Source organism: Euphorbia lathyris, chromosome 3 (assembly GCF_963576675.1).
Source record: "Euphorbia lathyris chromosome 3, ddEupLath1.1, whole genome shotgun sequence".
NCBI classification, from domain to species: domain Eukaryota; kingdom Viridiplantae; phylum Streptophyta; class Magnoliopsida; order Malpighiales; family Euphorbiaceae; genus Euphorbia; species Euphorbia lathyris.
This window is the reverse complement of record NC_088912.1, coordinates 92,267,663-92,327,460: the sequence shown is the minus strand read 5'-3', so window position 1 is coordinate 92,327,460 and position 59,798 is coordinate 92,267,663. Positions and strand designations below refer to the sequence as shown.

The 59,798-nt window shown below is 35.6% G+C and overlaps 2 protein-coding genes across 16 annotated transcripts; both read right to left on the bottom strand.

Annotated features, from left to right (window-relative positions):
- Positions 1-19,121: 19,121 nt before the first annotated feature.
- Positions 19,122-23,038, bottom strand: LOC136223272 (nuclear/nucleolar GTPase 2-like). 15 transcript variants are annotated; one of them, XM_066011194.1, is made up of 15 exons: positions 22,762-23,038; positions 22,633-22,681; positions 22,267-22,400; positions 21,988-22,078; positions 21,721-21,815; positions 21,524-21,629; positions 21,355-21,431; positions 21,148-21,254; positions 20,951-21,036; positions 20,554-20,788; positions 20,386-20,470; positions 20,201-20,255; positions 19,960-20,040; positions 19,520-19,642; positions 19,122-19,436 (listed from the first exon to the last, which is right to left on the bottom strand). In XM_066011194.1, the coding sequence occupies exons 1-6, from the start codon at positions 22,813-22,815 to the stop codon at positions 21,540-21,542; spliced, it is 513 nt and encodes a 170-aa protein (XP_065867266.1). In that variant the 5' UTR covers positions 22,816-23,038; the 3' UTR covers positions 19,122-19,436; positions 19,520-19,642; positions 19,960-20,040; positions 20,201-20,255; positions 20,386-20,470; positions 20,554-20,788; positions 20,951-21,036; positions 21,148-21,254; positions 21,355-21,431; positions 21,524-21,539. The 15 variants fall into 15 exon arrangements, 14 of the variants coding, with proteins under 14 accessions (XP_065867266.1, XP_065867268.1, XP_065867267.1 ...); XM_066011196.1 differs by having other exon boundaries at positions 21,148-21,274; positions 21,355-21,406; XM_066011195.1 differs by having other exon boundaries at positions 21,355-21,406.
- A 6,497-nt stretch (positions 23,039-29,535) lies between these two features.
- On the bottom strand, positions 29,536-33,865 carry LOC136221753 (uncharacterized). The gene is made up of 10 exons (XM_066009189.1): positions 33,760-33,865; positions 33,558-33,686; positions 33,353-33,398; positions 32,196-32,250; positions 31,989-32,084; positions 31,181-31,234; positions 31,044-31,109; positions 30,379-30,457; positions 30,196-30,298; positions 29,536-30,105 (listed from the first exon to the last, which is right to left on the bottom strand). The coding sequence occupies exons 1-9, from the start codon at positions 33,823-33,825 to the stop codon at positions 30,221-30,223; spliced, it is 669 nt and encodes a 222-aa protein (XP_065865261.1). The 5' UTR covers positions 33,826-33,865; the 3' UTR covers positions 29,536-30,105; positions 30,196-30,220.
- Positions 33,866-59,798: the final 25,933 nt, after the last annotated feature.

The following is a 59,798-nucleotide window of genomic DNA, read 5'->3' as shown; positions in this document are numbered from 1 at the left end:
GTTCAAGCCTCAAATTCAATTTTTCTGCTTCAATTTCCAAATTGGTAAAGGTTTTTGTTTCACTGAGTTTTAGTTAACTTCAGCATGTTTCATGTAATCTCACTTCAATCTCAATGAGTTTCAGTTATATCAATATATATTTTGTAATTGTTTTATATATTAATATTATTATATCTCTGTTTACGTTTTTTTATTAATCGTATCATACAATCCTAAGACGGGTCTACTGATTTTTCCAAAAAAGTTTGGGGTCCTTGACTAGAACAGATTAGTTTCTGAATTGTGTGGACAGATTAAATATTCTGTTTTGGACTTCTAAAATTGAAATTCACCTTTTGTGAACAGAAACATACACAAATTTGGGATCATAATTTCGAATTTGAGAAATAATAAATATAAACATAATTTTTTTTTTGTATTTTGTTTATTGTTCTTTGAAACCGTGTTGATTTTGTTTCTAAATTAATATGTTTTCTATTTCAAAAACAATGGCTAACGGGAATGATGCCATTATTGGAGATGGTTCTAGTTCCAAGAATGATTTAGGAAACAATGGGAAGAACACGGAAAATCCATTCAAGATGGTTTTGGTTCTAACAATGGTTTTTGGATTAGGAACATGATAATTACTGTTTCAACATATGTATACAATGCTGTGTTTGAAAAATTCATGGGTGTGAATTTTAAGACATGGCAACAGAAGATGTTTTTCTTCTTAACCATGCTTGAATTGGCTAGCTCTGTCAATGATGATCTTGATAATGTTAAAGCAATCGAACCATGGATGTACTCTGACTTCATTTGTTGTAACTATATTTTAAATGGCTTAACTGATGCACGTTACAATGTTTTTCAAGCTGAGAAACTGACAAAAGAGTTGTGGGAGTCATTGGACCATAAGTATAGAGCAGAAGATGTCAGGGCTAGGAAATTCTGCGGGGCTAAGAAATTCTTAGTTGGGCGGTTTCTGAATTATACTATAGTGGATTCAAAGACTGTTGTAAGTCAAGGGCAAGATTTACATATCATTGTCCATGAAATCCACGAAGAAAGAATGGTAACTAGTGAATCTTTCCAAGTGGCCGCTATAATTGAAAAGTGGCCACTCGGTTGGAGAAACTCCAAAAATTACCTTTAACATAAACGTAAGAAAATGACTGCTGAAGAGCTTATTATGAGTTTTACTCTCAAAACAACAACAACAATAACAAAGCCTTAGTCCCGAAATGATTCGGGGTCGGCTAACATGAACCATCATATAAAACCGTGAAATCAAGTCGTGTCGGCGACATAAATTCTCTCCCTCCACTCCCTCTTATCCACTACCATATTTTCCTCAATCCCCAATAAACTCATATCACTCTCGATCACCCATTTCAAGTTTGCTTAGGTCTTCCTCTACCCCTCACCATTACATCCCTTTGCCACTTTTCCAGTCCTCCTAACCGGCGCATCAGGCGCTCTTCGTCTTACATGGCCAAACCACCTTAGTCGAGTTTCTCTCATTTTATTCTCAATAGATGTAACCCCTAATTTTGTCCTAATTATTTCATTACTCACCTGATCCTTTCTCGTATGACCACACATCCATCTCAACATACGCATCTTCACCGCTGACATCTTATGAATGTGACAGTGTTTCACTGTCCAACACTCTGTACCATATAACAATGTTGGTCTAATTATTGCCGGTAGAATTTTCCCTTCAATCTATTAGGCATGCCGGGGTCACAAAGGAAACCCGTAGCATCTTCCACTTCATCCAACCAAATTTAATCCTATGAGCAACATCTCCATCTACTTCTCCATCCGTTTGGATAATAGACCCTAAATATCGAAAGCAATCCGAGGCCCGAACAACTCTCATATCTAGGATGATTGTCCCCATCTCCCTACTCCTATCACCACTAAACTTACACTCCAAATATTATTTCTTACTTCGGCTCAACTGAAAGCCTCTAGATTCCAAAGTTTGTCTTCATAGTTCCAACTTCCTCTCCACGCCTTCTTTCGTCTCATCAACCAACACAAGATCATCTGCAAACAACATGCACCATGGTATACCATCTAGAAGTGAACTCGTTAGTTCATCCATAATGATGGCAAAAAGAAATGTGCTAAGTGTGGAACCTCGATGCACTCCAATCGTAATAGGGAACTCTTCAGTCTTCCCAACAGTGGTACGTACACTCGTGCACGCTCCCTCATACATGTCCTTTATGATGTCAATTTATTTCCGCAAAATGTCTTTCCTTATTAAGGCCCACCAAAGTACTTCCCTTGGTACCTTGTCATATACCTTCTCCAAGTCAATGAAAACCATATACAAGTCTTTCTTCTTATTTCGATAGTGCTCCATTAATTGTCTCATTAGATGGATGACTTCCATAGTTGATCTTCTCGGCATAAAGCCAAACTGGTTTTCCGAGATCTTCACCGTCCTCCTTAGCCTTTGTTCAATCACTCGCTCTCAAAGTTTCATAGTGTGACTCATTAATTTGATTCCTCGATAGTTGGCACAATCTTGGACATCGTCTTTGTTCTTATACAAAGGGATTAAGATATTTTTCCTCCATTCTGATGACATCTTATTGTTTCTCCAAATTTTGTTGAAGAACGTCATCAACCATTCGATTCCTCTCTCTCCCAAACATCTCCAAATCTCAATAGGGATGTCATCAGGTCCTACTACTTTCTTTAATCTCATCTTATTTAATGTCATTTTGACTTCACCCTTTTAAATCCTCCGCATGCAGTCACGATTTATCATATCGTGAGGGATACTTATATCTCCAACGTCTTGTCCACGATCTCCATTAAATAAGTCATCAAAATAGGACCTCCATCGTTCCTTGACATCCTTATCTCCAACTAGGACTTTTTGGTCTACACCCTTCACACATTTAACTTTTCCGAGATCTCGCGTCTTCATATCTCACTATATATGTCTCTTTCCCTCTCCTCCGTATCCAATCTTGTATACAGATCCCGAAGTAACACCATATTATTCTCCTCAGTCTAATGGAGTAGCGAAGCGCAAAAATCATATCTTAAAGGAAATGATGAACATCGTGCTTAACAGTTTTGAGTTGCCACATAACATGTGGGGAAAGCTGTTTTATAAGCTAATCACTTTTTAAATAAGGTACTGATGTTGTGCGTAGACGGCTAGGTAGAGCTTATGAAATATATATAATGATAAGTGCATTACGACTATGGATGTGATCTTCCTAAATGCTCTATCTCTACTAGACGCTACTACTTAGGGGCTAGTGTACCCCGTCATATCAAGTAATAATCCGGTTATGACCGGGTATCGAATCCATGGGATTTATAACTACAAATATTAAACGACTCGGTTTTATACGTTATCTAAGCGGTGAATACTTTGAGTTGATTTGGGGAACAACTACAAACTACTCCTAACTACGGGTGAGACAAATTTATATAACAAAAACTCTACGAAATTATACGGATGGTGATAAGTTATAAATATGATAAACAATGACTCCCAATACATATACGGTTAATGATTTACTCTTGCAATGATGACTACGTGTAGTGTGACCGACCCGTGAAGTACTTAGACTACATGGTTCCTAGTCAAGGCGTGTCTAATGCTTTGGATCAGAAATTAGGGCCCGTAAGTTCCGTGGTTTGTCAGTTCCTACGGTTTCCGGAACGTCACTTCCGGTAAGGCAACACCTATATGAATCCCTAAAGATAGCCCGAATGGCGTCGGAAATCGTGTTCCCCTACACAATAATCAATTACGAGTATCAAAACAAATAACAAACATCAACACATATATAGAAAAAGAGATTATGAATCATAAATTATAAATATGGAGAATGTAAATATGGAATACAACCAAGCCTAGTACATAAGAAGAGTACAAGCTAATTAGCAAGTGAAAAGGGAAGAATCCACCCTCGGAACTAGCTAACCGGACTCAAGGCCGTCTCTTAGGACTTGGAGGTGGAGCTTTCGAGCTTGGTGAACGGAGTGGAACGGAACTTTGACGGAATGCCGGAATCAACGAACAAGCTCTCAAGGTGATAGAGTTTTGCTATGTAAAATAAAATCCTAAACCAAGTAGCAAGAGCTTAATCTATAACAAGGGTTGTATATCCAAAGCTATCTAAATGAGTGCTAGTCGCTCTTATTTATACACATCAAGCTAGGAGTAAAATTGTAAGTTTACAAGGTGCAAGCATGGAGGAACATGATTTTCTGCAGATTTCCCATGACACGCCTCGCGTATAGTGGAGGACGCCCCGCGTATTTGCCCATTCCGTCAGAAATCTCCTGCATGTGGACCAAATCCAGATCTTGTTGTCTCAACCACGCCCCGCGTAGACTGGGGTACGCCTCGCGTGGTTGAGCTTCTGAGATTTTATTGCTTGAATTGGGTCTTTTACGCCACGCATAGTCTGAAGCACGCCTTGCGTAAGTAAGTCTCTGGTTTTTTGGACTGAAGAACTTCCCATACACGCCCCGCGTGTATGGTTGTACGCCCCGCGTATTGTCAGTTGACTTAGAAGATCTTGCAGTCTGACATTCATGATTGAGACATTATTGCTTATCATTGCTCATACGCCCCGTGTGGTAGTGGGTAAGTTCCACGTGGTGCCTGCGGATTGAGCAATTATTTCTGACAATGTGTTCCACACCCTGCGTGGAGGGTGATACGCCCCGCGTATGTCGGAGTATTTTTGATTCTTTCTCGTACCTGAAATACAATTCTCAAGAGCCGAGTTAGCTTGACGTTTTATTTTCTAAATTAATAAAAAATAAAGACAATTACCCGAAAGTGCGGAATTTATTTTTATTTCGTTATGTTGGGGTTTAGTGTCCTATAGACAATTGTTCTAGGATACAAACTTAATATAAATGAATTGTTCTTTATATCATTTGTTTAATGAGATATATGTTTTATAACTATATAAAGGCAATCCCTTTTAAGCACTAAATAAAGTCTAATAAAAGGAAATCCGTAAGTTTATTTAAAGTGATTATAAAGTGTTCATACAAGCATGAAGTGAGACAAAACTTTATAGTAAACTGATAAACTTAAAACCACCCCAAGTCAAGTGATATGTTTGGGATTGACATATCACTGTTGAGACTTGTATGTAACAATGTCTTCTGTCCGACAGAAAGCTGATCTCACAAGCTTCATATATACAGATATCTGGACAGTTACATAGATCCGATGAAACGTTGTTCATTAGGATTGGGGATCCGATTTGAGATAACAGGATGGGTAGATTCATCCTTGTCACCTGTTCATCTCATTGGTATTAATAGGTATAACTAATCCTCGGACTCAAAGGAATATTAATTGGTATTCTGGATTACGGAATGTGATGCTTTGACTCTGGTGTAACACGATCCTTAACAGAGATGACTCTGGGGTGTGAACAGTAGATGTTGGGTATCACAGGAAGTAATTGCGGAGTCGTTATATATTGGATTGAGCATTTATCACTCCCGATAAATGGGAGATACATCCATGGATCGCTTGTGGAAGACTCGACTCTAAATCCTTGCAAGGTGATAGCTTAAGAGTAAGAAATACAGATTTCACTTAACCTATCTTTTTGAGTTGACTCGGCCTGTACAAGTAAAACGAACGTCTCGCTATATGTGACTTGACATCACCCATAGTCATAAGATTCAGTTCAAGGATGTAGTTGATAAAGGATCGAATTATACTGTAACTAATACGGAAAGGTTAACGACAGAATCAATCTGTCTTCTTATAGCTCTGGGGGAATGATTACGGACTTGCTAATCACATACTCTGTACATCATTCCGTTATGCAAAGATTTAATATAATTTTTTGAAAATTAATTTAATAACATTGCATACGGCTAGAAGCAATAAGAACCTAATGGATCACACATAAGACTTGGAACCTAAAAGAGAGATAGATGTTAATTAATTGATAGAAGCCCAATTGAGCCCAATAAGACCCATGGACATAAGGGGGTCGAAATTCATGTAGTGATACACATGAATAATTAATTTGATTTTGTTAATCCTAATTAGATTAGGAATAGGAATTAAATTAATTAAGAGATAATTAAGTTAGAAGTTTTAATTAGATTAATATACTCCTATTATTATCCAATAAGGTTATTATTATTATCCTTAATATATTAGATATATAATGAGATAATAATTAGGAATTCTATTCCGAATGGAATTCCTATTCAGTAACCTAATTCTATCTAACTAGGGGATACAAGAGATTATAAATATCCATTCCCTTGAGATTTTCGAAATCCAAGCAAGCCATATCCTACTTGTGATTTTCGAAATTCACCTAGTCCAAGAGAGAGAAAATTCGACACCCCTAGTTCGAGGACGAGATTTCTCTACGGCTTCGTTTGATCAATTGATTTTCATCTATTTCTTTTATCCTTGATCTTGTGTTGATTAGTTAGAGGCAATCTACTTTGGTTGCTATTCAACGGTTGATTCCAAATTAATCCTCCCGTGTTTTATTTCGTGTTGGGGAACTCGGAGAAGAGTTATGGGCACTTCATTAACAACGGTAGATTGATCATCAATAGATTGATCATCAAGAGGCAATTCTTCTTATCCATCTTTATATGAAATAACGGTTAACGGATCTTGTGGTTTATGAAAATAGGTTAAAATTTTTATATTTCCGCTGCTATACCTTAGCCTAATTTTCTACACGTTATTTTATTAAAACATTCTATTTTTTCAATTAAACTTATTTATCTCATCTAAAATTAAACCGTAAATCACCCTAAAAGATAGAGACGAAACACCCCTATCAGGTACCCGGAAGAAATTAGATAAAACTTTAAATGAATTATAGAAAGGTCGACACAAATGAGATAATCGAACAAATTAGATATACAAATGTATGGCAACACTCATTTAATATATAAAAAAACAAAATTTTGGTTTTTTCATTTTTGCGGTCAAACGTATATAAGGAAGCAATTTTGTATTTCCTTTATTGTTTAACTTTTCTTTTAAAATTCCATTAAGATAAAAATATGATAGAAAACTTAAGAAAAAGAATGAAGATTTTAAGAATATATTGTTTTTGCGTTTGAAAGGAAAAATAAAAAAAGTACATAGAAAGTGTACAGGAGAAAACTTTTGTTATTTCGAAAGTTATTTTACTTTGTTTTCTTTTGATCCTACAACTTTCATAGTTGTTTTTCTGTTCATTCTATAGTTCTATTCCGGTGATAATTTCTACATACGGTTGAGTTCGTTTATGAATTTGTTGTATCCCGGGAGACGATAGCCAATAACGGCTAAATCTATTTTAAGAAAACTGTTAATACAAGCCTCAAATTACTCCGTCCCATTTTCAATTCGTCAATTCAAGTTTTCCATAACTTCGTTTGCACCCATAATTTCAGTTTAATAATAATTTTATAATGTTATTGTTATTATTCTTGTTTCGATGTCTTTTTGGACTAATATTTTCCTACAGTAACAACTATGTTAAACTGATAAGCTAAAGTTTTATAGCTTAATAATGTTATTGTTATTATTCTTGTTTCGTTCTCAAGTAGTAAACGTTCCTAAGAATGGTATCGATTCCACAAAGACTAGGTTTCAATTCCTTACTCGTATAAAAACTTTATATTATCTAAAGAATAATTAAGATGATTTGAATTGTTGTCACTTTAATGCTAATTTAAACTACAAAGCAATAGATTAATAACCGGTTGTCTAATGAATGAGTGGAAGGCTAAGATATTGGATTCCCGTGTTAACTACTATAGGATAAATTATGTTGTGTTGCAATAAAGATAAGACTCAAGATGGTAGTTTTCCTTAATGAGATAGTAATCCCGGCCTAGAATTGCTAACTCTATTCCTAATTCCTTTAGGTCGATGCTTGGTTAGGCAAAATCCCTAAAGTTACTAAGAAGCATGAATTATAATTAACACCAAAGCTAAGCAGTGACTTAGACAACGAAGCCGCACTATTCGGTTAAGGTATAGGTAAAGTTTAGGTTACTCGGTTGAATCATTTACTTGATTAGGTTTCACAATTCAACCTCTTTTGCTAATTACTTGGTTAGGTTTCTTAGCTTAAGATGAGTAAATAAATCCTAACTGAATCTCTCGTTCAACACGATTTAAACAATAGTTTATTGATCCATATCGTTAAACACGGTTCACCTTTATCTTAGCCCAAAAGTGATTTAGCTTATGTTCAAGCTAAAACACAGGAATTATGGGTAAGATGGATTGAAGGTGAGCCCATGTTTATCGAATACGTTTATTAAACTCAAGATGAATGAATGAAAGACGAGATGAAAAAGAACTTAAATAAACGATAAGATAAATAAGGGATGAAAACAAACGATATTGAAATCTTACAAATAAAAAACGAATGTACCTTGATAGAAAGTATAAAAATCGAACTTGAACTTACTTGAACTAAAAACGAACTAAAACTAAAGCTAAAGCTATAATGTAATTGTACAATGAAAACTAAATGAATTATACATAGCATAAGCCCTCTATTTATAGTGTTTAAATCCTTTCCCTGGTCTATTTAGGTCTCCCAACCACTTTAGAGTCAAATCATAAGGTTTGAAGTCGATTCAGATTAGAACTCCTGAGTTAGAGATGGAATAGGATCTTTCCCTGTCGTTGTTGCTCATCAAGCAACATGTCAACTTCGTGTTTCACTTGGCTTGACTTGCATTCATTATTGATTATTGACTTGGAAAGTTTGACTGTTCGCTTAGTGGATCCTCCCGATGAGCAATGGTGGTACTCGTCGAGCACAAGTGTCAGCTTGTCGGGCAAGTCTTTGACTAAGTCCTGTTTTGATCCGTTTTACCCCATTTTGTGCTTGATTGTTCCTGAAACAACTCCAAATGATCATCAGACAAATAATGGACAGAAGATACTATAAACCAGGATGTAAAAGTGATAAAAACATATAAACGAGGCTTATAATATACCTAAAACTCTATATAAAATGGGGCTAACATAAACCTAGGTTCATTTTTTTTATTTTAAAGATAATAGATTAAATTTGTGTTTGGGTGAAACCTATTATGGTTATGGTTACCTTTCGAATGGTCTAACTATTTTGCATATTGATTACAATGCCAGTTCCTTTTCCTACAATACTACTTATGTTCTTATGTGTAATAAAGATGTTTTTGTTATTGGATTCTAGACTAAACCACATCAGTCAAGATCAAATGAGTCATTTTCCCAAATAAGGTTCAATTATCTCGTTATGAATCATGTTTTAAGGGAAAGATGTTTAGAAACCCGTTTAAAAAAGCTACTAGAGCTGAATATCCTTTGCAATTAATTTATTCAGATGATGCATGTGAAGGATACCCATGGAGCCTACCATTTCTTTGCTTTTATTGATGGCTATACTAGGTATGGTCACGTCTATTTAAATTTTCACAGGTCTGAAGCTTTAAACTGCTTCAGAAAGTTTACGTACCTTATAGAAAATCAATTAGATGACACTATTAAAACTTTGAGAATCGAATGTGGTTGAGAATATCTTTCAGATGAATCTAGAGATTTATATGATGAAAAGCGGATTAACTTTCAATTGTCAATTATGCGCACTCCACAACAATAATGGTGTTGTTGAGAGGAGAAATAGAACTCTTTTCGATATGGTTAGATAACTTGCTCAGATCTACTTATGTCCTTAACTGAGTTCCCTCCAAACTTGTTAACTCCACTCCATATGAGTTACAAATAGGTCACAAACCTAATTTAAGTCATCTTAAACCATAGGGTTGCATCGTTTTCTTTCATGGTACCTCAAGTAAGTTTGAAAAACTAATTCCAAAAGGTGAAAAAGTATCTTTATAAGATGCCCGAATGTATCAAAAAGGTATGTCCTAGTGAGAGAAAATGATAAAGGACGAGTGATAGAATTCGAATCACAAGACATTGTCTTTTTAGAGAACGAGTTCATTAAATTAGGGGAAGTTTACCATGATCTCACTTTATTCGAGGTACTAGATTCGAACAGATCTCTCCATTCGAGTGGGAGAAATATTAAGGAAAACGAACATTAATACCTTATAATGTTATGAACGATCTATATCCTACCTTAAATAGGAGTATGATTTCCTACTCCAACGAGAATATAAAACATGGTCTAGGTGGGAGCATTCCAAATTACGACAAATATATGAGATATGTTTATCAAGATTTGGAACCACGTCGTACTGAAAGTCAAAAAGTCAAACATCATTGATTCAATATTGAAGGCATAACTCTTTTAGTCACTCCACAAGATAGTGTGAAGCTTAACAATATAAAAGAGGCCCTCTCATGTACGAAAAAAATGAATGAATTACGACATTGGAAGAGAAAATGAATTCCATAAGATCCAACCATGTTTGGCAGTTGGTTAATATACTAGAGGGACAAAAAGCTATTGGGAGCAAGTGGATTTTTGAAAGTAAAGCAAAAGAATGATGGTATTAAGCAAAGGTACAGAACTCGTTTGGTCGTTAAGGGCTACAAAAAAAGAGAGTATATTTTCAGGAAACCTTCTTACATATTGTGAGGTTTACATCAGTTAGGCTAATTCTAGATATCGTGGCAAGTTTGGATCTCGATCTACACATTAAATGAATGTTAAGACTGGTTTTCTCAATTGAAAAATGAACGGAGAAATCGACATGGAACAATATGTAGGCTTTATTGTACACAGTATCGAATGAAAAGGTTTGCAAATTGAGTAAACCAATTTGTGGGCTTAAATAGTCTTCTAGACAATAGTACATTCGATTTCACAATGGGATGATATCAAATGACTTAAACCTAATTGAAGCAGACCATTGCGTCTATACAAAACGATCTGGAAGTAAATTTGTTGTTCTATCATTATATGTTGATGACATCCTTATAGCAGGAAATGAGATGGAATGTGAAAACCAAATCAAAGCTTGGTTTAACTCGAGTTTTGAAATTAAAGACATGGGTGAAGCAACGTCTATTCTTGGAGTTAAGATTTTAAGAAATCATTCAAAGAAATTGTTGGATTTGTCTCAAGAAATATGTCAATAAGGTCATCGATAGATTCAATATGTGAAATTACAAGCCCATTGATAGTCAAATATCAAAAGGACATAACCCTTAGAATAAAAATGTGTCCCCGAACACAACAAGAGAAAGAACGTATGGAACATGTTCCCAATGCTAGTACTGTTAATAGTCTAATGTACTCTATATAGACTAGATATATGGCACGCCACTAAGATTATGAGTAGATATCAGTCCAACCTTAAACAAGCATATTGGGCAACTCTGAAAAGAATACTAAGGTATTTTAAAGCAACAATGGATAATTCTTTGTGGTATCAAACTAAGAGGATACACAAATGATGATTGGACATATAGACTTGAATGAGAGGAAGTCCATGCCAAACTACATTTTCTTGTTAAGAAATGATGTTATATTATAGAATTGTAAGAAATAGACTTGTATAGTATTATCCACCATAAAAGAGCGTATATGTTATACTATTTTGCAACCTAAAAAGAGCATGGATTAACAGATTCATAAATTATCTATATATCACTATCTTAAATATTATAATGGATTTTTTTTAATGTTACAGTATTATTATTTTTAGAAATAAATTTCAACAATTTTTATTAAATTAATGAGCAATTTATCATTTTATTTTTTGGAAGAAATTAATTAATTGATTTGATGATTAGTTATTAATGATTTTTCATAAAAAAGAACAACTGGACTATTTCTTTTATGGAAAATAACTTTTTTTTATGAATTTATGAAATATCTTGACTATTATATAAGGTTAATTTAATTTCTCTTGTTCAAACTCTCATGTTATATATATATATATATTACGGGTTTGTCAATTCTTGGACCATGGGTACTCATCCCGTCCAAGTTCTGTCTCATCCCAATTTCTATCAAAAAAATTTCTAATTATCCAAATGTAAATTAATATTAGTACATAACAAATTATAAATTACAAGTTTAATTATTTAAGCAAAATTAGAGAAAAAAACGAAAAACAAAACAATAACAAAGTAAGATCCTTTTTTATGAAACAATTAAAAAAAAAAGATCTTTTTATTGTAAATGTGTGTGTCTTATTACTTATGGGTGTAGTATATATATAGATATAACAGGGGTATAATGGTCATCCATTACATTATTTATAACACTCCCCCTTGGATGTCCATTATACAAAAATAAGTAAATGCGCTTGGGGATGCTGCCTCATTAAAAACCTTACCAGGAAAACCCAGTGGGAAAAACCATGGTCAAGGAAAAGAGTGCAACACGCATTTACTCCCCCTCCTGAATACATAGCTAAAAATCTTTACAACGACGCAATCCAATGCGATAAACTAACTTCTTGAAAGTAGCAGTTGGAAGCGCCTTGGTGAATAAATCCGCCAAATTGTCACTTGAACGAATCTGTTGAACTTTCACATTACCATTCTTTTGTAGATCATGGGTGAAGAAGAATTTTGGTAAGATATGCTTCGTTCTATCTCCTTTAATGTATCCTTCCTTCAGTTGTGCAATGCATGCAGCATTATCTTCATATAAAATTGTTGGAGCTTCTTTTCCGGTAGATAGACCACAATCTTCTCGAATATGTTGAGTTACAGACCGTAACCATACATATTCATGACTAGCTTCATGAATAGCTAAAATTTCTGAATGATTAGAAGAAGTAGCTGCTATGGTTTGCTTCATAGAACGCCAAGAAATTGCAGTATCACCACATGTAAACACATATCCTGTTTGTGATCGAGCAGTATGAGGATCGGACAAATATCCTGCATCAGCAAAACCAATCAAGTCCTCTTTGGACTGGTTAGAAAAGAATAAGCCCATATCTTTCGTACCTTGAAGGTAACGGAATACATGTTTAATCCCATTCCAATGCATTCGGGTTGGACATGAGCTAAACCTTGCTAACAAATTCACAGAAAATGATATGTCGGGTCTTGTATGACTAGCAAGGTACATCAATGCCCCAATTGCACTTAAGTATGGTACTTCTGGACCAAGAACTTCTTCATTGCTTTCCCGAGGACGGAATGGGTCCTTATCTACATCAAGTGATCTTACAACCATTGGGCTACTCAACGGGTGTGCTTGATCAAAATAGAATCTCTTAAGCACCTTTTCTGTGTATGTTGTTTGATGCAGAAGTATTCCATCTTTCAGATGTTCAATTTGCAATCCCAAGCAAAATTTTGTCTTTCCAAGATCTTTCATCTCAAATTCTTTTTTCAAATATTCCACTGTATGTGAAATCTCTTCAGGAGTTCCGATGATATTTAAATCATCAACATACACTGCAATTATGACAAATCCAGACCCAAATCTCTTAATAAAAATGCATGGACTGATAGGGTCATTCTTATAGCCTTCTCTTATCAAATATTCACTAAGGCGATTATACCACATACGCCCTGATTGTTTCAATCCATAAAGAGATCTATTTAACTTTATGCAGTAATGTTCTCGAGAACTAGATCTTGCTGCTTCAGGCAGTTTAAATCCTTCCGGGACTTTCATATAAATTTCATTATCCAGTGGACCATATAAGGAGGCTGTGACTACGTCCATTAAACGTAAATCAAGTCCTTCTCTCATTGCCAGACTCATGAGAAACCTAAAAGTAGTTGCATCCACCACAGGAGAATATGTTTCTTCATAATCAATTCCAGGTCTTTGTGAGAATCCTTGTGCAACTAAGCGTGCTTTATATCTCACAATTTCATCATTTTCATTCCTTTTTCTCACAAAGACCCATTTATGTCCCACTGGTTTTACACCTTTAGGTGTACGGACTACAGGTCCAAATACTTCTCTCTTTGCAAGAGATTTCAATTCTGTCTCAATTGCTTCTTTCCATTTTGGCCAATCATTACTTTGTGTACACTCCTTAATGGATTTTGGTTCATGATCCTCATTTTTATCCATAACATCAACTGCTACATTGCATGCAAAAATTTCATCGACGTCGATTTTATTTCGATTCCATTTTATTCCAGACATGACATAATTAATAGAGATCTCTTCATTCTCAGGTACCTAGATTTCTTTCTTTGTCATGTTTATAGTCTCTTCAGGAGATCCTTCATTGTTCTTTGGTTCCTCGGAAAGGCCATTGTCAATTTCTGCTCCTTTTCTTTTTCGAGGATTCTTATCTTTGGAACAGACAGGTCTACCACGCTTCATACGTGTGTGAGACTCATTAGCAGTTGGATGTTGTCCTTCAGGGACTTTAATTATATTTGGAGCATTTACAGCTGGAATATGTGATTTGGTCACTCTCTTTGGGTCAGAAAATGCGTCTGGCAATTGATTCGCTAAGTTTTATAAATGAATTATCTTTTGAACTTCTATTTCACATTCTTTAGTACGAGGATCAAAATGAGACAGAGATAATTCATTCCAACTAATTTCTTTTTCCAACTGTTTCTTTTCTCCCCCTAATGTTGGAAAAACTGACTCATTAAAATGACAGTCAGCAAATCGAGCCTTAAATAGATTTCCAGTAGCTGGCTCTAGATACTTAATGATTGATGGAGATTCAAATCCAACATATATTCCCATCCTCCTTTGAGGACCCATCTTAGTGCGTTGTGGTGGGGCAATTGGAACATATACCGCACATCCAAAGACTTTCAAATGAGAAATATTTGGTTCCTGACCGAGAACCAATTGTAATGGGGATAATTGTTGATTACTCGTTGGCCTGATGCGAATTAATGTTGCTGCATGTAATATAGCATGTCCCCAAGCTGATATTGGAAGTTTGGACTTCATAAGTAATGGTCTAGCAATCAACTGCAAACGTTTAATTAACGATTCAGCTAGACCATTTTGTGTATGAACATGAGCTACAGGATGTTCAACATTTATCCCAATGGACATACAATAATCATTAAAAGCTTGTGAAGTGAATTCACCAGCATTATCGAGGCGAATTGCTTTCAAAGGAAAATCTGGAAAATGTGCTCTTAATCTAATTAATTGAGCAAGTAATCTCGCAAATGCCAGGTTGCGAGTTGATAATAGGGAGACGTGTGACCATCTAGTCGAGGCATCGATTAAAACCATAAAATATCTAAATTATCCACACGGTGGTTGAATTGGCCCACAAATATCTCCTTGTAAGCGTTCCAGAAAATTGATTGATTCATGTATAACTTTGGCTGGTGAAGGCCTAATTATTAATTTTCCTTGTGAGCAAGCAACACATGTAAAATCATTAGGAAGAATCTGCTGGTTCTTCAATGAATGTCCACATGAATTTTTGATTATTTTTCGCATCATTATTGAACCCGGATGGCCTAATCGGTCATGCCAAACAGTAACATTATCAGTAAACTTCTGGTTTACTATAGCATATGATTCAATTGTACTAATATTAGTGTAGTACAATCCAGTGGAGAATGCAGGTAATTTCTCAACAACATGTTTAGTGCCTTGGGTAATACTCGTGATTTGAAGGTATTCTACATTTCCTTCACTTATTGTCTCAATATGATATCCATTCTGACGGATATCTTTAAAACTCAATAAATTTCTTTGAGACTTGGGAGAGTATAATGCATCCATAATGTCAAATTTCGTTCCCATAGATAATAATATATTTGCTCTTCCGGAGCCTTCAATAATCTTTGAACTACCCGATATAGTATTAACGCAAGTTTCTTTCATTGTCAAATGAGAGAAATATTTCCTACTTCTCAGTATGGTATGAGTAGTTGCACTGTCTGCTAGACATAATTCTTCACTATCCATGTTCTTCAAAATAAATAAATTAATAGTCACATAAATAACTTTAACAACTCAAGTTCAATAATATCTCATGCATATAAAATTCAAAATAAAATCCATAAAATCATAAACTCATAGTTTAACACAAATCCATAAAAACATAATAATAAAGAAATCCTAGTAACATCCAAAAATAATGAAAATAATGTCTACTATTTCTATGTCTAATTTATATCATTGCCAGAGGGGGGAATGAAATCATCAACCTTCAGGGTTGTATTTCTACAATCAAAGTCATCTGCGCCATCTTCATACACAAGATTTGTTTCTTTCTTGTTGTTTTGCTTCAACAATTGTTGATAAAGATCAACAAAACGCTTTGGTGTACGACATGTGCGAGACCAATGGCCTTTTCCTCCACAGCGGTAACATGTATTGGTCACTCCTGCATTGTTATCTTTTCCGTGTCTGTGACCATCTTTATTGTCCCACTTCTGGTGGGATTGTGAGTTCTTAAAATAACCACCTCGACCTCGACCATATCCACATCCACTTCCATGTCCGTGACCACGTCCACGGCCACGTCCTCAACCACTACTATTATGATCCTTTTCTTTCATATTATATGATGTCACATTCGCTTCAGGGAATGGAGCAGAACCAGTTGGACGCAACGCATGATTTTTCATCAATAATTCATTATTTTGCTCAGCCACAAGGAGACAAGATATAAGCTCAGAATATTTCTTAAACCCTTTTTCACGATATTGTGTCTGCAGGACAACATTATTTGCATGAAAAGTAGAGTATGTTCTCTCTAACATTTCTGCATCAGTGATTTTGTCTCCACATAATAGCAATTGTGAAGTAATTCTGAACATGGCTGAGTTATATTCACTTACTGACTTAAAATCTTGTAGTCTTAAATTAGACCATTCATGACGAGCTTTAGGTAATATCACATTTTTCTGGTGGTCATACCTATCCTTTAGATTATTCCAAAGGACTTGTGGATCTTTCACAGTCAGGTACTCAATTTTAAGATCTGCATGGAGGTGATGACGAAGAAATATCATAGCTTTTGCCTTGTTTTGACTGGTAGCTTCATTTCCTGCTTTGATTGTATCACCAAGTTCTTTTGCATCTAGGTGAATTTCAGCATCTAACACCCAAGATAAATAGTTGTCTCCAGTAATATCAAGGGCATCAAATTCAAGTTTCGTAAGGTTCGACATAGTTCACTATATATATATATAAGAAAAACAAATTATCAATTAGGACATACTAATCACATATCAACCGAGATATCCTAAGGCTATATGAACACATAAATGTATCAGCCAGATTCAGAATTACTTCATAGCATTAAGTGAAGAAAGCAAATCAGCATTCAAAGGCAGCAAGAAGATAAGATCAAGAAGTTACAGATTTCTCAACATCAAAATTCTAAGAATATAACTAGAAACATATACTCTTGGCTTGGACTCTTTATTTTGAACCTTAAACAATGAAATCTCCATAAAACGAAATGATTTATGAACCAACAGCAGCCAATGTAAAAATCAAGAGTCTGTTGTCATTAATCATTGTGCAATAGCTCCAAAATAAAAACACTAGGTAGTCACATCCCCAATTTAAGGCAAAAACAGCTCAAATTGCATTATATATTTTAAATAAGATGATATTTTAGCTAATAGATTAACTTTAAACTATGTTTAGCAGGCTCTAATATGTGAGACTAAAACTTCAAATCTTTAAGAACTTCAAAAGCAAATGTATAATACAATATCTTATTGCGTCTTGAGCTATATTGTATCTTTTAAATTTACTATGATTTCATACTCTAGTTCTTCCCCGTTGTCACATCACATTGATGAACATATTCTATATACACGGATTACAGAGTACAACTTAAAATTGTCAGACCATATTGTATGTTATCTTATACAACTCTCTTTGCGAATTTATTATACCTCACTTGAAATACTTTAGTTATCTTATACAACTCTCTTTGCGAATTTATTATACCTCACTTGAAATACTTTATTTCGAGTATCAAGACAGCATATGATTTCTCATAACATGAAAAGTGAACTATTGAAAACATTGCACTACCTAATGAATACTGTGATGTAGGGTAGTACATAGGAGGAGGCAGGGGCTGTTGTGCTGGTGCAGGTGGTGGAGGTGGAGGAGGGAATGAAGATTCTGGAGGTGGTGGAGGGAATGCGGGCTGTGGATGAAACGGCCGGTAGGAGGCCATGCTAAATCAAAGCAAACGCCTAAAGCTCAAGTTCAAATATCCAGTCTTTAATTCCGAATCAAAGACACCCACCGCCCAATTCAGGAAACAAATCAAACAGAGCTAATAACAGATTTTTATGGCCAACTCTTGATTTTGCAAAACTAAATAGCTGCAACCTAAAAGAACAATAAAGACTGAAATTTTACTAGCCGCTTAGTCGCTAACTAATAGAACCCGACTATAAAAATGCAGAAGGAATAAAACCTAGAAGATACAAAACTCACCCCCAAATCCTTACCCAACACCTGCAGAAATCTAGGGCAATAAATCAGGTTTCCGATACCTAATTGGAAAGCATGAATCTATCTATACACGTATTTAAAGGAGGGAGAAGGAGCTGATTATAGAGAAACTATGAGGGCTTTGGTAATTTTTTTTTTCTGCAGATTACAAGTTTTAATTGATCAGACTAGACCTGGATTTATTATCCCTACCTGATACCTTTATACGATTTAACAGAAGACAGAATAATTTTGATATTTTCAGAAAATTAATCTAATAATTCGATTAGAATCAAAATCTAATGAACGAAACTATAAGATGGATCGGAATATGAAAATAACTAAAATTGTAAAACAGAAAGAAAATGGATACCAAATTGACACAAACGACGATGAAGAACACATAGACTCGTAGCTGGAGCGTACCTGAACCGATGGCGCAACAAATTGAATAAAAACGATAGTGGCTAGGATCGTCTACGATTGATGGGAGGCGTGCTCAGACGGCTAGGGTTTCGTACTGATAACGTATTGTAAATGTGTGTGTCACTACAAAAAAAGAATCCTTTACCGACGGATTTTTTCTACTGTAGCGACGGTTTTAACCGTCGGTATAACTATTAGCGACGGTCTTATAAAGCATCGGAAAAGTGTTGTGAATACCACTGTTGCTACATTTAGCGACGGTTTTACACGAGCGTCGGGGTAAGGTTTTTAATAGTGACGCTTTTCTAATGGCGGTTTAAACCGCCCCTAAAATCGATTTAAACAAAAAAAACAAAATTTACCGACAGAAAATTGGTCGGCAATTTAAAAGTTCAATGCTCAGATTAAATTATACCGACGAAATGTTTTGTCGCTAAATCCCTGTTTAGTAATTCCATATAATATTTTTTGGAATGTGCCTCAAAACTGTGATAGTGAACAGCCACTAAAGTTGAACTAGCTAAATCTTTGCTATCTCGTCTTTCGGACAATGTCGTCTCATCTTCACTGCTGCTTCTAGAAAGATTATACCCCTCTTCAATCCCATTCTTCCATGTGTTTCTTTTGTTCTTGAAAGATGAATGCCCATGCTTCTCATCTTGCTAAAAAATCAACACCAAGTCTATGCTGCACATAAATGAACACGGAAACGCTACTCAAGAGAAGTATCACAACACAAAGCATCAAGGAATGTAGAGAATGAGGCTTACATGTGAAGTGAGCATTTTGCAAGAATTTAGAATTCCAATTCAGATTGAATTCTGCTGCTATTTCATCAAGGAGCTCAAGTTTCATCCCTTTGTAGCAGAAACTGGCACAAAACTCTCAGCAAACTGCATGTTTCATTTAACAAGTCAGCTGCAAATGAAACCTGAAACTACTAATCTACATTAGACTAGAGAATCTAATCTAATCTAATCTATTGCACCTGCTTATTAGTAAACGGTTCGAGACTGTTCCCGTATTGTTCAGTGAACACTTTTTGAAGGTCTCGTAGTTCCGGAATCAAAGGAACAGGGAAAAGTAGTAAAAGAATGCAGAAACAGAGGATTGAAAAGCTATGCTTCATTGACTCGTTCTTCTCTTATTTAATACAGCTAATTAATCATGCAAGAAAAGAAGCAAAAAACTCAGAATTAGAAAACCAAACCTTTGTTAATATTTGATAAGCATCAAGTCACCTTGTCTTCCTTGTTTCGCCCTTTCTAATTTGTGTTGTGGCAGACGTGCACTGCATAGATACCCGTAAAAATGAGCTCTAAACTCCTAAAGATCATTAAGCTATTAATTGTATAGATGAAATTGAGAAAGATACAATGAAATTTGCCAGTCTAGAGAATGGAACTTACCAAGCAAATAATAACTTAAAAGCATGAGGTTAAGTGGATCACCTGTGTCCATTTAAGCTGCAGATAAGTTTCCCAAGCATGAGGTCTGATTACGGACCTTGATGACAAAGAACCAAAGTATAAATGAGAGGTCGATATATATATAATAATCGATAAAGTAAAATGGAATACGTGGACATATTGCCAGTTGAACAAGACAACTTAGCTTAGACCAATTGAATGAATACCCTTTGTATTTACAAGAGAAGCTGTCATCCCAAATATCCTAGGAAGATCGGAACCTCCAGATTTGAAGTAGAGGTGATAGAACTCCTAGAAATATAGTGAATTTGCGAAATGAAGTGGATAGTTACTCGAAAAATCAGTATCATAAGAGGAAGAGAAAGACGACTCACTTGCAAAATGAATGCGCAAGGGGCTCTACCTTTGGCATGATGACATTCGTCGAATATCAGAACCAATAAGTTGCAACTCAGTAATTATGCTATACAAAGCATATCAAATTCATGGATTGATACCGTTGATCCAAAATCAGCAATTCAGCCTTCTGATCCATACTTAGTTCTTTAATTTTGATTCCCGAAACAGATATAGCCGCTGCCTTTGCGAATCCTGTCAAAACAGAACTGCCTGACGAAAAAAATTAACTTTCTTGTACAATCAATATGAAAATAAGCAACAAGGTGTTGCATAATTACCCTAAAATGAGAGAATTTTACAAAAATAAGAAACTCAATTCAAGATATGAATTGGACTTTATACTCAAAAAAGTGAACAAAGAAAGAAAGAAACCTGAATCCACAAGTGAGTGAGGTTAAGGAAGCAGTTCGCCATTGCCAAGGCCATCTTTTAAGTATCGACCAGCGTAATCCACTTCCCTAAAACAGATATATACTTATTAATCTCATTTGATACTAGAATTCCGTAGTTAAGAAGAAAAATCTAAATGAGCAATAGCAAACTGAGATTGATGTAAGGATAGTGCAGACCATGATTTGGGTTGAACAGAGATAGAGAAAGGGGAAGATTGAGCCCTTCTGAATATCAATTGGAGCTGCCAGAGATCCATAAAGGAGGTTTGAGTATACATGGTTTGCTGAAAAACAATAAAAAATTCTATAAAAATTATACGGATTTTTAAACTTTTAATGTAAAAAAATAAAAAAATAAAAAAAAAATCAATTTAGCACTCATACATCATGAGAAACTATCACAAACATCCAGTGTCAATGAATTTTGGATCCGTCACTATATACAAGACATAATTGTAACTCTACATGTCAAACAAAACATAGAGAGAAATAAGTGAAGCCAAGCAATAGTACTTTGGTACATGTAATTTCAAGATTGATGTATACTATGTACCTTGCCAAAAGACTTGTTAATGCTCGAAATGGAATGCGAGAGCCGGGCATTCCTTAGATAATATCCTCAACCACCCTTTTGTAGCCCAAGCCGGAACAAGATCACACTGATTGAGAGCATAATAACATTCAGCAAAAGTTACTCAAAGAACAAATAGATGAAGAAAAATCAAAACGTCAAACATAAAAATGTCTGACCTTGTTTAACAGAAGAATCATGTGTTTATGTTTGCAATGCTCTCTCAAATGCTTCTCTAAATGGTAGCATCTAGTGCCTTGGGGATCTCTGGCATCTAAAACACGTAACATATTGAAGAGAAAAAAGTTTCAGAATTATTCTTCCAAACAACCAAATGGATTCTTTAAAAGAGAGAGAGAGTGAGAGAAGAGCCAAAAAACTGAATGTAAATGGCATTTTGATTTCAAACTTTTTTATCAAGATAGAACAGTTATAGCTCCATATGCCTGCAGCTAAAAGCTTTGGGCGCTTCCTCTTTCTCTTTGGTCCAAATGCATCCCCAAAAGGCTCTATATCAAGAAGATGCACTCTGGCTTGCTTCACAGATTAAACATAAAGGTAAGGCATTTCAGAACATAAATCCTAGTAATTGTATGACTATTTATATTGTCTCTGTAGGTTCCCTATAACTACTAAAAAACATCAAATTATCTTAGTTTCAAATATCACCATATGAGAGCTCCACATCTAAAAATGAAATAAGAAATAAAGAGGATAAATAATACCTTCTGATGGTCATTTAAAAGGGACAGTGGCAGCTTTCTCTCCTTCAATATGACATTATAGGGATTTTTCATCCGGTCTTGGAGCTCTTCACGGAAGAATTCAAGCTCTTTCTGATTTACAACCCTCGCATTTCCTGCAATAAATCTAGTAATTAGATATTCCAGGCCATTCAATTCTACAAGATTATGAAAAAAACAAAAATTACATGGTAATAGTGAAACAACTGTCTGTACAAAGTTGTCCAAATAAATAACTATACTTCAATTAACATATTTTCAATATATAAGAAACAATTGGACCAATCAACACAGCAGAAAAAGGGTGAAAAATACATGTCAACAAGTTCTTGTGCTGAGAAAGCTCACCAAACCAGCGACGATCAGGTTGGATGCGCGTGTTTGGCAGCTCCTTGGACTTATAAATCGCTCAATTACACAACGATTATTAATTTACAAATATTGAAACCAACAAATCAACAAGCAGCAAAGACTAACCGAGAATGGAAGCCACCAATCACTCAGTCGGCGAACGCATCTGAACGGTGACATCGTGGTTTACTGAACACCTCAATCCAGCGGCTAGTAGCCATTGCGGCGACACGAACTGAGGCAGGAGGTGAGACGGGTGGAGAGCTGCAAATGGCGTTCAGTTGAGGTGTGAAGAACCGTGAGAAGTCGGCGAAAGAGGAAGTAGAGGGGTGAGGGAGAGAGAACATGGAATTGGCCGGTTAGGTTTAGGGCAAAACAGTTCTCAAATTAAAGGAGGCTATTTCTGGAGTGGGTTGGGCTTCATGAAAATTTAGCCCAAAACAACTCTCTGATTAAAATAAGGTATTTTGCATATTTTGTAGTTACATTTAAATGAAGTGCTGCTATTAAAGTGTTGGAAAAGACCACTTTTTTTTGTAGTGTGTCTTATTACTTATGGGTATAGTATATATACAGATATAACAGGAATATAATGGTCATCCATTATATTATTTATAACACTTTTATGTTTTTTTTTTGAACCTAACCTTTTATTTGCTTAAAAATTTAGATATAAATCTTGTCAAAAAAAAAATTAGACGTATATATTTTTTTTTTTTACTTTTCAGAAAAAAAAAGATATAAATATTTTTTTTTTGAAGAAATATATAGCTTAATACACAAATAACCTTCTAAATTTATCCAAATGTTGTAAATGCCCCCTTCAACTTTCAATTATAACAACTTACCCCTTAAACTTGTCCAATTGTAAAACATAACCCCTTAAACTTGTCCAATTGTAAAACATAACCTCAAATTGCTGACATGGACTGCAATTAAAGAAACACTAAAATACAAAATCTGCAACACTCGTGGAGTGTGATAATCAGATTTTTGGCGTGATACAAATCCCAGGAAACGCTTTTTACGGTTGCTTCAAGTACGGGGTAAAAAAATTCTCAATTTGGGGTTATGTTTTATAATTGAACAAGTTTAAGGGATAAGTTGTTACAATTGAAAGTTGAGGAAGACAGTTGCAACATTTGAATAAAATCAGGGGGTTATTTATATATTAGACCCTTTTTTTTTAAGAATAGATATAAATAATATGTATTGTGTGTTATAATCTATATATAATATAAAACAGTAACGATGGAACTGAGGTGTCACTTCCTCCTTTTTTAGTGATAAAAAATTTAATATTTTAATTTTAATTTTATTATATATATTTATCTATAAAAAGATTATTGTATCCGTACTATATCTAAGAGTTCTACAGAATTTAAATTAATCCCTAAAATCTCTCTAATTCTCTACACATCTATATATCTATATATAATATAAAACAGTAACGATTGAACTGAGGTGTCACTTCCTCCTTTTTTAGTGATAAAAAATTTAATATACTAATTTTAATTTTATTATATATATTTATCTATAAAAAGATTATTGTATCCGTACTATATCTAAGAGTTCTGCAGAATTTAAATTAATCCTTAAAATCTCTCTAATTCTCTACACATCTATATATAATATAAAAACTGAGGTGTCACTTCCTCCTTTTTTAGTGATAAAAAATTTAATATATTAATTTTAATTTTATTATATATATTTATCTATAAAAAGATTATTTTATCCGTAAGAGTTCTACAGAATTTAAATTAATTCCTAAAATCTCTCTAATTCTCTACACATCTATATATAATATAAAACCGTAACGATGGAACTGAGGTGTCACTTCCTCCTTTTTTAGTGATAAAAAATTTAATATATTAATTTTAATTTTATTATATATATTTATCTATAAAAAGATTATTTTATCCGTACTATATCTAAGAGTTCTACAGAATTTAAATTAATCCCTAAAATCTCTCTAATTCTCTACACATCTATCTATATAATATAAAACAGTAACGATGGAACTGAAGTGTCACTTCCTCCTTTTTTAGTGATAAAAAATTTAATATATTAATTTTAATTTTATTATGTATATTTATCTATAAAAAGATTATTTTATCCCATGTATCTAAGATTACTACAGAATTTAAATTAATCCCTAAAATCTCTCTAATTCTCTACATATCTATATATATATATAATATAAAACCGTAACGATGGAACTGAGGTGTCACTTCCTCCTTTTTTAGTGATAAAAATTTAATATATTAATTTTAATTTTATTATATATATTTATCTATAAAAAGATTATTTTATCCGTACTATATCTAAGAGTTCTACAGAATTTAAATTAATCCCTAAAATCTCTCTAATTCTCTACACATCTATCTATATAATATAAAACAGTAACGATGGAATTGAGGTGTCACTTTCTCCTTTTTTAATGATAAAAAATTTAATATATTAATTTTAATTTTATTATGTATATTTATCTCTAAAAAGATTATTTTATCCCATGTATCTAAGATTACTACAGAATTTAAATTAATCCCTAAAATCTCTCTAATTCTCTACATATCTATATCTATATATAATATAAAACAGTAACGATGGAACTGAGGTGTCACTTTCTCCTTTTTTACTGATAAGAAATATAATATAATATATAATATATTAGTTTTTATTTTATTATTATATTTATCTATAAAAATATTATTTAAAATAAATGTGAAAATCAAATAATAATATTTAATTTATATAACACATTTACGTCATTAATTGTAATGATTAGATTGTATTTTTATTAATATTTATATATTAAGATGAATCTGTGTATCGCACGGGCCAAAAACTAGTTATAATCTATTTCGAAAATGAAAAGTTTAACCTAGCTCTGGCCCTTTCAACTGTCTCCGTCGTCCGCCATTTGAGTATCTTCCACTCCATGATCAAACTTCCTCCTAAGAAGATGGTCAATTTTTCACTCAGAAGTATATTTTCTCACTTTCAAAAACGTTTTCTTCAATCAACTGAAACTCTTTCTTCCGTTCCTTTATTGCCGACCACCACCGCACCTTCTCCATTACCATTTACAGTTCAGTTTCTCGTCAATTCATGCAGGCTTCCTTTGGAATCTGCTCTTTCTGTCTCTCAAACGTTTCAGCTCAACCAGAATAATTTACAAAAGGCTGAATCAGTAGTTAATTTCCTCAAATCTAACAATTTCAGCGATAGGCAGGTCGAGAGATTGATCGTGAAATGGCCTCAAATTCTACAATGCAGAGTGAAGAACAATCTCCAGCCTAAATTTGATTACCTCGGAACAAACGGGTTTGTAGGTAAGCTACTCCCCCAAATTGTTATTTTAACTCCGCAAATTTTTAGGGTTTCTTTAGATTCTCAAATCAAAGGATGTTTTCAGTTGTTGAGGTCTTTTCTGTATAAAGATGAGAAAATTGTTGCGGCTATTAAATGTTCTCCTTGGTTGTTGGTCTCGAATTTGAAGGGTAGATTACAACCTAATATTGATCTTTTAAAGAAGGAAGGATTGCCTGATAATAATTTGGGGAGATTTCTAATTTTGGAGCCGCGATTTATGTTCCACAAGCCTGAAAGGATGGTTTATGCGGTGAATTCTGTTAAGAATCTAGGGTTTGAACCTGCTGCACCTATGTTCGTACACGCTCTTAGAGTGAAGCTATCAATGCCGGAGTCCACTTGGAAGAAGAAAATTGAGGTGATGAAGAGTATGGGATGGAGTGAAGATGAGATTCTGAAAGCTTTCAAGCGTTTTCCAGCTTGTTTTTCTTATTCAGAGCAGAAACTCAGAAATGCACTGGATTTCTACTTGAATACTGCGAAGTTGGAGCCTCAAACTGTAATTGCACGTCCTATACTACTTGGCTTTTCAATTGAAAAAAGGATGCTTCCTAGGTATAATGCTTTGAAGGTTTTGGAGTCAAAGAAGATAATAGAAGGGATCAACAACACTAGATGGTATGAACTAGATGAGATTAAATTCCGGAAGAAATATGTCGATAAATACAAACATGAAATCCCAGGTTTGTTGGAGAAGTATCTTAGTAGCAAAATAGCTAAAAAGGTTAATGCTTGAAACCGGAGAATTAAATGGTCATTTGCTTTTTGTTTAGTAAATTAGTTTGAGATTTTAGTGAATTTTGCATTTCCATGTAGTATATGGATGAGTTCTTTGAATCTTCACTGCTTTTTGATCTTGATCTCTGCTAATATAGCTTTTCTTCCCCTGCATTTGTAGAATTCGTATTGCCTAATTACACAAATAATATATTGGTAGACTTCTCAAAGCTTGCAAAATTTGAACTTTGGTGTAAGAAACTTTCTGCAGTTCTCATGATACTTCTTTTGTTGCTATGACAAGCTTTGGAAGGATTCCCTATCTTTCACCTTTCTTATTATACCATTCAACAAGAATTTGACATTTATTTATTTGTTGTTATTGTTTTTTAGCTTTGAATTTGATATAAATGAGATGCTACCGAAGTTAGAACTATTTGGCAGAACTGATACTTAATTGAGCTCAATCTCTAATTCTTTTTACTTTTGATATTGAATTTTATATGATTGCCAATGTTAGAAATTTCTAAAATCCTGCATAGCTAGTAGCTCACAATCTCAGGTTAGCTCACAATCTCAGGTACCAGCCTAACTGGACTCTGAAGAATCGAGATTATGAAAATTTTCCTTAAATCTCAATACCAGTCCAACAGGTCATTAGTATTCTTACTCTCTCTCTCTCTCTCTGTATATATTGATTATTACAGTTTATGTGTTTCTTCAATTGAGGAAGGCTTACTAGTGAGTAGGCTAGTGTTTCTTTTCTCAGAAATTTTTTGTTGCATTGCCGGAACCTGCAGATTCTTGCTTCTCTATCAATTTATTTCTTCATAATGCATGAAGCAATTCATCTGACCAGATCAACCATCTGCCTTTTATATATTTGTTTGATTTTGATAATGAGAGAGAGGCCTAGTTAAGTTAAGGAGCTTTGGCTCGAGTTACAGGTCCTTGAACCTGAAAATCAGGAAGTAAATATTCCTTCCCTGCATTTCTATGTTGAAAACTAAGTTGGAGATCGTCAAAGAAAAGTCCGGTATAGAAGAGAAAATCAAGAATGTAATAGTTTTCTACACGAACACTATCATAATGTAATATGAGTGCATTCAAACTTCTTCATAATCTCGGTTGTACAGCCGAAACAATTTCTGTTCTCTACTCCTGTAGGAATGGGGACGGAGTGGTAGAAGTTTTGAGAATTCGACAGAAGGTTGCCTGTATATTCAGGTACTTGGCTATATATGTACAAGGGATGGTAGCCTACTACTTAATTTTACAGCTTTTAAAAGAATAGGACTGTAGCCTCCAAATTTATTGTTTATGTCTTCACCGTGATTTTTAAGTAGACGTGGCAATTACGTGTTTGTACCGTGTCATTTTCAGATTCGTGTTAAAAAGAGTAAACTAAAACTCAATCTAAAAACTTTCGTGTCACAATCATATTAACTTATTCAGATTAGTCTCATGTTTTCGAGTTACATGTAATTTTGTTATGTATATATATTAATGATAACTTTTAAAAATATAAGAAAATATAGTACTATTTTTAAATACTTTATGTCATTTTTAGATTAGTATGTTAACACTACTCACTGAAAAGTTTCCTAATGTCAGGAGGTTATGTAATATGTTGATAACAATTTAGAAAGTTCGAATCATATTTGCAAGTAATAATTATAATTTTATTATTTTTGTTAATAAAGTGACATAAGAAATACGAATATAATAATTTTAAATATTCGTGTCATTTTATGTTTTTTTGGGTTAACATATTAACCTTAATCCAACTCAAAAATTTGCTTATTAGTTTCATGGCAATCCAAAAATTATACATTACCTACATCTAGACCTGGCCATGGGTCGGGTTGGACCGGTTCGAGCTAGATGGGCTTTTCTGTAAAAGTCCTCAATCAAGCCCAGCCCAGCTCACTAGTAATTTAGGCGGGCTCGGGCTGGGTTGGACTCGAATTTAAAAATCAAATCTCAAGCCCAGCCCATATAAACCCAATTAAATATATATACATAATTTTTTAATTATAAAAAGTAAAATTTAATACTTAAAAATAAATATTTAATTATAAAAATAAATTTAATAAATCTCGGGCTGGACCGGTCTGTGCTATTTTTATTAATTCCAAACCTGTCCAAAAAATAGGCGGGCTTTAGCGGACCTAGGCCGGACTGGGCCTAACATCAATTAGCATATTTCAAACCCGGCTCAAGGGACACGGACCTATGCGGGCCGGGCGAGTACCAGGCCCGTGGACAGGTCTACCTACATCTAATAAACATCAATCTACCAATGATTGATGAAATTCATTTCATCAGTTTTCAATATGCAATGTATTCGTTTGAGTTCAGATGCATGCCTGATACATTTGCTGTGGATTTTTGACACAGCACAATTTAAAAAGTAATCCAATTGACACTCATTTGACACAATTATCATTTTTATACAATTATCAATTTTCTACCATTTATATCATATAAAATCATGTAGAATATATTAAGGCAAATGATATATACAACCCTTAGGGTTGTATATAAGCATTAATTATTCACATATAACAATAAAAAAGAATTTTAATTCTAAAATAAGTATTTATTTATATTGGAAATATAACAATTTATTATGAATATATGCATTTAGATATTTAAGTATCAATAAATTTTATGTATTGAAAAACTAAATAAACACTAATAATAGTAATTTTTGGGTTTTATTTACAGCCCTAAGGGCTGTAAATATCGGAACCCATATATTAATGATAAACACATGCTCCCAAATCCTATCTCATGAAAAATGGATCTCAGAAAAAAACATCAAGCATGAACAGGTACAAGTCACGTAGTTCTATCGACGCCTAACATAGTTCAAATAAGCAAATGAAGTCTAAAGACTCATGAGTCATGATGCAGTATTAACAACTTGAAAACAAAAGCCATCATCTCCTCGGGGTGAAAAACATGCTCCCGGATCCTGTCTCCCAATGAATCGTCAAGCACGAACAGGTTCAGGTTACATAGTTCTATCGACACGTAACATAGTTCACATAAGCAAATGAAGTCTAAAGACTCAATAATGCAATATTAACAACTTGAAAACAAAATCCATCACCTCTTACAGGTGAAAAACATGTCCTTATGAATTGGTAAGAATATCAAACTCACAGACAACTGATCAAAGATTAAACAGTGAGAAAATTATGATCAATAGAATAGAGATGGATTGTATTGATATTCCTCTGTAATGTTAAATTGTAGATGGATTGTTCTGCTTTCATGTTCAAACTTTTGAATCCAAAATTTCCACTTTGGGTGAAAGCAAAAGTTAGAATCTCATCTTGTACTCAATCTACATTGTGCTAATCATCTTATCTGTTAAAAGAAATTTATATGTCAGTGAATGCATTTTGTTTGAAACAAATTCTGGCGAAATTGAAAGAAATTAGGAAATTAATGCAAAACCTGGCTGTATAATATGAAAGCGATGTTATGCCGACAGCAATGTGACAGCCAAAAACATGAGGACGGCCAGTCCGAAACAGAATCCAACAATTGTCATGAATGCCTGAAAACAAGAAACCCCCCAAATCTTTTTATGAAGGCAACTAAAAAGATTATAAGAAATACAAACAAACATAAATATACCTTGCCCTGAGATTCAAACTTAAATTTGATAGTGAACCATGACAATCCTCTGTCCACGAAAGGAGCAAGAGCAAGGGCGCTGCATAAAGATAAACTATTTTAAGAAACAAAATCTTCGAAACATATAGTTCCTTCAAAAGTGGCAGATCCGGAGTAGAACACTTGGAGGGTTCATGGACGAAATTGTGTTCAAAATTACAGATTCTTTTACTGCTACAATCAGCGACAGCTATTTGTGCCGCCAATTCTGTCATTAATACTAAACCACTTATAAATTCTGAATAAACTGTAATTACCAACAGAAAACATACATTTAGTGACGAGAATTTCTGTTGTATTAGAAATCCGCCCATGGCCTTCAACATCATAGATTCAGTGTAGCCAAAAGAAAAACATCAATAAAAAAGCAAATAAAAGAGCAAACATGATCATTCAAAATAGAAAATCAGCTTTGGCAACAAAAAATGCACCAAGCAGCTACAATCACAACCGATCAGCATTTAAAGGCTCGATGGTCATACAAGATCAATAGATACCCAACCCAAATGGGCACAGAATACTCCATTTGTCAAGCCACATGGATTGTAATGCATAAAATAGCACAAGTGGACACAATCACATCTAGACTCAGAAAAAAGGAAGATGATTGAGTTTTAGTAGCTTACCCTCCAGCCCTAAAAAGCTTAGTAACTTGGCTCCCAGCCCACACCATAGCCATCAGTTTCAGAAATCTGAAAACCAATACAATGTTTGGATCATTTTACTGTTCTCATTAACATATTAAAAGATCATTAGTGCTTACCTTTCAACAGCTGCAAAGTAACCCATTTTTCCAGGAGCTGGAGCAATATAAAACCTAGCAGACAAGCCAGAGTTTTTACCATCTCAACATAAGACAACACCAGTAAAATCCATGAACAAAATTATCTTTGGACCATCTAACCTCAAAACTGCATGGAATATATATAAACATAAGCAAATAAATCATGCCTAATGATGGAAACCTACACTACCAGATTCGGATACACTAATCCAGGAGTAAAATGCAACCGAGGTCATTAAAGTTTAGATTGTTTCACAAAAAGTTACTGAACTTCATTTTCTTTCAATACAATCACTAAATTTCACATTTTATTTCAATAAAGTCATTCTGACCAATTTGTGTACAAAAACTCAATGGAACGGTGAGGTGAAATAGAAGACAGTTAACTATATGTTAAGCAGCATTCCGAAGATTTCCAACTAGTATGGCTGACGTGGCACATCATAAATCAGAAAAAATGTAAAAAAATCATATCCTTGTCGGACATGGTGCTTAGTTGGCATATACTCAACTGTTTTATGTGTAATGTCAACATTCCGGTGAGTTTTTATATAGCTCAATATTAACTGATCAGAACTACGGTACAATGTTGAATTACATACAGCTCAACCAGAAGAAGAGAAGCCCAAAACAAATAGAGTATTACTTTCTGCACAATCTAAAGCCAGATTGGGTAAAGTACACATGATACTCAGTGAGATATACACCTCCTAAGTTCGCTAATGTTGCAATGCCATTAAAAGTAACATTTGAATATTGATTAATTTGAAAAATTTTATTCACTCACCATGCCAAGAGAAATGCTGTGATGTAGTAAACAGTATTCAAAAGCCCGTAGGACAATATTCCGGAGATCCCATATCTCTTTAGTTTCTTCAGTATCCTGACAGATTAAACAAATAAGAACTTGAGTTGGCAAAAAGAGTATGTGTAAGCCTTCAAAATAACAATGAGAGTTGATTGCAAAACAAAAACAAAGGCAAGCAGTAAGTACTCGCTGGATGTAAGTGATCCTTGAGATTGACTAGCTTCATTTTCTTCCCTTGAACCTGAAAATTTAAATTTAACACACACACAAAAAAAAAAAAAAAAAAGTAAGTAGGCAGACTACATCTTGCATCAAAACATATTTCATTAGGGTTAAAAGCACAAACCCTCACTCAACTTTACTCAATGTTTCAATCAGATCACTATACTTTAGTTTGTGCAAATAATATAACACAAGTTTTAATCACATTCCAATAAACTCACTTTGGCCCTAGGAAGCATCAAAATGGGTACTCGTACGGTGCAGCAAACAACATTTTTAAAAATGTGAGACATGGGTACGGCGGGGACACCCCAAATTTATATATATAACCACACACACTAGATCATAAAACAACATTCATAGTCTTTTATAAACCATAAATAACATCCATAATAAGTCATTAATTCATCAAAAATGAACATTTAGTACTTCAAACTATTTGAACTACCAAGAAACGGGCTGTTGCTATATTCTTTTCTTCAGATTTTTTTGTTAGTGTTTTATTTTATTTTATTTTTATATATCAACCCCTCTTTCTTGTAAAATTATTTGAAAAAAAACCTATATTCTACTTAATTAACTCAAAGGCCGTGTCTCTGAATTAAAAAAAGAAATAAAAAGAGGGGATGCTTATTTTTGGAGTCTCGGGTGTGTGTCTCCGAATCCAACACTCACACGTTAACCTTCTAGAAGTGTCGGTGCTTCGTAGTTTGACTTTTCCGGCATTTTCAATGTCTGAAAGTTGATTAGGATGATGAGTCAACCAACCAAATTGCATTAAGCGTCATGTGTCGAAATTTGTGCCATGTGAAATCCATGAACTGTTTAACTCAACCAAACTCTCAATGTTTATTAACATCAACATTCTCGATGACACGAAAATTTCGACATATGCTGCTTATGTGGCTTTTGATAGACTCAACATTCTAGTTAACTTTCAGGAGTAGAAAATACCAGAAAAATGCTTAAGTGACTTCATTGGAACAAAATTAAGACTTGAATTATTCTATTGTTACAAATTGAAGTTTAATAAACTAATTGAAACATTGGGTAAAGTTGAGAGATTATCTATGCTTTTATCCCTAATTCATAATCAAACTATACAATGAGGAATAACATACTTTCAACATTAGAAGTGATGTTGTCATAATCGGATGAACCATACGCCTGACCTTAAAATCAAACAGAAAACATTATCATTTTGAATAACAGTGTCTACAATAACCCAATGATTATCTTCAGCTAAAATTATTTAAATACAACAAATTTAAGCAACCCAAATTGGGATTTTGTAAATTTAATTGCAAATTATAATTTTTCACTTACATTACTTTCTTCCTTAATTGAAAAGACTCGCCAGGGATGTCTCTTTAGTAAACAGCAATCCTCTAATTTCTGAAAGTATACATGCCTGGGAATGCTAGAAATGGAGGTACAAGGGAGCCGATTTAAGCCCTAAATTGAAAGGAAAAACTTATAAAAATTGATAATTGAAATGAAAAGGGAAACAAGAAGAAGAAAATTTTACCGAATAGTGCGAATAGGGTAGAAGAGGAGAATCAGTGTAGCCGATAATCTTCAGCGGACAAGACATCGAGGAAGAAGGGTGAAGGATGAGCAGAATAGGAGGCGGGAGAGGGTAAAAATGGATATGTTTATTTTATTTTGGGTTAATACACATATTTGCCTCTGTGTTTTCTTGAAAAAACAGATTTGCCCTTGAATCAAACAAATCCACAAAATTATCCCTGAATTTTCCATAAACCTGCAATTATACCCTAATCTGACGGAGCTGCTAAACGGCGATGACATCAAACCTTCTCGTCTCCAAAAAAATTGGATGACGACAATCAAAATTCATTTGGTTTCTTATTGTTTTCTATTACTATTGCTTTTGGATTAATTAGGAGGTTTAGACGTCGTTTTATTAGGTTGATTGAGGTTTTATGAAAATGAATTTTGACCAATCTGAGCTTTTATGAAAATGAATTTTGACCAATCTGTTCTTCTAACTTGCTTTTAATCGAAATTGAATGTGCATATTTTTTTCTGTTTGTGATTGGTTGTTCTTTTCTGAAGTTTTTCTGGAGATAAGAAGGTTTGATGTCATCGCCGTTTAGCAGCTCCGTCAGATTAGGGTATAATTGCAGGTTTATGGAAAATTCAGGAATAGTTTTGTGGGTTTGTTTGATTCAAGGGTAAATCTGTTTTTCCGCGAAAACACAGAGGCAAATATGTGTATTAACCCTTTTATTTTATATAAAATTAGATTTTCCCTTATTTTTTGTTTTGTGAAAATATATTTTCTAATGCAATTTAAAAAAAATACAAAAATATATCTTATAGTTTGATCGGTTTTAATCATAAGCCATGTGGTTTAAAAATTTACAACAAATACCACGTTTTTCAATCTGCTAACAATGACAGGCAAATCACGAAAACGTTGTTTTACGGCGATGATGTGGCAAAAGAAATACATGTGACTGCTTAGGGAATTATTGTTCGCAAAAATTGAGGCATTTCTTATACAAGCCGAAAGTCAAACCACCGGTAATCCTCAAATAATCGAAATCAAATCTCTAAATTATATCAATTTGAATGTGTGAACTTAAACCTTAAATTCCAACTACGCAGTTCATGGCCTCTTCTCAATTCGATTTGGTTCCTGAACTCTTCTCAATTTGTTCGAACCACCTGGTACGTTTGCTTAGTTGTTCGATTGTTCTTATTTAATCTCTAATTCGATTTGGTTCCTGAACTCATCTCAATTTCTTCAAGCCTATTACGTTATATTATTTCTTCGACTTGGTGAGTGAAATCGGCAACGGCAAATTGTGATGACTTAAAATGTCGAGTCGTCTCTAGATAGCAGAACAGAGTCTCAAAATTAGAACAGAGTATGCAAATTGTGATGGTCAAAGGGGCATGTGTGACGTTTACTTGTCTTCCACGAAGTAAACCATCCAAGAGGATTAGATCACCCTATCTGCAATAACCACACATACAGGTTAGACATAAGCTATATATATGAGATATAGTAGCATACATACGATATCATCGTATAGGCAACCAATACAATCATGCATAAGCATGGACAACATATATGGCACACAAAGAATGAATAATACGAGGATGATATTATTCATCTATAAGCAGTAGTGTTACATCCAAAAGATCTTATCCCGTAGTAGTAGTGGGCGACTACTAGAGATGATAGAATGCCGACATATATAGTGACAAGTCCAATACGGCATGTCACTCCTCCCTATGTATACGGTCAATGCCTATTACAATATGTTTGAATGCTACACTAGAGTCACTCTCTCCCTGTTACATAATATGATTACAAGGACCTCCTTACACTCTTCCCTACTCAGAGATTCGACGTCGCCGTTGAACAGGTCTTAATAAAGTCTTCAATCTTGTGATGGAAAGGTTGGAGATTTGTGGCTTTCTCCCAATTGGTTTCTTCTTCTCCTTGGGAACTCCATTTGACAAGATACTCGTTGTAAGAGCGTTGTGATGCTGATGCTATGCGTTCTACAAGGATTTCTTCAAAATCTGTGCTGACGGGTGCTTTCTTTGTGATTTGATGGTCTTTTTGATTTGTTGCGCTGATTACTCTAACAATACTTTTTATATTCACTCCTTATTTATTATTTTATTATTAAAACTATTAATTATTATTATATTTAATTTTTTTTTGGTAGGGAATTATTATTATATTTAATAATAGTGAAGGAAAATATTATTATTAATAAAAAATAAATTAAAAATATACTAAGAGATAAATTAAAGATAAATTAAAGATACACTAAGAGATGGAAAAAGTCTCTTAATTAATAAAGAGATGAAAATATTTTTAATAATTTGACAAGCTATTAAAAAACTGTAGTGGCATAATACATGTAATATCCGTAATTTTTAAAGAGATATTTTAAACAAAATGTCTTATAATAATAGATGAAACTTATTAAGTTATTATTTTTATTATCATTTTATTTTAGTATATTCTTATTTTAATATGTATTATTATTAATAAGTGGACTACGTCATTATTATTATTATTATTATTAGAATTCAACTTAACTACTGCTACTACTATTCTTATTCTTATTGTTATTTATTATTATTATTATTATCAGTTAAGGAAGCAACAGATTTCTGCTGAGAAAATAAAAAACCAGCGATTCCTCTTTTTCGTTTTTTTTTATTTCCTTCGATTTTATTTTCCTTCATAACTCTATATTTCGGCTACCTCTTTAAACGAAAATCATATCATTAAATTCTTTATTTCGTGAGGAACATTTTGAAACCACTGTTGATATTTTTCTGATTGAAAAATATAGTAACCGGAGCGGGTATTTTTCACTGGTAAAGTGTTAGATCCTGACCTTTTAGACAGTTTTAATTATGAAATGGGGTACTTTTAGACTCCCTTGAATGTTGGCTATCTCGTGATAGTCTCGGTTCGTGATTCCGGCATCTCCGGCGAATTTCCGGCAGCCGACCACCGTGCTCCGGCGAACTTCCGGAGAGCCAGTAACGGGTCAATTAGAACCCGAATAATTTGATTAGCTTTTTGGAACGAGAGGTAAACTTAATTGCTTATATTTATATATATGTCTATATATATATATTTATATATTTATGTGAGTGTCTATCTATATTTGTTATAGAATAATTAAATGTATCTTAATGAATGTTGAGTATTTGGTTATCATTTAATTGGTAATTGATTTAAATATACGGTGATTTAAGATGTGGATTCAAATGTTCTCTGTATGATTGAATTTATTGATATAAGGCTTTGTTTTTCCTGAAATCATGTTGTTCATATATTTATCTATTGAGGTATTAGCTGTGAAATTATACCATGATAGAATGAAAATGCCATTTGAGTTCAAAAGATTATGAATTATCAAGTATGAAATTATATTGGATTATGTTTGAGTTAGAACAAAACATAAATAGCTAGCTTGAGTGAGTATATTCAATGGTCTGGAGGTTTGATGATACTGTGATCACAGGCACCTGGGTAGGGTGTTATTTTACTCTAATTGAGTTTGTACTGTGTCCTGAAACTGGGGGCGATAGCAGTACCGTATTATTAAAAAAAAAAGAAAAAGAAATCATTATGACAAGGATACCTATCCCGAAACTAGAGGCGATAGCGTATACGTACGTTGGAATATTGTTAACCATGAGACCATTGAGTATATTTCACTTAGGTCTAGTTGGGCCCTTAAAAAAAATAAAGATGATAAATTATAATTTTGTTGTTTGAAGTAAATCGAGTCATATATGAGATGATATGTTTATATTTTTATCCTTGATTGATTGATTGATTGTCTGATTAATTAAACGTAAGAATGAAATTAATTGTATATATATTTATGTATATAAATATAGGTAATTATGTTTATTGAGTAGGCAGCTCACCCCTTGCCATGTTGAAATTTTCAGGCTAGGTTCAGAGGTTCTCTTATTTGCTAGATTTTCAAGTTTACCCTGCATTCAGACTGGCCAACACAAGCATCTCGTTCCCATTAGAAATTTTGATAGTTGGACTGGATTACTTTGTTTAGATTAAGTGAACTTTTATTGATCGATTACATTGTTTTATTGATTATTGAACCTTTTGAATATTGATTTTTGATAGACAATAATAAATAATGAGGCTTTATTTGATTATATTGCCGTTTGTACGCAATTATGATAATTGCTTGGATTTTTGTGTATTTTCAATGTGACCCGGGACGGGGGTTACAATACATCCTGGACCTGATGGGTTTTCTGGGGTCTTTTTTCAGTCTTTCTGGGATATTGTTGGTGCTGATGTGTTTGCTGTTGTCAAAAGCTTCTTTATGAGTGGCATGATACATCCTGGCCTGTGCTCCAATATTATGGTCCTTATCCTGAAGGTGGAGGATGCGATATCTCTTGATCAGTATATGCCTATTGCAATGAGCAACTTTAGTTATAAAATAATTGCAAAATTTTTGGCTGATAGACTCGCTTCTATTGCATCTCGCATTGTTTCTCAGAATCAATTTGGATTTATTCCTGGACGAAGTATTTACCAATGCATTTCGCTTGCTTCTGAAGGCACTAATTTGCTTCGTAAAAAGTGTTTTGGAGGGAACTTAATCTTGAAGGTTGACATCAGGAAAGCTTTTGACACTTTAAATTGGAATTTTTTACTTGCCGTGATGGACGCTTTTGGTTTCTCTATTCAATTCAGAGACTGGATTTTGAATGTTTTATCTGCATCTCGGATTTCAATTTTGAACAATGGAGCCATTAGTGGATATTTCAGATGTTCAAGAGGGGTTCGACAAGGCGATCCGCTATCTCCTATATTGTTTGGTATTGCCGAGGACTTTCTTAGCCGTTGGTTGCTTCACCTCGTGGATACTGGGCGACTTGCTCCAATGCAATATACTTCTGCAAAGGTGTTCCCGACTCATTTATTTTATGCTGATGTCATTCTTCTCTTCTACAGGGCCTCTTCGGGTAATCTAGCTGTTATTAAGGGTGTATTTGAGTTGTATGGATCTATCTCGGGTCAGTGTGTTAGTTGGAACAAATCTGAATTATTTCTGGGCTCCTTTGTTTCTTCTCGACGTGGCAATCATCTTGCTGATATTATTGGTATTCGTCAAGGGTCTGTTCCATTTCGCTATCTTGGAGTCCCTTTGTTTTTTGGTTTACCAAAGACACGACATCTGATTAGTTTGATGGATAGGGTGCTTGCTCACTTTGCTAAATGGAAAGGGCATTGTTTGTCTATGGCTGGGAGAGTGGCTCTGGTAAATTCTGTAATTACTGGTAGCTTCATTCACTCTTTTAGCACTTATAAGTGGCCCTCTGCGCTGCTTACACGTATGACTAGGCATATGAGGAATTTTATTTGGTCTGGGTCCATTAATTGCAAGAAGCTTGTCATTGTCCCTTGAAAAATTTGTTGTCAAAACTTTGGAATCAAGAATCTGTCTATTCTATACAAGGCATTGAATGGAAAGATGGCTTGGGGTCTTCTTCAAGAAAAGTCTCTCTGCTTTAACTTACTTAGAACTCGTTTTCTCAATAAAGCGGGACAGTCACGACATTATATCATGAATTCTTCTATTTGGGGCTCGATAAAATCCATTTATTCTGAAGTTGAGTATCACTGTTTTTGGTGGATTGGTCAACACTCTGAACTTAATTTTGGGAATGGGGCTTGGATGTGTCCTTCATTGGCTGCACAGGTTGGCCTATCTGCTGGTCAACAGCGCCGTTGTTTTGATTTGGTGGAGGATTATTTGGATGGTAATAATTGGCATAATCTGCCCGTGTTACCTGCGGATGTGGAGAATAGATTGCGAAATATTAGGCGGGGTAGGGACGATGTTGATATTTGTGTTTGGAAGCCTGCTACGAGTGGGGTTTTAACTGTTAAGCTCTCGTACGCTTGGCTTAGATCTCCTCCTACTCAACAGCATTGGAGTCTTTTTTTAAGGTGTCAGAGTGTTCCTCCTACACACTCGCTTATTAGATGGCGGGCTTATCTTGGGTATTTGCCAACATATGATCAACTTCAGTTGCGCGACTATCAAGTTGTTTCTCATTGCAGTTTGTGCTCGTTAGATTCTGAAACGTTGGACCACCTTTTTGTCTCTTGTCGGTTTTCCAAATTTATTTGGCATGGTGTTAGCTCATTGTTTGGAAGACGAATTAACACAGACTCGACTCTTAAGAATCTGGTTGATCATGCTGTTATTCAACGTTTCAGTACTCAAATCGCTGATTTGTGGGCGGCAGCAATTGTTAATACAATTTGGGCTCTATGGCTTGCTCATAATAGGTCCATTTTTGAGGATGAGAGGGTTGATACTTCCGTCACGCTGAGATAGATTTGGGGAGCTGTTCGTGAATCTGCTCACACTGGACGGGGCTCTGTTTGGAATTCGCTAGTTGAACTTCAAATCTTAGGTGAGCTCGGGATTGAAAAGCGTCTTGCTAAGGCTCCGCACATTACTCCGATTTTTTGGCAACCACCTCCGAGGGATTGGATTAAGATCAATACTGATGCGTCTGTCACGGGTGCTCCTGGTCCTGCGGGTTGCGGAGGTATTTATCGCTCGCATACTGGCATGTGCCTTGGTGCGTTTGCCTTTCCGATTAAAAGTTCCTTTGCTTATCTTGCTGAACTATCTGCTGCTATTTACGCCATTGACATGGCTATCAGCAAAGGTTGGCGGAAAATTTGGCTTGAAAGCGACTCAATGTATGTTGTGCAGATGTTCAAATCTAAATCTTGTTCGGTTCCTTGGTTGCTTAGACAAAAATGGTTCAATTGTTTAAATCAGATCGATTCTGTGGCTTTTGTGGTGTCTCATATTTTTTGTGAAGGAAATCATGTTGCAGATTCACTTGCAAATTATGGACGGACGGCAACAGCTTCGACTTGGTGGGATGTTGTCCCAGATTTTTATGGATCAGTCTTTTTTCATGATCGTGTACGTTGCATTTATCGCTTTTCCTAATTCTTTGGCTTCATTTTATTCTTTATTCTTTTTGTATTATGACATTTATTTACTCTTTTAATAAATTTGGTTCGAGAATTTTTTGGGTCTGTGGTGGGGGTGCCAGCATAGCTGGGATGTTCGCCGCTTACCCTTCCTCGTTAACCAATCTTTAATCAATTTTTTTTTTAATTCTATCACTTTAAATTTTAATTTAAAAACCAAATTAAAAGACTATTGGAGATGCTCTTAATATAAATATTTAATTATATTATTTTTAAAGAATACAAAATCATGTATGAAGTAATAATTTATAGAGGAAATTACATATAAAAACAATTTTGAAAAACAATTTTTTTTTTGGTAAGAAAGGAAAGGAAAAAAACAAAACCAACAAAAAACCTACACCGGGATCAGTCTAGGAAGGCTGACTCCAATCCTATCATCTAGGAGAGAAGGCAAAAGAAAAGAAGGAGGAACAGATAGGGTAGAAACACCTAACATTCTCCCATACCCAGCAGCTGCTAAGCGATCCGCCACGCGGTTTTGCTCCCTAAAAATATGGGAGAAATTAAGATACTCAAAGGCAGGACGAAGCCTCAAAATAGCTTTGATGAGATTCTGGCTCTTCAGACAAACAGCCTGGCTATCTGAAATCCTGTTAATAGCCTCCAGATTATCAGATTCCACCGAGAGCTTTTTAACACCCATGCGAATGGCGAGTTTAATACCTGACAAGATACCCCAGAGCTCCGCAGAAAAGGAGGAGCCCGTCCCCAAGTTATGGGTAAACCCCGCCATCCAATTGCCACCAGCATCCCGAAGAACTCCTCCAGCAGCAATTCTGCCATTGCTAAGGCAGGAGCCATCAGTATTCAACTTAGCAAACCCTTCTCTAGGCTTACTCCAGCCAACTAGCAGGATCTCTTTATCCGGGGAGGGGCGAACAAGGGAATCTCTTTCAAAGCTTTTAGTAATAACAAAGAGCTTCTTCGAGAAGAAAAACAGTAAATCAGGAATAAGGACAGCCTTACCCGCAAATAATTCTTCATTCCTCCACTTCCAGATTTGGTGACAAGTAATAGCAAAGAGGATGGCATCGTGCTCCATGTTGGCCAGCAAGTTCCCCTTGGCTCCTTGAGAGAACCAGTCCCCTTCAGAAAAGGCCATGAAGGAAGGGAGGATGTGATGAGGGAGGATGTGATGAGGGAGGATCCCTTCCCAGATCTTCTTACTATTTGGGCAATCCCTCAAGGCATGGCACAAGGTTTCCACATTGCCTCTGCATCTACTACAGGCACTAGACTCAGTCAAGTGCCTTCTGTGCCTATCCGCATTCGTAAGGAGCCTGTCTTTGATACCCAGCCAAAGGAAGCTCCTGATACGGTAAGGGATCTTGAGGGACCATATGGACTTCCAAATCTCCAAGGGAGGATCAGCCCTATTAGGGGTAAAAGCTTCATAGGCCGATTTACATGAATAAGTACCATTATTCGTCAAGGCCCAATAATGTCTATCCTTATCCTCCTCTTGATTGCTAATCTTCACTCCTCTAATGTTAAGAAGGGTCTCCAGACTAAAGAAAGAGTCGAACTTTGACCAGATCCAGTCTCCCTCCGAGTCCACCACATCAGCAATTTTCCAGGAAAGGAGATCAGCCGACGGAGGGGCATTACACACATCAATCAGCGGTTTATCACCAATCCAGGTGTCATACCAGAAGCTAATAGATCTACCATTACCCACCTCCAGGCCAATCCCCGTACAGAATTCAGCAAACACGGCACTGAGCCCTTTCCAGAGGAAGGAACAACTAACAACCCTCTCCTTCGGGCCACCAAAGATTCTATCTTTCCGATACTTCCCGCACAAGAGACGGACCCAAAGAGAGGAGGGGCATTGCCACATTCTCCAAAGAAGTTTCATTAACAGGACTTTATTATTGTCCTTTGCCTGCCTAATACCAAGACCCCCCCCTGTTTTTAGGCTGGCAAGCTTCCTTCCACGGGACCAGGTGAACCTTTCTCCCATCTCCAGACTCACCCCACAGGAAACGCCGATTTATCTTATCCAGGTCACTAAAGACAGGCTCAGGAAGCTTACAGGCCTACATGATGTGGTTCGGAGCAGCGCAGTTAACTGACTGGATCAAGGTAAGGCGACCTGCAAGGGAAAGAGAATTAGCTTTCCAGCTAGCACACAAACCATTAGTATTGTCCAAAATATCCTTGAAAGAGGCTTTGGAAACCCTGTCACTGTGAAGAGGAACCCCAATATACTTCCCCAAAGAGTTCGTCAGAGGTATGCCAGAGAGCTCACTCAGTCTTCTGCACAAGCTATTGTCCATATTTTTGGAACAAAGCATACGGGACTTTTGGATGTTAACCTTCTGGCCAGAAGCCTCGCAAAAACAATCAAGGATATCCATAACTGTTTTAATTTGCTCCTCATTACCCTCAACGAAAAGCATGACGTCATCAGCAAAGAGTAAATGGGTAATAGGGGGGCAATGTCTGTTGATAGAAACAGGGTGGAGAGTCCCTTTGCACACCGCCTCTTGGATCAGGTGAGACAGTCTTTCCATGGCAATAACAAAGAGGAAGGGACTCATAGGATCTCCTTGACGAATTCCTCTGGAGGGAGAAAACTCATCCGACATGTCCCCATTAATCATGACCTGGAAAACAGGAGAGGAGATACACTTCTCAATCAAAATCCTCCAGTTCTCCGGGATGCCAGCTTTGGCTAAACTATCCAGAAGAAAGCTCCAGTTCAATCTATCATAGGCTTTCTCCAGATCCAGTTTGAGGGCCACAATCCATTTCTTACCTTTCTTAATCTTCATAGAATGGACAACCTCCTGGGCAATAACAACGTTATCCATCAATTGTCTACCAGGAACAAAGCTCCCTTGGTTCTGGCTAATTATATCCGGAAGGATCTTCCGGATTCTATTAGCCACAATCTTAGTAATAGCTTTATATAAAACATTACAAAGATTGATGGGTCTCATCTGGAGGAAGGAGGAAGGCTTAACAACCTTAGGAATCAAGACAATGAGGGTTTTATTAACCGACCTGATATCGTTAGAGCCACCAAAAACACCTAACACAAAACTGTATATGCCCTCCTTAACAGTATCCCAGTGTTTATGATAGAAACTAACGGGGATACCATCAATCCCAGGAGCCTTAGTGGACCCTATGCTAGAGAAGGCCAGATCAATCTCTTTAAGGTCAATAGGATGGAAAGCATCTTTAATAGCCTCCTCCCCCAAACGAGGAAAGGAAATACCAGAATGGGCACTCTCCAAGTCCACAGCTTCCTCTCTAAACAGGTCCTTGTAGAAATCAAGGGCTGAGCGACGAATGTCTTCCTCCTCAAAAATCCACTCGCCACTAGCGTCCTTGATAGCATCAATCCTATTCCTCTGTCTCCTAATGATCATAGAGAGATGAAAAAACCTAGTATTTCGATCCCCGTCTTGAATCCAGGCCTTCCTAGACTTCTGGAACCAAAGAAGCTCTTCCTGTCTAAGCACAACTTCCAACTCGTTCTGGAGAGCTCTAAGGTGACCATTTAAGCTATGGTCGAAACGAGCCTCCAAGCAACGCTGAACGCCTTCCATCCTCCTCAAGAGTTTATTCTTCCTCCTGATAATATGGCCAAAGATGTCTTTATTCCAAACAACCACCTTCCTTCTGAATTCCTCAGCAGCGAGGAGAACATCAGAGTGGGGATGCCAATTGGTTTTCACGAAATTCCTAAAGTCGGGATGAGAATCCCAAGCCACAAGATATCTAAAGGGTCTGTTACCTTTCAGCCGGTTACCTTTGACCAAATTAATGAGGATAGGGCAATGGTCAGAGTGACGGAAGGGGAGATTCAGCACCTTGACCTCAGGAAACCTACAGATAGCCGCAACATTAGCATACACCTTATCCAACCTCACAAACAAGCTATTTCTTTTCCAGGTAAATTTGTGGCCAGCAGCACCCAGGTCTGAAAGCCCACACAGATCCATACTACGCTTGTGGTTAAGGCACCGGTTCACATAATGATTACCCCCTCCTCTCTGATCACTTAAAAGGGCAATATCATTAAAATCCCCGGCCACCAACCAAGCCTCCACCATGTTAGAGCTAATAGAATGAAGGATCTCCCACAACCTTGTACGATTAGAAAGAACAGGATCGGCATAAACAAAGGTAACAAAGAAATATTTATTACCAGGGTAGCACACCTTACTATGAATGAACTGACAATCCATACTAACAATATCAATATTAACAAGACCTGGCTTCCAAAAGAGCCAAATCCCCCCAGCCCGGCCAGTAGCCTCCGATCTGACACAATTCCAATTCTTAAACTTTCTAACCACCTCGTCTGCTTTGGCTCCACTGACCTTGGTCTCTAGAAGAACAAAACAGGAGGGGTTAAACTGTTTAATAAGATCATTAACATGAATGCGGGTTGCCTTGCTCGCCGCACCTCTAACATTCCAAACAAAGAAATCCATCAGAAAGGAAGAATACTAACACAAGCCCAAACCCTAGATCAGGTATTTATTCGGGGCTCCTGAGAGCCTAGAGGAAGTCCCAGAAGGTCCCCTTTTAGCCCAAGAGTCTAACCCATTAAGGTTCTTCTTAGGTTTCACTTTAAGTTTCTTCATGTTCATCTTACTCACTCCTATAGCTTTTCCAATAGGAGCATCCACAGGAGGATTCAGAAAAACAGCCTTACTACTCGACCCTTCCCCTGTAGAAAGGTGAGACTGGGAGCTCCCTTTATCCTTAGCATCAGAGACAAAGAGGGGATTAATAGATTTACCCCGACTAGAAACAGGCTCGACCAATTCCAGACCAGGCATGCTCAAATCAATCTGTTCATTGGAAGGGTCCGATTCCCGACCTTCCTCCAGGGACAAGACACCGAACCTAGACCCCGAGCCAGAAGCTGAGACCACACCAGCCTCACTCCTCTTCTTGATATCCGGGGGTCTGACCTTGATCTCAGGGGCAATCTGGAGCGTAGTCATCTTCCGACTAATATCTGGCGGATGAATAGAACTAACATTAGCACTTGGCTTCCTTCTCACTGACCTCTTGGCCAGCATCCATGGCCCAAAACTCCTTTCTTCCCCCTGACTTTTCTCAGCTCCACCTATGATAGGTTGCATCAACTCCTCCGCCTCCTTCCTCTTCTTAGGACATCCCTCAAATATATGGCCAAACATACCACATTCAAAACAGATATTATGTATACCTTCATATTCAATATGAAAAACCTTATTCTGAATACAGAATTGAGAAAGAAGAGGCTTAGCAAGATCAATATCAATACAGACCCTGGCAAACTTGCCTCTTACTGCCCCAATGGTAGTCTTATCGACATGGTGGACCTTACCAACCAGGCTACCAATCTTGTTCAGGAATCTATCACTATATTATTCAAGAGGAATGCCTGGGAACCTAACCCAAGTAAGGATTCTGTTAACAGAGCAGTCATGGGGGTCAAAATTTGGGACCCAAGGTCTCAGAGCCAAAACATGATTGGAGATAATATACGGTCCACCATTGACCACCGCATTGTAATCCTCAGCCCTTGTGAATCTAATGACATAATAGTCATTATCAAGGTCAGTGATGGTAACCTTCCCTTTCTTAGCCCATTGAGCCTGAATCCTCTGGGCAAAGTAGTTGAAACTGATTCTTTTCCCCAAAACAGTGACAATTAATGCCAATTTCCACTTGGATCTCATGACCCGCTTGTCTTCTGAGGAAAGACGGATCCTAGGACACAAAGGGTTCTCAGACTGACCATCCTCAGAATCGGAATCGGAGAGAAAATCCCCATCATCGTTCTCAAAAGTATCCTCCTCCATCATGGGTTCCTCCTCCACCACCCCTAACAACTTATCCCTCCAGGAGGGAGCTCCCCAATCCTTTTGATAACCTTGGGCATGCTGGCCCTGAGTAACCCGAGTGCCTGGGGATGAAACACCTTCCATAGTTTGTCCCGGAAGTAAAAGACTTAAGTCCCCCGGCACAAATGCCTGCGCGGCAAGCACGGCCTGAGCGGCCAGCGCGGCCTGCGCAAGCCGCAAAGAATACCCTGCTTGCACGGCCGGCACTCCCAGAGCACCAAGCGCAGGACGCGTCCCCCCCATCACAACGTTCTGCTCAACCCCACGATCCACAGTCGAAAACATCGGACCTTCTCCTTCCCCAACGCCAAACGCGGCAGCCGCAGAACCCTCCCTTCCTTGATCCAGATCGGCCACCCCAACCACCGAAACAGGCACCGAATTAACCAGATCCGCCTCCCCACCATCAGCCCACTCTGATCTACTACGATCCCTGGACCGATCCTTCGGTCTTTCGTTACTCCGCCGTCTACCCCGAGGAGATCCTTCCGATCTCCCATCATCAACCGCCCAAGCCTCCTCCTGTACCAGATCTGCACCCACCCCGCGCCCCGCAACCGGACTCGCCAGATCCAACACCGGCCTTCCGCCCGCCTTCACCGACCAATCCACCCTTCCCTTCGCAGTCGCCTTCGTCATCGCCACAGAGAGAGAGAGATAGAGAGAGAGAGAGAGAGAAAAGGAAAAAGACTCGTATTTGGAGGAGTCTATTTTATTAGATATAACTAATTGAGAGAGAGAGAGAGATCTGAAAGAGAGGAGATAGATCTAAAAGAGAGAAAAAGATCTAAAAGAGAGAAATAGATCTGAGAGAGAGAATATAGATCTCAAAATTCTCCATCTTCATAAAAATTCTTCACCATGACAACAGATCTGAGAGAGAGAAGATAGATCTGAAAAAGAGAAGATAGATCTAAAAGAGAGAGAAAGATCTAAAAGAGAAGAGATAGATCTCAAAACTCTCAATCTTCATAAAAATTCTTCACCATGACAACAGATCTGAGAGATCTGAAAGATTTTGAAAAACAATTTTACAGTTTAATAAATTTTTTTTCCTGTTTTTTCTTAGATTTTTATTACTCTGTCATATTTTATTTCTGTTTTTATCACATTTCAGTTATTTTTAAATTTTCCAATTAAAAAAAAACTCAGCAATTATAATGTTTAATGATATAATCATTTTTCTTCAAAAAAACACTTAACATTTAAAGAAATTCTTTTTATATTAGTGATTTGTTTTTTTTTTTTTGATAAAAATTGGGACGAGACAGAACAAGGGCGGGGTGAGCACCCATGGCCCATGAACTGTCAAACCCTAAATATATTAAAAAAGAAAACACGAGTGTTTGAACAAGAAGAGAGGAATGAGAACAAACAAAAAGAATGGGGGAGGAGAAAAGTTCAGAGAAATCAAGAGAAACGCAATTGTGAAATAGTTAATTAAATCTGACTAACATGTAACTAATCCTAATTTATAAGCCTATTAGTGATTACTATTAAAATATTTTTAATATAGGTTGCAAAAAGTAACATTCACATTTTAATACAAGTTGCAAAAAGTAATATAGAGAAAGTGATGTTAGAGTATCTCCAAGAGGCTCTTAATTTAACTCTTAAGTTAAAATTTGAGGAGAGAGAATTAAAAATAAGCTCCAAGAGTCTTTTAATGGCTCCTCAAATCACTAAGAGCTTCTTCATCTTCTCTATTAACAGAGAACTTCTTTCCACCTTTTAGTACCTCCTAACTTCATTTTATAATAATTTGTTATTAAAGAATCTCTCTCATTTCACTATTGGTAAATATAACAATTATTAATAATTTTAATTATAAAATTATAAAGAATGCGGAAATATAAAGAGTATTGTTGGAGATGATATATCTTAATCACTTTTAAATTACTAAGAGTCAATTATTTATATTATTTTTAAAAAATATACTAAGGGCCCGTTTGTTTTACCTACTGTTTGCTGTTGCTGTTTGCTGTTACTGTTACTGTTACTGTTACGGTTTGCTGTTTGAAAAGGCTGTTTTTTCAAAAAGCAGAGATTCTCTACTTTTATAAAAGACTGTTTTTCGGATGTGAAAGGCAAATAGGATATCATTAACCAAACACCTAATTCTGCTTTTCAGATGTAAAAAGCAAACAGGAGGTCACTAACCAAACACTTAAAGCTCTCCATTTTGAAATGAAAATGCAAAAAAGAGCATGAAAAGGAGCAACCAAACACCCCTAAAAGTGCCTTGAATAAAATAAAATAGGCTTAAAGCACTATTTGGCCTATGATCTATCTAAAATTTTATCATTTGGCCTCTGACCTATTATTTGCTCACAGTTGGCCCATAGTCTATTCCAAATTGGTGAACTTTCACCCAATTTGGATTCAAACTTAACCGAATCATTATCTCATTGATAAATAACGATATTTTGACACTTGAACTTTATAGATTTTAGTTTAGGATTCGTTTTTTGTTTTTTTTTTTTTTGTTTTTTAATCTAATTAATTATTTCCACATAATGTGGAAAAAAAACTTTAAGAAATACCACGTTTCAAGTTTAAGTGTCAAAATATCGTTACTTATCAATGAGATAACGATTTCGTTAAGTATTCATACAAATTGGGTCAAATTTCACCAAATTTGATAGATCAATGGCTAAATGTGACCAAATAATAGGTCAGGGGCCAGATGACACAATTTTGAATAGGTCGGAGGCCAAATAATGCTTTAAGCCAATAAAATATTATATTTTAACAAGTTTAAAGCAAAGCTTAAGACCGCTCATTGCTTAAGCCTTCTACCCAACGCCACCCACCCACTCCAGATTCTGGATCGTTACAGAGAGAAAGTGATACTAATGAAATAAAATATTATATTTTAACACGATTTAAAGCAATACTCTTATGAAATCATCGATCATCATTTCTTTAATTTGGACCTGGGATTTATGTGTTGAATCTGGGATTTATGTTTTTTTCTCAGGTTGAACCTGACCTGAACCCGAACTACTGGATTAGGCCTAGACATAGCATTTATATGTTGAGTCCGATTGAACCTGGCCTTACCCAGTTCATTCATGAACATATCTAGTCTTGATGATAATGAAATTATAAAGATGGTGCAAAAATAGAATAGATTGGCTGCATTTGATGAAATAGGCAGAAGAATGTATTTTATTTTATTTTTTGTTAAAAGGAAAATAAAACAGGAAATTTATTAAGATAAATGTTTATTACATAATTATTTAATCAACTGCATGAGTAAATCTGCAGGGTGATGCATATAATATGATAATTAATTAACATTGTCTTGTACAAAAGCATCTGCGACGGAATCCACGGCAAACACCGCCAGTAAAGCCCTCTGTGAGGCAGACCGTAGCACAGTTATGATCACCCATACAAGGACCTTTAAACTTGTGACTCTGAGACTCGCATACCCTTCCATGGCTAGGCTTCACCATCACTTCTGCATTCCAATATTCATAAATTGTAAAAATATATTAAAATATAAACAGTGACAGATTCAGAATTCACAGTGACCGATCCAGAATTCACATTCTGGCATAAAAAAATTTAAAAATCCCACACATCACAAGTAATTTTTAATATTTTCTAACAACCAGTAGATGCTCGACCCCGAACCCCCTTTAGATCTGTCCCCCTGAATTGAAAGAAAGATAATTAGAAAGAGAAAAAGAGAAACTTACCAGAACACAGAACAAAAATCACAAAAAGTAAGAAAACCCCAACTGATATCTTCATTCCCTCTCACTCATGTGACAGTGACAGTGACAGTGACAGACAGTCATATATATAGAGGAAAACGACCAAGTATAATTGGACAGGTAGTATGCATGCACTCACATCTTCCACTCACTTGTCTCTCATGCACCATATAATAAAACAATTATGATTACGTTTTTTTTTTTTTTTAAATCTAGGGGTAAAGTATCAAAACGGGTGCATGGTTTTTGGAGATGTATCTAACTTCAAGTACAAAATAGCATCAATATAGGTTTAATGTTTAAAAAATGGTAACAATTTAGGTATTGATAACAGAACGTGACATGTCATTCATATTACTCCGTTAAATTCTTTTAATTGTACGTGGAGAGAGAAATCAGAACTTAACGGAATAATATGAATGATATTGAAGCCTAAATTGGTACTTTTTTTAAACGTTAAGCCTATATTGGTACTAATTTGTACGTAGAGCCCATATTGATACTTTACCAAAAACATTAGGCTTTTTTTTTTGAGATAAACATTAGGCCTATTTTGATATTTTTTTTTTAAATTACATGCTTTTAATTTTGTTGGTATAAATGTAAATTACCTCTAACGTTTACTGGTAGCAATAATTTTATCCTTAACATTGACAGTCAAGAGCAATTTTATCTTTAATGTTGATAAGTTGGATCAATTTGAGAAATTATTTATCAAATTGTCTTCTCGATCATGAATATTGTCATCTTCACTTCACATATGCGTCATTTTATTACTTATTAGTAACAGATCATAAACATATGATTAAACATGAATTTTTATTTTAAAAAAATTAAAAATATTGTATTTTGTACGAATTGGACAAAAAAAATCAAATATTTCACTGAATTTAAAAATATTAATCTCGAATTATATTATTAAATTACAAAAAATGTGAAATCTTTTTTTAGAATCAATTTACATGCAATTGATACAAAATAAAGAATAAAATATTTATGTTCTATAATAATATCTAAATAATTGGACATGCACGCACTTGTCTCTCATGCACCATATAATAAAATAATTATGGTTACGCTTATTTATTTATTTATGGGTAAACCACCAAAACGGATTTGTGGTTTTTGGGAAAGTATCAATTTAGGCTCCAGGTGCAAAATAGCATCAGTATAGATATAATATTTAAAAAATGGTACCAATTTAGGCCTCGGTAACAGAATGACACGTCATTCATATTACTCCGTTAAGTTCTCTCAATTGTACATGGAGAGAGAAATCAGAACTTAACGGAGTAATATGAATGATATCGAATCCTAAATTGATACTCTTTTTTAAACGTTAAGTCTATTTTGGTACTAATTTATACGTGGAGCCCATATTGATACTTTTTCAAAAACGTTATGCCTATTTTGGTACCTTATCTCTTTTTTTAAAAAAATTACATGCTTTTAGTTTTTTTGGTATAAATGTAAAAAAAAAAATTACCTCTAACATTTACAGGTAGGAGCAATTTTATCCTTAACATTGGCAGCCAAGAGCAATTTTATCTTTAATGTTGATAAGTTATGTGAATTTGAGAAATTATTCATCAAATTGTCTTCTCGGCCATGATATTGTCATCTGTACTTCATATGTCCGTCATTTTATTACTCATTAGTAACATATCACAAACATATAATTAAATATGAATTTTAAAAAAATATACTGTATTTTGTACAAGTTTGACAAAAAAAATTCAAATATTTTGCCGAATTTAAAAATATTAATCTCCAATTATATTATTAAATCACAAAAAATGTGAAATATTTTTTTAGAATCAATTTACATGCAATTGGTGCAGAATACTACTGTCTGAAATTGACCTAACTTGCCAATATTAGGGTTGAAATTGCTCTTGACTGACAACATTAGAGGTAAAATTGCATTATTTTAGACGTTAAGAGTAAAATTGCTCCTACCTGTAAATTTTATGGGTATTTTTGCACATTATCCCTAGTTTTTGATAGGATTAATATATCAGTTTGATTTTGAACTTGTCCAAAAAGCTCAATTGGGCCCTTGAATTTATATAGTATCCTATTAGCCTCCTAAACTTACTTAAAGTGTCATTATCAAGTTTCTAAATCTATAAAAATGTCATAAAATGTACAAAACAGAAGTTAATTTGTTTTAAGAACTTAGAATCACGAATTAGTCCTTTATTTTTGAAGTTTTGATTTTTTTTAAAGATATAGACAAATTGCAATGTGTATCACTATAAACAAGTTCAAGGGGCAAATGGATCACTCTAAGCAAGTTCAAGGAGTTAATAGATCGGTTTAAAAAAATTCAGGTCTCATATATGTTATTTTATGCAAGTTGAGGGAGCTAATAAGACATCACCGTGTAAGTTCAGATACCAATCAAAGTTTTTGGATAAGTTGAAGCGGCTTTTGATGTATTAAGCCTTTTTTTTAATGGAAAATTTGAGATTTTTTTTCACGATCAAGAGAACTGAGATTTTTAGTTTTGTTAAAAAAAAGGTTTTTTTAATGACTATTGACGATTTTAAAATTGAAAAATTCCACGAATTGGTGATATTCTAAATAACTTTAATTCTTCAATTTTATAATTTTGAGGTCACTTAGGGTATCTCCTACAGCCTTTTAATTTGGTTTTAAGTTAAAATTTGAGGAGAGAGCGTTAAAATTTAACTCCAACAGCTTTTTAGTGGCTCCTCAAATCACTAAGAGTCTGTCATCCTTCCTTTCTACTAATAGAGAGTCACTCTCTACTTTTAATGACTCATTATTTTATTTTTTATTAATAATTTTTTATTATAGAGTTGCTCTCCTCTAACTGTTGGTAAGTATAACAATAACTAATAATTTTAATGATAAAATAATAAATAAGGAGTGAATATAAAGAGTATTGTTGGAGATGATATGTATTAGTCACTTTTAAATCATTAAGAATCAATTATTTATATTATTTTTAGAAAGTAGACAAATAGTCTTTTGGAGATGCTCTTAAATGTTTTTTTGGTGAGCAGAGTGAAACTGAATGTCTAGAGAAAGAAAATTCTGAAATTAATGATTTTGAAATTTCACATATATATGAAGTTGTTAATCTTTCTTGCTATTTGGGATTCCTTTTACATTAGTTAAAACCTTTAATTTTATGAAAATAAGGTTTTTTTTTCTAGATTCATGTTTGAACCAAAATTGATAGGTCCATTTTAGAAGAGAAGATAACAAATGGAATGATCCAATAACTTTTTCAGCCTCAGCTGTAACTTAAGAAAATTGGCTATCGGTCCGTTTTTTTTTCAGTTGTTTGTTGTTGATGTTTACTATTTACTGTTTGTTGTTGCTGATAGGAGGTAGATATTAGTTGTTTTTTATCTGCAAAAAGCAGATGTTATAAAATTTTACCAAACACTTTCTATCTCTTGTTTAGTATTTAAAGACAAAAAGCAGTTCCGAAAAAGATAAATAAACAGACACTATAATACTATTTCACAAATCATATGAAATATTTTCTTTTTATTTGTTAATGCGTGCCTTGAAATCAATCAAGGGTAAATTAGAAAGAAAAAAAAAACTGATGTGGTTACAATCTTTTAAAAAAAAAAAATACTTGTGGTTGTTTTCCAAAACTAGTGTCTATTGTTGATGTCGTTAATATAGTTGGGAAATTTACCCTCACAACAATAAATAGTTGACGTGACACAAGGACATTTTTATCCAAAAAAATTCCTCTCGTTTTCTCTCTCTTTTATTCTTCTTCAATTTTGGAAATTCCAAAACAATTTTGGATTTGCAATCGCTCTAGAAGTTCCGAAATTCTGAAAATTCCAAAAGAAGAAGAAGAAGAACAGAGAGAAAGAGAAAAAAAGAGGAGAGAGAAGAAAATTAGACAAAAATATCTTTGTGTCATGTCAGCTATTTAAAATTGTGAGGGTAAATTTTCTAATTTTATTCAGGCAACAACCACAGACACTGATTTCGGAAAAAAAAAATACAAGTACCTCTTTGTAAAATAGTGTCACCACATGGATTTTTTTTTTATATAATGTACCCTAAAACAGGGACGGAATCAGCCCAGGGCTGGGGGGAGGGGGCCCGGTTGCCGGCTCCACCCTTGAATAGTATGCCTTCGTTAATGGACAGCCCTCGTAAGTTTAATTCATATTGGTGTATTTGTAGTGTTATTATAATATTTTAGATAGATGAGTTGGTTAAGACATAATTTTTAATACAATAAATCAAGGGTTCAAACCCCATAAAGCTCATTTTCTTAAACCTTATTAGTCTTAATTATTTTGATATTCTCTTTATCTTCTTAACCCCTTTTGAATTAATTTTTTTTTCTAAATCAATTTTTTACTTTTAAAACTCAAAAACTTAATTTTTGAATTAAAGTTTACTTAATAAACATTATAAGAAATTCATCCAACACGATAACATTTTAGGAGATTGAGACCAAAAAAATTTTGCCCAGCCCTTACAGGCTGGATTTCGAAAAAATTCAACAACACTGCCCGCAAAGCTAAAATTAGCCCCCCCCCCCCCCCAAATACAAAATCCTGGCTCCGCCACTGCCCTAAAATCAATTATCTTTATGGTACAGAAACAAAAAAACTATAAAATAAAAAAAAAACACTTGAAAGCGGAGACGTCTCATTCTTAAATTCGTTAGTCAGCCATGGCAGTCCGAGATTGTTACAGCTACGGGGTACGATTGGGGCCAATGAAGTTCATGTGCTTATTGATAGTGGGAGTGCACATAATTTTATGCAGCCAAGCATAGTAGAAAATTTAAAGCTTCCGATAGAGCCCACCCGAGCATTCAAAGTTTATATTGGGAACGGTGACACGTTACTCTGTGAGAATGTGTGCCCAAAGGTCACTACAACCATACAAGGACTCCAATTTCAGATAGATTTGTATGTTTTACCCATGAAAGGAGCTGAAGTCGTCTTGGGAATCCAGTGGTTGCAATATTTAGGGAAAGTTACTCATGACTATTCCAATCAGTCAATGGAGTTCATGTTAAAGGGTAAATGGGTAAGACTAAAGGGTGATGCAGATTTGAAATTCAGGAAAATTAGCTTTAAGCAAATGCAGACCCTCATGATAGATGAAGATGCATATGGGGTATATGAGTTGTATGCATTACAACACCAAACGGCTAAGGAAGACAAAGAAATTAGCCCCCTCCTGCATCAGTATAGTAGTCTCTTCAAAACTCCCAATGCACTACCGCCACATCGAGTCATTGATCACAAAATTCACCTCCTTCCAAATACAAAGCCAGTCAATGTGCGGCCCTACCGATACCCGCATTATCAAAAGGGTGAGATGGAGAAGTTAGTTGCTGAAATGTTAGAGCAGGGGATCATACAATTCAGTCAAAGTCCATTCTCTTCACCAGTATTGTTGGTTAAGAAGAAGGATAGGACATATCGGTTTTGTGTGGATTACATGGCTCTAAATGCAGTGACTATTAAAGATAAATTCCCCATTCCAACACCAGATGAGACGTTTGATGAATTAGGGGGTGCTTGTGTATTCAGTAAGCTGGATTTACGGGCTGGATATCATCAGATACGGGTACACATGAGAGATATTTACAAAACGACGTTTCACACCCATTAGGGACATTATGAGTTTCTTGTAATGCCATTTGGGCTAACGAATGCACCTTCCACTTTCGAGGCTATCCTGAACAGGCTTTTTTCTAATTATTTGCGCAAATTCGTTATTGAATTCTTTGATGATATATTGGTTTATAGCTCTTCCATGGAGTCTCATGTGGATCACTTGCGACAGGTTTTTCAGTGTTTGTGGGATAATCACTTTTATGTTAAATTATCAAAATGTGCTTTTGGGATGGATTCATTGAAATATTTGGGCCACATTATCTCAGGAGAGGGAGTGGCTATGGATCCCAGAAAAGTGGAGGCAGTCGGGGCATGGCCGACGCCTACAAACCAGAAGCAAACTCGAGGGTTCTTAGGTTTGTCAGGATACTATCGTCGCTTCATTGGAGGGTATGCCACTTTGGCCGCCCCACTGACAGATTTGCTATGTCGAGAGGGATTTCTCTGGGGTAACAAATAGGAGGAAGCTTTTCAAAAGTTGAAGGAGCTCTTGTCCAGTGCTCCCATACTGCGGTCGCCACATTTTGATGAACTCTTTATCGTTGAAACAGACGCTTCCGGTATAAGAATTGGGGCAGTATTGCTACAAGGAGGGAAACCAACAAGTTATTTTAGCAAGAAATTGGGCCCCCGGATGCAAGCTGCATCTACTTATCAACGAGAGCTATTTGCGATTGTTGAATTTGTGTATAAATGGTGCCAATATCTTCTGGGAAGAAAATTTGTAGTACGAACGGACCACAAGAGTATTAAGGAGCTTATGCAACAGGTGATACAAACTCCCATGCAACAACTGTATGTGCGAAAGCTTCTAGGGTTCGACTTTATGATTGAGTACAAGACTGTGTCTGCGAATATGGCGGAAGATGCTTTATCTCGTATTCATGAGGATGAAGAAGACATTTTATCCGCATTTATGGCTCTCAGTCGGCCTATAATTGGGTTACTTGATGCGCTCCGATAAGAGAACAACACTTTAGAGGAACTTCGAAACTTAAATGCTCGCTTAAGTTAGGGAGAATTAGTTCGTGGATTTCAGCTGAAGAATGGATTGTTGTGTTTTCAAAATCGATATTTTTTAGGTACGCAATCACAGTTGAAGAATGCAGTTCTTAAGGAATTTCATTCTACCCTGAGTGTCGGACATTGTGGTATGAAGAAAATGTTGGTCAGTTTGTCCGCTCTTTTCTATTGGAAAAATATGAGGTCATCCGTTGAGGCCTTTGTCCGCCAATGCTTGGTGTGTCAACAAACAAAATATTCGACGGAAGCTCCGGGTGGACTACTACAGCCTTTACCGACTCCAGAAGGGGTTTGGGAGGATGTGACTATGGATTTCATCACGGGTTACCATCCAGTAAAGGGTGTTCGGTCATTCTTGTTGTTGTGGACCGTTTGTCCAAATATGCTCATTTTGGTGCTCTTCCTACTTCTTACACGGCAGCAAAGGTGGCAGAATTATTTATGGACATTGTTGTTAAGCATCATAGATTTCCTAAGTCCATTGTATCCGACCGGGATGCTGTTTTTCTCAGCAAATTTTAGAAGCAATTGTTTACTTTGAGTGGTACTCAGTTAAAGCACAATGCCTCTTATCATCCGCAAACAGATGGTCAGTCTGAGGTGGTTAACAGAGGATTGGAACAATATTTGCGGGCTATGGTATTGGATCGACCGCAACAATGGCTTTCTATGTTGGGTTGGGCGGAGTATTGCTATAATTCGGGCTACCACAGTAGTATCAAGATGTCGCCTTATGGAGCTTTATATGGCAAATTGCCCCCGTCGCTAGTTCCTTATGTTCATGGGTCCACCAAGATTGCAGTAGTTGTAGAAGTATTAGAAGAGCGTGATGAGTTATTGTGGAGATTAAAGTTGAATTTGGCAGCTTTGCGTCATCGATGGAGATGGTAGCAAACAGGAAACGCCGAGAAGTTGAATTTGAAGTGGGAGATCAAGTCTTGGTTAAGCTACAACCCTATCGACAGATTATTATGGCTAGGTGATCGTCCAATAAACTTGCTAAAAGATTCTATGGGCCATTCACGGTGGTGGAAAGGATTGGACCGGTGGCCTATCGCTTAGACTTACCCCCGGAGAGCCGTATTCATCCTGTGTTCCACGTATCCCTTCTTAAGCTCTTCAAGGGATCTGTGATGTCGATTGCTCGAGATTTTCCTACCAACGTTGAGTTTGGGAGTCCAATTGAGCAGCCTCTGCAATTTGTGATGCTCGTCGGGTGTGGCATAATGGTAAGGCTGAAGAGCAAATTCTAGTTGTATGGACTGGTAGTGGGCCTGAAGATGCAACATGGGAATGGCTGGCTGATTTCCGTACCACTTATCCTCATTTTCACCTTGAGGACAAGGTGCTTTTCAAAGACGGAGGGAGTGTTACGCCTGAATCTATTGGGACTAATTTGGAATCGCAAGCTCAACCGCGATGGACTCAGAATACTCCAGCATGGCACACAGACTATGTGATGTGATGCAAGTGAAAAGAGCAGACTTTTGAAGACAAGCATTCATGGAAAAGAGCCTTAAAAGTACCAGTTTTCAACCAGTAATGGAAGAAACAGCCAGAAATTACAGTTCAAGCATGAATCTTTATGAACAGCCTCTCAGTAGACAAAACAGCTTAACATGCAGCGTTATCGAGTTAGTTAGAAGAAAATGGATAACAGCACGGGTCGAGCAAGTCATAGGAGAGAGAAAGGGAGAAAGACGTGGAAGGCAAGACAGTCCTCCATCTCGCGCCAAGTGTATGAAGATTACATTGTCCTTGTTTTGTACCTTTTTGTGACTCTTTGCCCTTGTAATTAGGGTTGATGTAAGAGTATAAATAGGAAGAATGTTTTAGGAAGAAGGATCTCTCGGCTTTAGCGCCACCTTTAGTTTTCAGTATTTCTGTTTTTATTTTGGAACGATGATGTTTTTGGGAAGAAGTTGTTCACTCATAGTCATGGGTGAGTAGTTCTTCAGCAGGCCTAGCCAGCCATTTAACGGCGACTGTAAGTATCATTTTCTAAATGAATGAAGTGTTTTATCCATGATTGAGTGTTATTAATTTGCTTAAAGAATAGATGATGATCAAGTCTATTTGGTAGTTATTGAAGATGACACGAGAGTGCTCCGATATGATAGAAATAGTTAATCGGCATATGTTGTGGTAGCCAGAGATGAAAACCACCACATATTGGGGTTTCTTCGTGAATGTTCCCCTAAGCCTAATGCTTGTTCTTGAATTAGCGCAAGGAGACTTGATTAATATCAATTACTTAGGAACTTAGGAACTTTGGAAATGGGATACCTGACCTTAGTGACCAAAGAGGGAAAGACCCAACTCAGGAATATTAATTCACTTCTTCATATAAAAAGGATAGGAACAGTTGTTCGTTAGGCACATGGTTAGGCCTGTGTTTGTTTATTTTGATTGCATCTTTTACTTGCCTGTTTGATATCTCTGTTTATGAATTAAGTCATTATCACACTTCAGAATTTACATCTAACACTTAAGGTAACTTATTCTTCCTGTTCGAGTGCAATCCCTGTGGAATACGACACTTGGTCTTGCCAATATTACACACGATCTAGTACACTTGCTAGCGTCCCTATTCCATACACCAAGTTTTTCGCGCCGTTGCCGGGATTGTTTAAACTGAGATATCGAAGAATTTGTATGCTTATTTTGTTACCTGTTAACCCCCTGTGTCCAGATCAGGGTATTTCGATTCTTAGTTTTGTATGTGAAGAGCAGGTATT

What these genes read in the sequence shown, in the direction of transcription:
- LOC136221753 (XM_066009189.1), bottom strand. Translation starts at nt 33,825, where the DNA reads ATGTCTTGTCCGCTGAAGATTATCGGCTACACTGATTCTCCTCTTCTA. An exon ending in CAATTAAGGAAGAAAGTAAT is followed by an intron (nt 33,399 to 33,557) that starts GTAAGTGAAAAA and finishes TTTTAAGGTCAG; the next exon opens with GCGTATGGTTCATCCGATTA. An exon ending in ACAGCATTTCTCTTGGCATG is followed by an intron (nt 31,235 to 31,988) that starts GTGAGTGAATAA and finishes CTTGTCTGCTAG; the next exon opens with GTTTTATATTGCTCCAGCTC.
- LOC136223272 (XM_066011189.1), bottom strand. Translation starts at nt 22,815, where the DNA reads ATGTCACCGTTCAGATGCGTTCGCCGACTGAGTGATTGGTGGCTTCCA. An exon ending in ACCTGATCGTCGCTGGTTTG is followed by an intron (nt 22,401 to 22,632) that starts GTGAGCTTTCTC and finishes GATTTATTGCAG; the next exon opens with GAAATGCGAGGGTTGTAAAT. An exon ending in TTTTAAATGACCATCAGAAG is followed by an intron (nt 22,079 to 22,266) that starts GTATTATTTATC and finishes TAATCTGTGAAG; the next exon opens with CAAGCCAGAGTGCATCTTCT.